Source organism: Schistocerca gregaria, chromosome 2, assembly GCF_023897955.1.
Source record: "Schistocerca gregaria isolate iqSchGreg1 chromosome 2, iqSchGreg1.2, whole genome shotgun sequence".
Classification (NCBI taxonomy): domain Eukaryota; kingdom Metazoa; phylum Arthropoda; class Insecta; order Orthoptera; family Acrididae; genus Schistocerca; species Schistocerca gregaria.
In genome coordinates this window covers 437,596,974-437,669,062 of record NC_064921.1, presented here as the reverse complement: position 1 = coordinate 437,669,062, position 72,089 = coordinate 437,596,974, and the positions used below count along the sequence as shown (strand labels likewise).

The following is a 72,089-nucleotide window of genomic DNA, read 5'->3' as shown; positions in this document are numbered from 1 at the left end:
TACACTGCATCGTATTACCCAATTCCTTTGGGTAATAGTGTACAATGTAACATTTTTCTAAAACAACTGTAGGAATGTAAATAGATTTTATGCACCAAATATGGAATCATAAACGTGTAGGAAACTGATTACCTGAGGAAATAAGATGTTCGCCATTTCTATTGAGTTATAAAAATAAGAAATATTTAAAAAATGGGTTAAGTGCACGACATTTCCCCACTCTCCCCTACCTTCAGAAATGTGACAACTGATTATTAGTTGTCAACTTTGTTTATTTTTACAAAAAAACTTCAGTGTAGCGCCATAGTAGGCTTTCGTAACTAAATCGACCAAATGAAGTATCAGGACCCTATTACAGCTGATAATGTTAACTGCACTCACCAGAAAGAGAAAGGAAGCGGAAGTTGCAGTGGTAATGGAAACAGATCGTGCATGTACTTCTTAATGACGTTGCCTAATACCCAAAATAAATTTATTCACATTGATGCAGCATGTTGATGCCCAAGGACTTGTAATAATAAATTCGTCTTTTCATGAAGTACTTTCCTTCTGTTGTTACCAGTAGGCACTTTAAATTTACTGGTTTGGTGCCCAAACACCATAACTGATAAACTACTTTTAATGTCATTATTTCTAATCTAGCTCCATCAGCACCTCCTGATTTAAAAGTATTCAGATTCAGTCTCTAGATTGCTTTCCTTCATTTCTACATAACCAGTTTCAGGCCAGCTTCCCATCTTCAGATCATTCCTACAGTTATGGAGTAATCCTTCGAATATGGAGATGTAAGTTCACTGTCATAACTGATTTAATTCAACTACAATCCATTACACTGGTTCTACTTGTGATGATTTTTGTCTTGTAACGTCTTTCCACACACTGTTCATTCCATTTACCTTCTCTTGCAGATTATTTGGCGTCTCTGACAGAATTATAATGGCTTCCACAAACTTCAAAGATACTGATTTTTTCCCCATGAACCAATAACAGCAGCCATGCTGTGGTAAAAGCCAAGTATAACACTGTTGCTTATTTTATAAGCGTAAGTCCCAGGCAATGTTACTCATTTAACAAGCATTAAAGTTGACCATCTTTATGTGCTAATAGGAAGGAATTGGACTTTGTTTCAGTATCTGAAAAACTGCTTATTGAGTGTGAATCAGTTATTTCAGCGGGGATCGAACTAACAGTATTAAAGATGGAAATTAAAAATGTGATTATGTTTATCAAAAACGGTCGCCAGTGTAATTAGGGAAAATAATTCTAATTAATATACTACTAATCAATAAAACTAACTTCTGTATGTAAAATTATTTGTTTGTAGATCACTCACAAAAACAACAGCACCTCGTTGCATGTACTGGTAAAATAGTTAGCCATCAGCAACACATACGGGTGTAAAGGCTTAAAATGGTTTGACAACAAATAACCACACACTAGACTAAACTTGTCTATTTTAGAGTATGAAAGGTAACTATCATCAAAAAGAGCTAACTAATATTGGATAAGGTTTTTTCTTCTTGGGAAAAATTATCCAGCGTCAACAGAAACATCCTGCTATATATATAAAAAATTAGTTATTGTTTCTGCTTTCTTCATTTTAATTTTTTTCTTGTATTCTGCTATTACTCATAAAATCGACTTCAAGAAAAAGGCTTATTCTAAAAATATATTTTATTTACCTAAAATATTCCTAATTTTTTTCTTCTTTAGCAAAAATGAGATTTTTATGAACTAATGAATTTTCATTTTGTTTGAGTGAACACTCGGCTAAATTTCTACCACATTCATATGAAACTTTAATCATCTGGTATCTTGATGCACATTCTTTACATATATTACAATATCTGTCTGTTTGAAACTTACCTTTATAAATTTCTTCAATGTTTTTTTATCCATATGCTGACAGCATTCCTTTAGAGAATGAATCATTATGTTTAAGTTTCTTTATTTCTTTATATCTAAATTAATACTTTCATCATCAAAATATGTAAAATCTCAATCCATAATTAATTTACAAAGTCTGTTGCGATGTGATATGTTTTATTTACTCCACTCACTAATTTTTTAGGATCATCTCGAGTTGATAGCCTTGTTCAGCTTGTTGAGCAGAGCCTCTATTACATAGCATAACATTTTAATAAGATTTTATTTTTTATTCTATATAAATACACAATTCAGAAAGCAACAACAAAAAGCTTTTCAGTTTTTATACCATTGAAGAGAAAGTCTAAATGATATACAATACACCTGAAGTCAAGTTTTTATTATTAAAAAATATTATGAATGTGAAGTCTATGCTGCTGATGATAATAATGAATAATATCCGAATGGTAGTGTATCTATCCTGTTTTCCAGAACAGATCTTTTATCATCATGAGGAGTTAATGCCATTTTATTTACTTCAGTTGTGTAGATTCTGTGTTTTTCACTTCAAATCATATTTATCACTCTATTGTGCACTCTGGTATTGAACAAACAACTTTTATAGTCTTCTAAACTTATTATACTTTTAACAAAACATTTCTTCACTCCTTTAGATTTTTCTCCCATGCCCTGACTATATGAACATGTAATTTTTCTCTCAAAGCGCACAATTCTTTTATTATTTTTCCATTACATTCATCTTTCAGTTATCCTAAATCTTTCTTGTTTACTTGTGAAATATTGTATATTTTTTTGATAGATGGTCATCTGTACTAAAGTGATTAATCACCGATTTCATATCTTCATAAATATCATGAGTCTGTATATCATAAATGTAACTGTTTGTATTATGATAACACTTCAATATTTTGGCCATATTTTGGTTTCACATCTCTATAGTTAAAAATCATTGGATTTATGAAATATAATTTTTGTCTTATTCATATGGATGGCAAAAAGATTTTCATTAAATATTGTTCTTTCTTTGAAGTTTGGTTTTCCTACAAGTTTATCACACTTTTTGTCATCTGAAACTGATCCTCTATACACTCTGATTCTTATGTTCTCCATTGTCTTGCAAAACGCAGAATTAATTAACTTATCGAAATATTTTTCATAATCATTTATTGCTTCCATTCTCATTTCTATGTTTAAATCTATATTTTTTAAACAAATCTGACTGCTTAAATTTTAATATTCTGTGTATATTTCTTATCTTCCTTCCTACAGACAGGAATTGTTTAAGATTTCTATAGTGAATTGCTTAATTATGTTTATCATCGAGTGTAGTCAACAACTTACTTGCTTTGTTTCCAAGCACAATTTTATTTGCAGCAGCTATGTTATATCTTTTTGTAGGTCATGTAGTTCAAGAAGCCATAAATTTAAATGTGTTAATAGATAGACTCTTCATTGTTGAGTTTCAAATCTATTGCTTTTTATTGTAATCGAATTCTTGCACAAAAAACGAAATTCATATCCATATGAATTATGTAAATAAAGCAGTACAAACTCGTTTTTTTGTTTTAGGTTACTATTACTACACAATGAATGCATATATTTTCCTTTTGAATGGTCATGATGATGAACTTTGTTATTATTCTTTTGTATAATGACATCTACACAATGAACATAGTTTAGATCTAGTATGTCTTGACTGTGCTTCAGATCTCATTTCTTCCATTTCGGAATAAGGTCTTCCAATTTCTTCAACCTGTTATGAAGATTATTGGTTATCAGGGCAATTAATTTTGAAATTTGATTTGAAACAAGCTTACATAAATTTTTTATACAACAATAGTTTGAACAACTTCCATTCTTAAAAACAGAAGATTTACTTGATGTGCATTTTCAGCTTCTGCGACATAATGAATAGTCCATTAAATTTCGGCCCTGTAGCCATGCAAATAAAATTTCCTTCACTGATATATTGGCTGTGTATCGTCCGGTCATCCTCAGAGTGAGTCACAAGAATTCGTTGTAAGTGATTTTCATAATAACATACAGAAACATCTTTCCACATAATCAACTTGTTTACTATTGTAAAGTCGTATAAGATATTAATTTGTACACTGTCTACAAATAGTTTTATAAACAACTTTTGCGTATTCCTGTAAAGTGAAATTATCAGTTGACTTTACAAGTGTGATGTGTTTATTGATTTTACACAGTCTGATGCTTCCATTTATAAAGGAAACATTTTAATAAGGAAAAGTAAAATTCTCTAATTTTTGTGATGTATCTTTTAATATAGTTAGTACCTCTACAAATGTTTTAGAATAGTCAATATCAAATAACGTTAAATCAGTGGTACCTACTCTAATTACATTTTTGTGAATTCATTTTATTATAGAAAATATCATCCTAGAAAAAATACAACAATCCATATATGCACATAAATACAAAGGTCTTTCTGGTAGGACGCCTAGAAATTCTCTAGTTATTATATGATATATTTAAAGTCACACTCATTCAATTCTGCATAGAAAAGATCTATAAAGAAAAGTTCTTTCTGCATATGTATTGACTACAAATTTAATAAAAAGATTTTAGATAATCCTATCCTGATACTGGTTTGTGAGATCCTGAAATTAATGGTAACACCCAAAGAGCTATCATATATATCAGTTTATCAACAAACAATTCAACCTTACAACTCGGTCACCGATACACTCAATGTAATTTTTATAAGTCTTTTGATAAAAATTTTTACAAATAAAGTTATTAGCTGGCATTTCATATCATTATGTCTCTACATTTACTTGTGGCAAAAAATATATAAAATTCCATTTTCAATTAATAAGAGATAGATATACTTAATTTGAGATAATGATTCAAATGGTTCATTTGGAGGTGATGGTACAACTGGAGTAGACATTGTTGTAAATTGTTGTTTTATTGTTTTGCTGCATTAACTTGGAATAGTGTCAATGTCATGTTGAGATAATTCAAAATGTGATCCATTATAAATGAATACATTATTGCTCCATCAGCATCTGTGCCCTGCAAACATAATGTATGCCCAATATCATGAACCAATACTTCAGGTAACTTCTTAGCAGATTAAAACAGTGTGCCAGTCCGAGACTCGAACTTGGGACCTTTGCCTTTTGTGGGCAAGTGCTCTACCATCTGAGCCACGAAAGAACAACTCACGTCCTGTTCTCAGAACTTCAGTTCTGTCAATACCTTGTCTCTTATCTTCCAGACTTCACAGAAGCTCTTCTGAAAACCTCGCACAACCTAGTTTGGCACACAGTTTTCATCTCTCAGGATGTTTCAAATCAGCACACACTCCACTGCAGAGTGAAAATCTCATTGGTGATAATCTGGTGTAATTCCTACAGTTTCAAAGTACAAAATCCCATCAAGTCTACTTAGTCACATTTCAAATCTCATCTTTATATTAATGCATTCCTAGTGGATCATCATTCATATTTTGGAAAAATCGGTGATCTAAGACATTACCTTTTCCATGCAGATCTCATAAATATCAGTGACCTGGTGTTTCTAATGTACTCTTCTTTTACCTATAATTAAAATACCTGAGGTACTAGGGTCACCAATAAACTGAATATAAGTTTACTTTTTGCTGTAAACGAAATACTGCCTCTGTTATTATTGTTTGACCTTTTAAGATTTTCATTTTTTTAATTTCATGTATACATGCTATAACCAGTATTTACATCTTTTACACCACATCTAGGCTTACTTATAAAATTTAAATCATCATCACTTAACTCACCATTTATCTCAAGATTGTGTGTTCAATGAAGTAACATTAATGTTCTCCTAGTACCTGTTTAATCACTTGAGTAAGTTTTGCATCATCCAGAGTATTGAAGTAACTATAATTATTTAAATAGTTTATTGCTTTACTCATTTCATCTTGATGTAGGCTTGAGCTTTTATATATTTTTTTTCAGGAACTACCATTTGTTTAATTTTTATGTTTGTATTGTTGTATTGAACAGTTAGTTTCGAAATCGTATTTACCCACTTACATTTTAGTTGAAAAGCAAATATATTCCACTTTTTTCCTCTGCAGTGTTCTGTAAAATCATATATATATATATATATATATATATATATATATATATAGTAAGTTTCATCACCAAGGTAATATTTATGTACAAAATATGGAACTGTTAATTTTTTATTTCTAGTGAACATATATATAAATTTTATAGCTTTTTCACTTGTTAATTTTTTGACTCCTAAGACTACCACTTTCAAATATGCATCCAAAAACTGGAATATTGATGTAAAGACTCGGATGTGGACAATTACTTGGTACAACTTAAGTATAGACAAAAATGACTCAAAAATTTATAGTCAACTAAGCGTTAGTCAATCACTAATGACTTCTCAGATGAACTCAAATCAAGATTTTATAAATGAATCTTAAAAAGAGTGTTGATTCACGGCACTATCATATGCAACATAACCTTTTACCTAAAATATTTTTCCTAGTAAAAGAGTTTCTAGTAAATCACGGTAACCCCAGGCACATCCACTATAAAAGCACTATTGATGAATATATTCAGAACTACAACAGGATTGTTCATAACAATAAAGAAGTATTACATAATTGATCAAGAAACTAATTCTTGTTTAAAGTTAAGGATGTTTGTCAGAAATCGGAATATAAAGATAACAAGAAACCTATAGAAGACCATGTATCTGGAAAGTATAAAAATAATACACAAATATGAAGGGAGGTATTCACTCTTCTTACAAAATCTTCATCCACAAACCCTATTTATTAATGAAACTGAATTAATTGACTTATATGTGGATCTAAAATGACAATAGCTAAGGATTTTGAGGACTGTTTTGTGGGGGAAGTATTGCTTTCGATTCGGAATCATGGAGAATACAAACTATAATTAACAACCGAAAATTTACAAGATGAAGTTGAAGATTTACAAAAGAAAGGGGTAGTGTGTTCTGAGGAAGAGCAGAAATTCAAAACTTAAAAAGATGAGAAGAAGTGCTTCTAGAGCGAATAAGGCAAACACAACCATATATCATTGTATTAACTGAAAATAATAATTTGACAAAGACATTTAGTATTTAAAAATTATTTGATGACGAATATGAACGTGATTACTATATGATTATATATAAAAGAAGAAAGCTTCAAACATGATTAAATGTACTTGTACACATACATCCAAACTGTGATGAAATGATAAGAATGGAATGCAATCCAGTGGCAGCTCAAGCAGCCTTTGGGCTGTTCCCCAACTCAGTCACCTTATACATTACAACTAATTATTAGCTATAAAGAGCAGCAACTTTTACAATATGTAAGAAATATTTTCATAAGTCTTTTTACTTTTATTTGTCTAGCTATTGTATGAATTATCAGTTCCAAATCATTTAACACATGCTTTATGTCCTTTCTTTCTAAAGCCATTTCAACAAGACATACATCAGGATAATTAGTTTTTTGTAACACTTGATCATAAAAATTTTCTTTCACTTCTTCTCCATTTAAATCTCTTAATTAATGTGAGATAAGATCAGAATGAATATGAGTTTCAAATTCAAAAATTTCTGTTGACCAATTAGCTGTGTATCCTTCTAGTTTGCTGATTCTCACTTTATCACACACATTATATTTTTCCTCCACTGAAGCAGACTTAAGTCCGCAACTCAGCCTATCATTAGATATAGCAGCAGCTGGCTTATATATTTTTCATTAACTTCCATTGGTTTAATTTTTATTGTTGAAAGTTTCGTGTTGTTGTATTCATCAGTTAGTTTCGAAATCGTATTTACCCACTTACAATTTTGTTGAAAAACAAATATCTTCCACATTTTTTCCCTGCAGTGTTGTGTAAAATCATTCTAATACAGATGGTTCTAATTCTGTAAAAGATGAATAATGGTTGATATTGTGTTTCTTCATAAGGTCTTGTAAATCTATGTTGAAAAATTCTATATCATTATCTGCTTGTAAACTTTCCTGGAGTTCTTACTTAAAATATTTTTTCAAAAGCCCCAGCTACATATTTATTAATTTTATCTTTAACTGATGTAGCCCAATCAAATTTTGAAACACATTGACAACAGTCAATAAATATTTATTTACTTTTGATATTCTTTTCAAGTTGCCAGATTCCATTTCTACTATATCAATTTGCCATGAATCGACTACTGAATGAAACTACATTTCTTTTTGAACAATTTTTCTCATTGTTTTATGTAATTCATTTGTTATTTCTTAATGCATAGTCAAACCATCACCTACTAAAAGTTTTTAACAAATTTACTCTTTTTAGTTTTGTGTACTGTGCAAAGACCTTCAATCATCTGTCTTCTATTTTAAGTTGTTAATTTGTGTGGATTATATATTTCTCGAAAATTTCTTGATTTCAAACACCAAATATGAATATATATGTATACAGATGAAAAATAATTAGGCATTGTTCTGCTCTATTCTCATAATTTGGTTCTAAAATTAGTTCACCAAACATTAGTCACTCACCTGAAATAAGTACAATGTAGCAGACTGCTATAGAGATATACATATTTTGTCTTTCATTTTCATTTTAAGTTATGAATTATTTAAATGAGTTAGGTATAAAATTTGAAGTTCACCAACATTAATTTTTTATCTCTCTTTTAAAATCAGTAGATGAGGGATTGCCATCTATATTAGCTCAAAATAAAGTAACTTCCTTGATTTTTACATAGTAATCAAATCTGTGCTTCAATATTTCATCACTAGAAACAAAATGAAAGTTCATTTTATATTAGTTGCACATTCTTTGTTGCAGATAACTGAAATAACTTAGGTCTGATGTTAAATCTACCTTTGAGATACAATCTGTGAAAGCTTCTTCAATCTCCTATATTTCAAAGTAATTTGTTGTCTTTATCTGTGCATAGTTGTTGTGTTAGAATACCTGTGTATTCGGATTTTGCAACATATTCTTTTTCTAAGAGTTGCTTGTTAACTGCATCATAACCTCTTACTGGATCTTTTAAATGTACTTTCGTTCTTCCTCTGGAATTAATACATCCTTTAGATACTTTAGAGATGTTACATAGTTCTTTATCAAACTGTTTAATTAAATTGTCTATTTTTGGATCAATTCTTGCATCTAACTCATTCAAGTTTAGTTTTCCATCATTGAAGCTACATATAAGCTGTATCTTATTTCCAAAAATATCGATTCGTTAAATTCAAAATATCATTAAAACAAATAGACACAAATGACCACAAATTACTTCATTAAAATGTTAATTCGTTTTCTATTACAGAACAACTCACTTACACCATGATATTTAACCAACATTTCCTGCAAATGAATGAAAACAAATTTTTTGCTCTATAATAACAAATCTAGTGAGTTCCAACATTATCAGAAACATCTACATTTACTATTCCAGATTGGAATTCTGTAGGACTTATTGTCTATTTATAAATCATATACACACAACAAAAATATTTGGTTTTTAATTGTTTGGCGGGTTTTGCTGCATCAAAGTTACTTAATGCGTTAGAGAATGCTTCAACTGATTTAGTTAATTTTTTTTTACTCCAGCAACAGTTTTCTACTCCATTACTAAATTGTGTCTCTTCTGTTCTTCCCATTCTGCATCACCTTTCTCCATACTTATGACTACATTTCAAGTAGCTTCAGAACCACCTGCTAGTGACCAAAAACAGCTAAATATGATAATGTCACCAATAACAAAGGAAGAAATTCCACTTCAGGTTTTGTTAATTGAGAGTCTTCTTTCGTTTTTGGTAGTTATTAAATAATCTTTTTTCACAATATCTGAAGTTATGAGTAAATTTCCACATTTTTTATCCTTTCTCCTCTTCCAAGCATCACTTAAAAATTATGAGTACTATGTAACTTCATTATTGAGTTTAGTTTCAATTAATTTGCATTTAGTTCTGACATTAGGTATTTATAATTGATGCTAAAGTTACTCATTTATAGAGATAAATTTTTTTATGAAAATGAATATTTCTATAGTGTCCATTCATTTTCATCAAGTTGAAGCCCCATACCTAATTTTCTCTTTCCATATATTATTCCTCTAACTCTTGTAGCTGCTGATTTTTCTTCTGATGAAACATCAGAAGCATGCACTCCTTTTTTGCAGCCAACTGAAATTGTTAATCTGATTCATGTTTTTGTAATTTTTATTGTCCCCTAATGACAATATCACATTTTTTGCAATTTTTGTCTAGTGGATATATTCCTTCACCTATTCTTTCATCTAGTTTAGTTCCCACACCACAAAATCTGTAGCCAGAAGGATGCATTTCGCATGGGAGTATGTTAATCAATGTGTTTACTAGCCCCTTACTGTATTTATCACTTTTCCAAGAAGTGCAATGAAGATGGCTGAGAAATGTAATCAGATATCGAATACTCTTTTTATTGCTGATTGAAAAATCATTTCATTTTTTTGTCATTTCTGTGTTGTGCCACATTTTTATTCAGAAAAGTTTTATTTGCAGCTATTTCTTCTCTATCGATTATTGATAATCTATCGAACAATCCTCTCACATGTTTCATCCAAACATATTCAACTGGTGGGACTTTATTATTGTTAACCCACTTTTTATTGGAATCTATATGACTTGAATGTAGGAAATACACATTAACAATTTCTTTTATAAAACCTTTTTATTTTCTGCCTCTACTTGTTTTTATGTTGTTTGAATTATCAAAAAAATGGTTCAAATGGCTCTGAGCACTATGCGACTTAACTTCTGAGGTCATCAGTCGCCTAGAACTTAGAACTAATTAAACCTAACTAACCTAAGGACATCACACACATCCATGCCCGAGGCAGGATTCGAACCTGCGACCGTAGCGGTCACGCGGTTCCAGACTGAAGCGCCTTTAACGTTTGAATTATCATCAGAACATAATGGTAATGAATTGTATAGTATATCCACAAAATTAGATAATTCACTGAATCGAAATTTGCGCCCTTATCATCCATATTAATGTATTCTGTAGTTAAAAGATTCATCAGTTCATATATACCTTCTTTGTCTTTTCCATCATTCATCAATTTATCTCCATTGAATTCAGCCAGTAAATGGCCAACAAACTTAAATGTGCCAACAGGTTTTAATACAAAACTTTATCTTCACTATTGTTAACATATTTTCACATTTTTTCACTTATATTTAGTTCTTAAGCACCCTGAGCTTGATCTTTTTACTTTATTCTAGTTGTAGTCTCTGTTCATATTTATTCAGTGGTCATGTATTTCTGAATCCCTTAATGTATAATCATACTTAGCAGAAGGATCACCAAACCATTCATACTTTGGACTGTCATTTCCTAGTCAACATCCATTAGAATAATATTAACCATCTGTATTTCAACCTTTCTATTTCCTTCAGTAGCTTTTAGAACATTATCTACTAATCACTCCATTCTTTCTTTTACTTTCTCTATTGCATTAATAACAGGTTGATATTTTTTATATTTTATGTTCTTGGTAATTGTTTCCTAAACTGATATCTTTCTTTCAATTCTTCACCTTCATCTATCTCTTTTTTTATCAACCTCTGGATTATATTTCGAAAACGTTTGAAGTAGATAAAACATTTATAAAATATTTTTAACGTTCAATGCATTCATTATATCATCATCATTTAAAACTGATTATGCCTTTCAGCATTGTGTCTGGAGCATAGCCCCCATGATCCCCTATTCAGTGCTAACATTGGTGCCTCTTCTGATGTTAAACCTATTACTTGAAAATCATTCTTAACTGAATCCAGGTACCTTCTCCTTGGTCTGCCGTGACTCCCCCTACCCTCTACTGCTGAACCCATGAGTCTCTTGGGTAACCTTGCTTCTCCCATGCGTGTTCCATGACCCCACCATCTAAGCCTGTTCGTCCTGACTGCTACATCTATAGAGTTCATTCCCAGTTTTTCTTTGATTTCCTCATTGTGGACACCCTCCTGCCATTGTTCCTATCTACTAGTACCTGCAATTATCTTAGCCACTTTCATATCCGTAACTTCAACGCTGTTGATAAAGTAACCTGAATCCACCCAGTTTTCGCTCCCATACAACAAAGTCGGTCGAAAGATTGAACGGTGCACAGATAACTTAGTCTTGGTACTGACTTCCTTCTTGCAGAAGAGAGTGGATCGTAGCTGAGCGCTCACTGCATTAGTTTTGCTACACCTCGCTTCCAGTTCTTTCACTATGTTGCTATCCTGTGAGAATATACATCCTAAGTACTTGAAACCGTCCACCTGTTCTAACTTTGTTCCTCCTATTTGGCACTCAATCCGTTTGTATTTCGTTCCTACTGACATTACTTTCGTTTTGGAGATACGAATCTTCATACCATAGTCCTTACATTTCTGATCTAGCTCTGAAATATTACTTTGCACACTTTCAACCGAATCTGCCATCACAACTAAGTCATCCGCAAATGCAAGACTGCTTATTTTGTGTTGACATATCTGGATCTCACCCAGCCAGTGTATTGTTTTCAACATATGATCCATAAATAATATGAACAACAGTGGAGACAGGTTGCAGCCTTCTCTTACCCCTGAAACTACTCTGAACCATGAACTCAATTTACCGTCAACTCTAACTGCTGCCTGACTATCCATGTAAAGACCTTTAATTGCTTGCAAAAGTTTGCCTCCTTTTTTCATAATCTCGTAGAACAGACAATAACTTCCTCCTAGGAACCTGGTCATATGCCTTTTCTAGATCTATAAAACATAGGTACAATTCCCTGTTCCACTCATAACACTTCTCCATTATTTGCCGTAAGCTAAAGATATGGTCCTGACAATCTCTAAGAGGCCTAAACCCACACTGATTTTCATTCAATTGGTCCTCAACTAATACTCGCACTTTCCTTTCAACAATACCTGAGAAGATTTTACCCACAATGCTGATTAAAGAGATACCTCTGTAGTTGTTACAATCTTTTCTGTTTCCATGTTTAAAGATTGGTGTGATTACTGCTTTTGTCCAGTCTAATGGAACATGTCCCGACTTCCAGGCCATTTCAGTTATCTTGTGTAGGCATTTAAGACCTGACATTCCACTGTATTTGATGAGTTACGACTTAATTTCATCCACCCCCGCTGCTTTATTGCACTGCAATCGACTGACCATTTTCTCCACTTCCTCAAATGTAATCCTATTTCCATCATCATTCCTATCCCATTCTACCTCGAAATCTGAAACACTGCTGATCGTATTTTCACCTACATTCAGCAACTCTGCAAAATATTCCCTCCATCTGCCCAAGGCATCAACAGGATTCACCAGCAGTTTTCCTGACCTGTCCAAAATATTTGTCATTTCGTTCTTACCTCCCTTTCGAAGACTGCTAATTACACTCCAGAATGGTTTTCCAGCAGCTTGACCCATAGTCTCCAACCTGTTCCCAAAGTCTTCCCAAGATTTCTTCTTGGATGTTGCAATTATCTGTTTGGCTTTGTTTCTTTCATCAACATAACTTTCTCTGTCTACCTGAGTTCTAGTATATAGCCATTTTTGATATGCCTTCTTTTTCCTTTTACAGGCTGCCTTGACTGTGTCATTCCACCAAGCTGTTTGCTTCATCCTACTTTTACACACTACTGTTCCAAGACATTCTTTAGCCACTTCTAGTACTGTGTCCCTGTACCTTGTCCATTCCTTTTCCAATGACTGTAATTGACTACATTCAACTAACTGGTACCTTTCTGAGATCGCTGTTATGTACTTGTGCCTGATTTTGTTATCCTGAAGTTTCTCCACTCTTATCCTCCTACATATGGAGCTGATCTCCTGCACTTTCGGCCTCACAATCCCAATTTCACTGCAGATTAAATAATGATCAGTGTCATCAAAGAATCCCCTGAATACACGTGTGTCCCTCACAGCCTCCCTGAATTCCTGATCTGTTATTATATAGTCAATGACAGATCTGGTTCCCCTGCCTTCCCAATTATACCGGTGAATGTTCTTATATTTAAAAATGAGTTTGTGATTACTAAGCCCATACTGGCACAGAAATCCAAGAGTTGTTTCCCGTTCCTGTTGGCCTCCATATCCTCTCCAAATTTACCCATAACCTTTTCATACTCTTCTGTTCGATTTCCAATCCTGGCATTAAAGTCACCCATGAGCAGAACACTGTACTTGTCCTTTACTCTAACAACTACATCACTGAGTGCCTCATAAAAACTATCCATCTTATCTTGATCTGTCCCTTCACAATGCGAATATACTGACACAATCCTAATTTTCTTGCTAGACACTGTCAAATCTATCCACATCAGTCATTCGTTTACATACCTTACTGCAAATACGCTGGGTTCCATTTCTTTCCTTATGTAAAGCCCTACACCCCATTTTGCTATTCCTGCTTTGACTCCTGACAGGTAGACCTTGTATTCTCCCACTTCCTCTTCTTTCTCACCCCTTACCTGAATCTCACTATCAGCTAAAGCGTCCAGCCTCATCTTACTTGCAGCCTCTACCAGCTCTACCTTCTTCCCAGAGTAGCCCCCATTGATATTAATAGCTCCCCATCTCATTACCATTTGTTTGCCAAGTCATATCTTAGGAGTCCCTGGTTTGTCAGTTAGAGGTGGGACTCCGTCACCTCCAAAGGTCCGAGGCATTTTGCTCCGTTTGTTGCCAGCATAATATTTAAAGTACCAGGGAAGCAGGTTGCTAGCCTTACTTGCCCCGAGTCCCATTGAGTTTTACCCCTAACGGTTGAGGGACTAACCGGTGGATTTGGTAGTCTGCCGTATGAGCACAAAGGTGACCACAGCTCAGAATATGTCTGAGATGCCCAGCCTTATTTCAAAGTAACTGGTATCCCGACTGTCGGGACCACTTACTTGACCACTCATACGTTGCCCGTGGTTCATGAACTAGGGCATGACTACAGGAACCCACACCATTATATTGAAAAGAATTTTAATTTGTCACCTGAATTTTCCATCATTAGGTGATACCTGTTGTGCAAAATCCTAACTGATCCATTTTTTTAACATTTACTATAATATTCCTTAAAATTATCAAAACTTACATTACCACCAATAAATTCAAGGTAAATATGATTATAAATTTGTGCCATCCCCTCTAAAAATATTTAAAAAATCAGATCATCTTTGATGAATTGTTTAGACATTTTAGAATATGTCTGGGCTAAATAAAAATAATCTATTCCTTTATGTCTATCTCTAACAAAATATTCTGTAGCTATATCCTGATTTCCAAGAATGAAATTACCAAATACTACAACGAATCACCTTGCAGTGATTATGCTCAGTAAATGTAGTATTTCTCTTATTATATTTATCTCCAATTTTTTAAACCTTTTCAGAAATTCTTGATATTTTGGTTAGTCTGAACTTTTAGAGTAAACATACAAGTGATTGATTTAATTCCAATTCATCCAGAATCTGAAATATAATTATCAATCATTAATTTCTTTTTCCCACATCCACTTGACCGGATATAGCACATCAAATAAAATTTGGTAAAAGCTTACTATGTTTCCTTTTGGATTTCTGGTTCCCAATCTGTACTTAATTATATAACTTTTATTAGTATTAAATGAGTCATCTTTTTCAGTTGGGAGGAAAGGGATCTGTTCTCAAAAAAAGATTGACTTTACCTACACAAGAAAGTTATATCAATGTTGCAGTAGCTAGATTTTGTACATTTCTAACTCCAAATACCACTTCAAAAAGTAATAGGCTGTATTGTGTGGAGAAATAATAAAAATTTCTGTTGGTCCATATATTTTGAAAAATCGGGAAAATTTATTCATTGAATGTTGCACTATTTAGATTTCATACATTTCTGACTCAAAATACCAGTTAGAAAAATAATAGACTGTATTGTGACAGAGAAATAATAAGAATTCCTGTTGGTCCACATATTTTGTAATATTCATTCATTGAAAATGACGAATGTTTACATTAGAGAAAACGAGATTTTAAATAGAATTGTTATTCAGAGTGATATTAAGTTTATATGGATAAAAAGGTAGTACTGGAAATGTAATCCAAATTTTTGAAGCAAAAGAAAAAGTTGTCGGCAATGATGTTCCTAAAATTATCCAATTGAAATTAATCAAAAAAAATTTTAATCTAGCTGATGGGATTTTTGTGGAGCACACTGGTCATTTTCATCAAAAAATAAACATTATTGATTTATTCAAGGCTAATGCTGAATTTCATGGACCACTAACTCATGAGGTGCGTTACCTGATGTATATTCCAGTTTTTGACATTATACAGGATCTAGAAATAACTGTAACTAATGAAAACGATAGTTTAACCAACTTCAGTGGTGCTACTGTAATAGCTATGTTGGAAATGGCTTAATAAATTTTATCCTCATTAAATAATTAACAAAATCAAAAGGTGTCAGTTTTACTCATTCTCTGTGAATGAGAAAAGTGAATATAACCGGGATACTGAAATTAACATAAATATAGGAGGTAGATGGCGTCATCTTAATAGTGCTCAGTAGTGTGTGAGCTTAAGTAGTATTGGAACTGATAGTTCAGGTTATCCAACACATGAAATAAAATCTGATAAAAATTCAGTTGACTGTCATGCAGCAATTATGTGGGAATGTGATGTTTCTGTAATTTTTACTTGGAGTTCAAGTGCTGGAGATGCTCTTCTTAGACAGCCTAGTTACAGTGATGCTGAGATTGAAATAAAAGGTACTCTACAGAAAGGAGTTAATACTGTTGTAGAATATATGGAAATTCATTTACCTATTGTTAAATATGAGCCATCTTACAAACTACAGCAATGAGGAAATATACTGAAAAATCCAAAAAGTATGATATTTTATGAACTGCAAACTGTGCTGACTCAAGCAGGAAGAAGAATCTGAGATGCACTATTTTGTAACTGTTGTGTTCAAATTAATCACAAAAATAACCAACTGATCGATTCCACAATGTTAAGTTATGCAAACTGTACCTTAAAAGTGGAATGAATGAAGTTTTTCCACAGGAGATGTGGAACTTAGATCCGCCAAATAATTTTCTTAAAAGTTATGATGCATTTCCTGATTTTAAATGAGGTACACAGTTGAAGGCTGATGTTAACGTCAGTCCACGTGATTTCATAACAAAGTATCCTATCTATGTGATAAACATATCTCACAGAAAGAATATTGTGACCTCACAGAAAACAGCAAAGAAATTTGTTGCAAATTTTGATGAAAAAAATTCCTGCAGACAATTCAGCCTAAGTAATTATGTATGACAAGAAAAATCTCACATTTGATGCACAACACAGGATACTAACTGAGAATTTTGAAACTGAAAAATTGAGTACCTTACCTATTAAATGGTATCTGATTTTATTTATTATTATTCTTCTGAATAGCTCTTCTTATGGAGATTATGTTAGCATTTTCAATTGTTAAAATCAATTTGTGTATGGCTGAGAAATGGTTTTCCATTGCCTCAACGAGTTATGCAACCCATCTTACTTCCATGTATTCGTGGTGACAGATTTTCAAGGGCTCTAGCCCTGTCCAAATATGCAATCGGAATTTAGTTACCTATAAAAACAAAAAGTTGTAAAAAAATAAATTTCATGCACCTATATGTAGTCAACCCAAATTACATGTGGAATTTTTGGCTGAGCTGTAGTGTGAAAACCTGTCAACAGACAATGCCAGGGCAAGCTCCAATTAAAAAATATTAGGAACATTCTTTTTTAAAACAGAAATTATTCTTTTTAACATTAGTTTTATTATTGTAACTGACATTACATATTCATTACATTTAGTCTCTACAAATACGAGTATGTGTGCTAGTAGAATGTTTCTGCAGGGTCTGGCTCACTTTTCCCAAGTCGTTGAAATTAATATAAACGCTTCAAAATACAGAAATATCTTGCTGTACATATATGAATTTTATTTTTTCTTACATTCCCCTATTACTAAGAAAATCGAGTTTAAGGAAAAAAGGAAAAAGAGTCCTCTTACTATAAAAATATATTTTATTTACCTAAAATTGTCCTAATTTCGTTTAGCAGTAATGAGATTTCTAAAACTAATGATTTTTCATGTTGTTTGAGTGAAATCTTGACAACATTTCTACCATATTTACCATGTAAGTTTAATTTTCTGGTATCTCAATGCACATTCTTTACACACTCGTAAATCGGTCATTAGGTGGCTTTTGTACCTTACTACTGAAAGACACTAATATAGAATCAATCAACCATCTTTTATCTTAGTGAACATGGACCTATGTGTTTTCATATAAAGATCTTAAGTCTTTGTATTGTACGGAGCACAGTGATATAAAGGGGCTCTGAATCTCTTATGGTTTTTCTAAGTTGTTGGTAGTTATGACTTTAACTGGACAAATGTTTCTAAAATAATGCCTGAACTTTATAAATACTTTCACTGTAAAGTTTGCTAAGCTACTGGCTCAATATAAATTGTGAGACTCAGGAACTGTTCCAGCTACTGATTGGGTTTAGGACTATCACTTCTAGCAAGACATATTGATAAGACACCCATAAATTTCTATATATGAATAAAAGACCTATTACAAACCTGTAAAGCAAATAAGATTTGTGTAGGCCTTTGAACTCTTATGGCATGTACTTGGTTTTTGAAACCACAATTTTATGCTGTTACTTTTAGTAATAAGCAAAGCTTTTAATAAGAGTTGAAAATAATTGTTGCAATCAGACCTTTAAGAAACATTTACTGTTTTGTAGAATTTTAATTATTTACTTTTCTCACCACATTGAGAATGTCATGCGACATACTACTCAAATACTTTAAAAATTGAATATAAATATATTAATGTCAGTTAATAAATATTTCTGGAGCATGTCAGCACTAGGAAGAAGAACCTTTCCAGGTACGTAAGTGGGGATAAATTGGAGTTCTCGACACAAAATTGAAACTAGAACAATTAATCAAATTACTGGTCCAGGATAAAATGGATACTTCTTAACTTTACTTGTGCTAAAGGTAGTGACTGTGGTGATCTTCTGTGGAAAAAGTACATAACTGTCATACTTGATCAAGACTCTTGACGTAAAAGACTCCATAAGCTATCTTCTTGACACTGGAATTTCGTGATTCAGAGCACAGCTACAAATGTCATGATATAATTTCCAGTATAAATACACATCTGAGGCATAATTAATTCACTGTTGCTGCAATTCTTGCATCAGTAAGTATTTGTAATGACAGTAGTTTGGATGCTAGCCACTGAACAAACCTGTCACAAAGACCTCTTAAGCTACTTCACACTAAACTAGCTGTTATACTCCCACCAAAGCATTTCGTTGTGGAGAGACTTCCTGCTGGGTTTTACGTTTCATACAATCCTACATTCCCGGTGCATAAACCAGTGATACATATAATAGTATAAAACATTTGCATATGAGAGAATATAGTTCCAAAAATACATTCACAAATTGATTTTGTTAACATAATTTAACAGAAGTAAGGACATTTATTCCCATATATGTCAAGTTAAAAAACATCATAACATAGATATTACAGAATTCATAACAAACATAGCATTTGCATGGAAGAGATACAATCAGTATTGTACATAAGTGTGGCAACCTCTAATTCACTTTCCAACTTTTTCCTTGGTTTTCTTCACAGTGTACTCAGTGTACAGCTCGAATAGCGTTTGGGATAGATTACAACCCTGCCTTAATCCCCTCTTAACTACTGCTTACCTTTATTGCTCCTTGTGGTATATTTATTTGCGGTGTATTTCTTTTACGAAATGTGTGAACCTAATAATTGTAATAAGACTCAAAACACAAAGGAGTTAGAGACGATAGCTGTCAGTAGACATTGATTAAAATCATTGGAGAAAATTGAAAATTTAAGCTGAAGTGGATCCGAAAGCCAGGTCTCATGTTACTTTACAGATGGGATGATCACTGCACCATCCAGACACAGGGTCATCGCAGCTGCATGCCTCCTGTCGGACCCAAATTCTAAACTTGACCACTTACTACTGGTGTGGTGCTGCTTGCCCATTATCCTTAACTCTTGCGACACCACATATATGTATAATAAGACTATTAAGATTTTGCAAAGCAAAATCTATGCTGCACGTTAATGGGAATGCTTTAATGTGGAGTACACACAAGTAACTTGACCCATATGTGGAAAGACGGGTCTGTAGTGAAGGGGCAAGGACGATCACTCAATTTGAGAGATGCCGTTCAACAGATGAAGCCTATCACAGCCGCATTTCCATGTTATTGGTATGCTACAGCTAGCGAGTCTACTAACGATAGTTCTGACACGTAGTAAGTACAACCAACAATTCGACAAATGTAGACATTCGAAGTCAATAATTTCTCCCAAGAGAACAGGAAAAGATTTAATTGCATAAACAAAGGGTCAACCAAGGCGGAAAACCCACTATGTACCAGGTAGTTATGGTTAAACGTTCTCTATTTAACACGTTATAACACTGAAACTAATTACAGTAAGAATACCAAACCTGGTAGCATTAATGTCTAGAGTATGGAGTGTTTGATTTCCATGTGTCACAGCGCCACAGACCAGTTCCAACAACTGCCACCAGGTGCAATGATCAGTCATTGTGATCCATAGTCGCACTCACATGAGCAGTCGGAGTGCATTTGTTGATCTGTCAACGTGAGCTTGGACGAAAGGAGCAGAGCATTATTGGTGAAGTTCTATTGTCAAAACAACAGTAATGCTGCAGCTGCACTTCGAGGATATCGCCAGCTGAAAGAATTACCGGAGGCTCCTCTTCCTCCACTTGCTGTGCAAAGCATGATGAAGAAGTTGGAATCAACTGGACAACTGGGCGTCGCTCCGGTAAGAGGTCGACGACCATTTGCAGCACAGGTGGTTGATGACATCACTGTTGCTATGGCGGACAACGCTGCTCACAATTCCCGATCGTCAGGCAGTGTTCGTGCTGTGTGACTACAGATGCACTTCCCCTGGTCTGCCGTAAGGAAGGTGCTTCGACCATTCTCAAATGGTATCCATACAAGTTCCACATCGCACAGCAGCTTGCACTACAGGACGCACAACGTCGCGTTGACTTCGCTGTCCACTTTCTCACAAGGATTGTAGCTGATGGACCATCCTATGGGCAGATGAAGCACATGTTATTCTGGTGGGTAAGGTGAACGCACAGAATTGCCGAGCTTGGGGATCTTCACCTCCAGTCACTGCATGAAGTTCCTCTGTGTGATGAACGTGTCACTGTAGGGCGTGGCTTCACTAAGTTCATCATTGGCCCATTCTTTTTTGAATAGGTTGACACTCAAGGTCCGAAGACGTGCAGTGTAACTGGACAGCGCTACTGCGATATGCATCGCCAGCACGTCGTACCCGCCCTAGAGGAGAGAGATCCATTGAACTCAACAGTTTTCATGTAAGTTGGGGCTCCACCGCATATCGCTTGTGAAGTTCGCCTGCTTCTCCGAAACACATGTGGAAACGATCGAATTATCAACCGATCGTTTCCAAATGCTTGGCTGGCACGATCACATGATCCCACTCCCTGGGATTTCTGGTTGTGGTGCTACCCGAAAGACAGGGTTTACCAGGGAAACATTCACACTTGTGCTGATCTGAAGCTCAGCTTATCAAGCGAGGTAGCCAGCATATCCACAGTTTTGCACTTTCAGACTCTTCTGGACATTGATGGGCTCCATAATGGGCTCCTTTTATAGCAGTAATGTTATCGGTTTGTAATGGTATGATGTACCTTAGCAGCACATTAAAAGTGTTTCAATTGACTTGATTCTACAATACTTCTCTTCTCCATGTCCTTGACATTAATGCTGCCAGCTTTAGTACTCGTACGGTAATTAGCTTCCGTGTTATAACATGAAATTTTCTTATTCTTCTGCATTTTTCCTCTCAACCAAATTTCTTAATAATATTATTACTTCCTTCTTTGTCTCTTTTGACATAAATTTAATGGAACTTTATGTAATCACGTGCCCCTGATTAGGAAGAACTTTCGATGCACCTATGGTGCATGATGAATGTAGTGACACTGTGTGTAATAAATAAATAACTACAAGAATATGTGATCGGAGGCTTTCCCGGCGAATGTGTTGTTTCCAGGGCTCTCGGGTGTCCAGCCGGATGCGATCGTTGAAATCCCACGATATTTCCGCGAATAAATTTTCCGCCATTATAAAGTGGTTTTGATGGAATGGTCTGTCTGCTCATTGTCGGAGTTATGTATGTCCGTGGAGTGTCCCCAGTGTCCGTCGTGGAAAGATCTTGTCTTCGCTTGAGGCGTGACTACTTGATGGAGCTAAGTCAGGGTTTCCAGGCCGGGCTCAGCTGAAAAACTGTGTCTTGGTTTATGAGATTGTCCGTTACGAAAATTTCAGTCGCCTCCTTGAAGATACTGTCGCAATAGAGGCTTGTAGGGGCCAGAGTCTTGGTCTCTTCGTATTTCGCGTTGTGTCCAGTTTCCAAGGAGTGTTCTGCCAGTGCCGATTTGTTGGGCTGGCCTAGGCGCGTGTGGTGGCGTTGGTATTATTTGCACCGGTCTTTGACTGCTCGGATCGTTTGACCGATGTAGGATTTGCCACAACCACATGGAATAATATATACGCCCGCTTTCTTGAGGCCAAATCACCACCATCCCCAGTAAGGCGGGTATCTTGGACGGAGGTCGGTAGACCGTGTCAGTTTTGTGTTGTTTTAGCAGTCTCCCAATTTTTGACGTCACATTACCTGCGTACAGTAGAAAGCGAACACAAGATCTTTCCACGACGGCCACCGGGGACAGTACACGGGATTTTGCATCTTCCAGCACCCGGCGCGATGCCGGCAACGCCGCGGACCTGGGTTGGCGCCCGCAAACGGATTGTCGGCGACCGCAATCGGAGCGTCGGCGCAGGGAATCGAAGCCCGACTGACGGACATAAACAACACCGACAATGAGCATCATCACCTGATGATGGCGGAAAGGTTATTCGTCGAAACATGGTAGGACTTCAACGATCGCATCCGGTTGGACACTCGAGAGCCCTGGAAACAACTACAAGACTGTTCGAAGTGCACAGGTCGGCAGGTGACAGTCAACTGAGAGGCTTGCGCCCCTGGAACGACGGAATGGACTCGCCCTGAGCCCAGCATGAGCTCTGCTCAGTAGGGAAGTGCGCAACTGCTGCTGTCACAGCCACACTTAATTTGTGTGTAATGGCAATCTGTCAACAGTCCCCCGCCCTCCTCCCATGCTCACAAGGGAACCTCCCCATCGCACCCCCCTCAGATTTAGTTATAAGTTGGCACAGTGGATAGTCCCTGAAAAATTGAACACAGATCAATCGAGAAAACAGGAAGAAGTTGTGTGGAACTATGAAAAAATAAGCAAAATATACACTCCTGGAAATGGAAAAAAGAACACATTGACACCGGTGTGTCAGACCCACCATACTTGCTCCGGACACTGCGAGAGGGCTGTACAAGCAATGATCACACGTACGGCACAGCGGACACACCAGGAACCGCGGTGTTGGCCGTCGAATGGCGCTAGCTGCGCAGCATTTGTGCACCGCCACCGTCAGTGTCAGCCAGTTTGCCGTGGCATACGGAGCTCCATCGCAGTCTTTAACACTGGTAGCATGCTGCGACAACGTGGACGTGAACCGTATGTGCAGTTGACGGACTTTGAGCGAGGGCGTATAGTGGGCATGCGGGAGGCCGGATGGACGTACCGCCGAATTGCTCAACACGTGGGGCGTGAGGTCTCCACAGTACATCGATGTTGTCGCCATTGGTCGGCGGAAGGTGCACGAGCCCGTCGACCTGGGACCGGACCGCAGCGACGCACGGATGCACGCCAAGACCGTAGGATCCTACGCAGTGCCGTAGGGGACCGCACCGCCACTTCCCAGCAAATTAGGGACACTGTTGCTCCTGGGGTATCGGCGAGGACCATTCGCAACCGTCTCCATGAAGCTGGGCTACGGTCCCGCACACCGTTAGGCCGTCTTCCGCTCACGCCCCAACATCGTGCAGCCCGCCTCCAGTGGTGTCGCGACAGGCGTGAATGGAGGGACGAATGGAGTCGAGTCGTCTTCAGCGATGAGAGTCGCTTCTGCCTTGGTGCCAATGATGGTCGTATGCGTGTTGGGCACCGTGCAGGTGAGCGCCACAATCAGGACTGCATACGACCGAGGCACACAGGGCCAACACCCGGCATCATGGTGTGGGGAGCGATCTCCTACACTGGCCGTACACCTCTGGTGATCGTCGAGGGGACACTAAATAGTGCACGGTACATCCAAACCGTCATCGAACCCATCGTTCTACCATTCCTAGACCGGCAAGGGTACTTGCTGTTCCAACAGGACAATGCACGTCCGCATGTATCCCGTGCCACCCAACGTGCTCTAGAAGGTGTAAGTCAACTACCATGGCCAGCAAGATCTCCGGATCTGTCCCCCATTGAGCATGTTTGGGACTGGATGAAGCGTCGTCTCACGCGGTCTGCACGTCCAGCACGAACGCTGGTCCAACTGAGGCGCCAGGTGGAAACGGCATGGCAAGCCGTTCCACAGGACTACATCCAGCATCTCTACGATCGTGTCCATGGGAGAATAGCAGCCTGCATTGCTACGAAAGGTGGATATACACTGTACTAGTGCCGACATTGTGCATGCTCTGTTGCCTGTGTCTATGTGCCTGTGGTTCTGTCAGTGTGATCATGTGATGTATCTGACCCCAGGAATGTGTCAATAAAGTTTCCCCTTCCTGGGACAATGAATTCACAGTGTTGTTATTTCAATTTCCAGGAGTGTACAAACTGACTGGTCCATGCGCAAGATAGACAACATCAAGGATAATGAGAGCTCAGGAACGCCGTGGTCCCGTGAGCAGCTGCGGAACGAGACGTCCTTGGTTTAAGTCATCCTTCAAGTGAAAAGTTTAATTTTTTATTTTCAGTGGGTTATTATCTGTCCATCCGTCCGTCCGATGCGAGGAAACTGCGCCTTGGTATGGGGAGTCAGTCGACTACAGCGCACGGAAGAGAGAGTATTCCTGCTAACGAGGCTCCTTGACTGGCAGTTAACTGTTCGCTACTTTCGACGAGAGTGCAGTAAATGCGTGAGATGTATTCCGTGGGCAATATGAATCCAGCAAATCACAGACACTAAACTTATTACAGTGAACAGAGAGGTCAATGAACGAACGGACAGACCATAACTTTGCGAAAATAAAGAAAGTAAACTTTTCACTCGAGGGAAGACTTGAACCAAGGACTGCTGGTTCCGTAGCTGCTTACGCTAACCACGGGACCACGGCGCTCCTAAACTCAGACTCTCCTTGATGTTGCCTATCTTGCGCTTGGACTACTCAGTTTGTATATTTTGCTTATTTTAGTCGCAGACAATTTCTTCCTGTTTTCTAGATTGATCTGTGTTCAGTTTTTCAAGGCCTATCCACTAAATCTGAGGGTGGTGCGATGGGTAGGTTCCCTTGTCAGTTTATTATGATGTAGGTATGTACACCTGTCCACATAGTGACACAAAACACCAGCGCTGAGTGGTGTGGCTGACGTGTCGTTGCAGACGGGCTGGACCCGGCGGCGTGGGGCATGGCGTTCTACGGGAACGCGCTGCTGTCGCAGCTGGTGTTCGCGCGGCTGTCGCTCCGCTGGCCGCAGCTGCTGCGCCGCTGGACGCTGCTGGAGCGCGACGCGCTGCCGCCCCCGCTGGCCAGGAGGGTCGCCCTCACCGCCGCCGCCATCCTCTTCGGCGCCCTCTGTGAGTTGCCCCCCGCCCTCTCCTGCACTCGTCTTCATTTCGCTGTAGACCACAAGCGCTTTTCAGAAGGATTTCCACGAATATTCTATATTGGAGGAGCAGCCATAAAGTTGTAGCTATCACATGAAAAATGTAAAACTCGGCACGTAATAACACTGAGGTGTCAGAAGTCATTTGATACCTCGTAAAATCGTGGTGGACATCCTTTACATCGGCACAGTGCAGCAACTCCACGTGACGTGCACTTAACAAGTCACTGGAAACCCTTCCAGAAATTATCAGCCCATTCCATTCCGTGTGAGCACAGCCGGCACTATTATGGAGTCACGACTAGCTTGCGCAATGCGTTGTTCACATCTTGGGTCCGTGGCTTCGTGCAATCTACGCCACACACTAACCTTACCATCAGCTCTTATCAACTGAAATCGCGATTCATCTGACCAGCCACGGTTTTCCAGTCGTCTAGCGTTCAACCTATACTGTCAGAGCCCAAGATTGGCACTGTAGGCAATGTAGCGCTGTTAGCAAAGGCACTCGGGTCAGTCTGCTGGTGCCATGGCCCAATAACGCCAGATTTCGCCGCACTGTCCTAACGGCTACATTCGTTGTACGTCCCCGTTGATTTCTACCGTCATTTCACACAGTGTTGCTTGTATGTTAGCGCCGACAACTCCACGGAAACGCCGCTGCTCTCGGTCGTTAAGTGAAGGGCATCAGCCACTGGGTTTATAACTCCCCACCCGTCACTTATCTAGTTTTGGTGTGCGTTCACCCCAGATAATTAACTAACAGATCAACAGAGAGTGTAAAACTGCCGAAATGTCGGAAAACGCAAAGAAAGTAATAAGACCCTGTGACTCCTGATTGAACTGTGGTGCCAGTGTTGACATTAATTGTTTCAGAATTGATCCATTTTAATTAAAAATGGGTGCACATTGATATTATATTCAGCTATTGAACACAGATGCAAATGCTGAACATAAAATTAATTAAGAAAATGACTTGGGATTTCAACTACTTGATTGAAAACAGATGCAGTCGATTATCGCAGATTTATTTTAACTCACGACCTTCAGTCATCACATTACATGATTCTCCTAGCACGCAGTGGTAATAAATTGCGTTTCCGTGGAGTAAAGCGCGATAAATCAAAAGTAATCCCTATCGACTGACCCAGGCGTAATGCGAAGTGCGAGAAGAATTCTACAATACATGGCCCATGAAACCCTCGTGGAAACTTTGCCGACGTGATCCAGCAACTTAATCAATGGCCGGAGCGGGCGCAATGTCACCGAATACAGAGTGGCGGAGTGGTGTCGTTGTGCGGACGTCGGCCGACCTCGTGGTGGTGCAAGGCTGCGCTCGTCTTCTCACTCCTACCTATCTTGCTCAGTACATAGCTGAACCAAAACTTCCTATCTCCAAGCTCAATCGTTCCGTTTGCTAAGTCCTAAACTGCAGAGATGCTCACTCTTTCTCAGGCAAGCTGAGTAAAGAACGCCACGTCCGCACTCTAGGCAAGCTGGGAACGGAAGACCACTACGGAGACGTCTCACAGTGCGCCCTTCGCCTCGGTTTCCCCTCCAACAAAATCACTTACGCCAATTGCAGCGCAAGTCGCGGTAATTATACGTCGCTTCCCAGCGCCGACCAATGCCTGCTCTGGGAAGTGAACAAATTCCCACAAAATTTCCCTTCCTCTCATCTTCTGTTATTTAGCTCTTCCCAGGCCACCCATGAAGGCTAGCATCTGCACAAACCAAGTTTTCCGGAATTCTGACGCCCAGGAGAGTACTTCAAATTCCTTGGTGCTAGGTTCCCATCGGAGGCCGGCATATTTCATTCTGTCGCTCTTCACCTGATTTACATTTATCAACAGGCGTACAAGTTCTCCGTTTGTTTCCCAGTACACCAGCATGGGGTCGGGGTCAACCACCCATGCTGTAACTCATCTTAAGGCGGCTGGAGGCTGCGTTACCGCTTTTTCAGAGCTTGAGCTTCCCTAAGCTGGCTATTGTCACTTCCCTTCTCTGTTCCCCAGCCAGCCACGGTCGCCCTAACCGCCGTCTGCTTCACGTCTGCTGTGCAGCGAGCTACCTTAATTTAAGTATTATCTGTATTTTTCTTACTTGTCACTTCTTCTTCTGCGTGTTTTTGCTTTTAGGAAGCTTTAATAGTAGAGTGCTATTAAGTGTTCCATAGATCTCGTGTGTGTTTCGAATACAGTCAGAGAGTCCCTTTAGTCAGCCATAGTGCTCGTAGTGCTAGTGTTTGTTTTCAATACCGTCCAGAGACAGGTAGTGCTATTTTCCTTGTTTCTACAAGAAGTGGTTAGCAATCACAGTTTAGTCAATAATCAACCGCCTTTAGTGAATTAGCAGTCTAGTTAAAAGCTGATTAACACTCTATAGTAAATTGATTTCTTAGGATGGCTAGGATGTGTGGCTGCTGTGTACGGACGCAGGAGGAGCTGGCCACTCTTCGCGAACAGCTGAGCGTGTTGATGGCCGCGGTCAGCCGTCTTCAGGCTGCTGCCTCGGAGTGTAGCGGCAGTGGGGAGTCTGGTGCGTCGCATGGTGCACCCCAGGTGTTAGATGCTTCACCCACTGTCCCTGCTGTCGAGACATCTTCGCGGGTACCCGGCGCGGTTGGGCCACCCTCTCCCCAAGGGGAGTGGCAGGTTCAGCGGCGTTCGCGGCGCACGAGGCGGAGGGTCAATGTGGAGGCTGGCCGTGTGGCATCGCCCGCTCTGCCTGTGAGTGGACATGTGGCTGCTCCTTCAGCAAGGTCCGAGCAGGCACACGGGGGGAGGGGTTTATTAGTTATTGGGAGCTCCAACGTTAGGCGGGTGATGGAGCCCCTTAGGGAAATAGCGGAAAGGTCGGGGAAGAAGGCCAGTGTTCACTCTGTCTGCTTGCCGGGGGGTCTCATCCGAGATGTGGAGGAGGCCCTACCGGCGGCGATAGAGAGCCCTGGGTGCACCCGACTGCAAATTGTTGCTCATGTCGGCACCAATGACTCTTTCCGTCTGGGTTCAGAGGTCATCCTCAGTTCGTAGAGGCGGTTGGCGGAGTTGGTGAAGGTGGAAAGCCTCGCTCGCGGGGTGGAATCAGAGCTAACTATTTGTAGTATCGTTCCGAGAACCGATCGCGGTCCTCTGGTTTGGAGCCGAGTGGAAGGCTTAAACCAGAGGCTCAGACGATTCTGCGGAGAGCTGGGATGCAAATTTCTCGACCTCCGCTATCGGGTGGAGAAATGTAGGGTCCCCCTGAATAGGTCAGGCGTGCACTACACGCCGGAAGCGGCTACGAGGGTAGCGGAGTACGTGTGGAGTGCACATGGGTTTTTTTTAGGTTAGAGAATTCCCTCCCTAGGCCCGACAAGACGCCTCCTGAGACGCGGCAAGGCAGGAGTAGGCAAAATGCAACAAGGAATAACAATATTAATGTGCTAATAGTAAACTGCAGAAGCGTCTATAGAAAGGTCCCAGAACTGCTCTCATTAATAAACGGTCACAACGCCCATATAGTACTAGGAACAGAAAGTTGGCTGAAACCAGACGTAAACAGTAATGAAATCCTAAACCCTGATTGGAATGTATACCGCAGAGATAGGCTGGACAGTGAAGGGGGAGGCGTGTTTATAGCGATAAGAAGTGCAATAGTATCGAAGGAAATTGACGGAGATTCGAATTGTGAAATGATTTGGGTGAAGGTCACGGTTAAAGCAGGCTCAGACATGGTAATTGGATGTCTCTATAGGCCCCCGGGCTCAGCAGCTGTTGTGGCTCAGCACCTGAAGAATAATTTGGAAAATATTTCGAGTAGATTTCCCCACCATATTATAGTTCTGGGTGGAGATTTTAATTTGCCGGATATAGACTGGGAGACTCAAACGTTCATAACGGGTGGCAGGGACAAAGAATCCAGTGAAATATTTTTAAGTGCTTTATCTGAAAACTACCTTGAGCAGTTAAACAGAAAACCGACTCGTGGCGATAATATATTAGACCTTCTGGTGACAAACAGACCCGAACTATTTGAATCAGTTAATGCAGAACAGGGAATCAGCGATCATAAAGCGGTTACTGCGTCGATGATTTCAGCCGTAAATAGAAATATTAAAAAAGGTAGGAAGATTTTTCTGTTTAGCAAAAGTGACAAAAAGCAGATTACAGAGTACCTGACGGCTCAACACAAAAGTTTTGTCTCAAGTGCAGATAGTGTTGAGGATCAGTGGACAAAGTTCAAAACCATGGTACAATATGCGTTAGATGAGTATGTGCCAAGCAAGATCGTAAGAGATGGAAAAGAGCCACCGTGGTACAACAACCGAGTTAGAAAACTGCTGCGGAAGCAAAGGGAACTTCACAGCAAACATAAACATAGCCAAAGCCTTGCAGACAAACAAAAATTACGCGAAGCGAAATGTAGTGTGAGGAGGGCTATGCGAGAGGCTTTCAATGAATTCGAAAGTAACGTTCTATGTACTGACTTGGTAGAAAATCCTAAGAAATTTTGGTCCTATGTCAAAGCGGTAGGTGGATCAAAACAAAATGTCCAGACACTCTGTGACCAAAATGGTACTGAAACAGAGGATGACAGACTAAAGGCCGAATTACTAAATGTCTTCTTCCAAAGCTGTTTCACAGAGGAAGACTGCACTGTGCTTCCTTCTCTAGATTGTCGCACAGTTGACAAAATGGTAGATATCGAAGTAGACGACAGAGGGATAGAGAAACAATTAAAATCGCTCAAAAGAGGAAAGACCGCTGGTCCTGATGGGATACCAGTTCGATTTTACACAGAGTACGCGAAGGAACTTGCCCCCCTTCTTGCAGCGGTGTACCGTAGGTCTCTAGAAGAGCGAAGCGTTCCAAAGGATTGGAAAAGGGCACAGGTCATCCCCGTTCTCAAGAAGGGACGTCGAACAGATGTGCAGAACTATAGACCTATATCTCTAACGTCGATCAGTTGTAGAATTTTGGAACACGTATTATGTTCGAGTATAATGTCTTTTCTGGAGACTAGAAATCTACTCTGTAGGAATCAGCATGGGTTTCGAAAAAGGCGATCGTGTGAAACCCAGCTCGCGCTATTCGTCCACGAGACTCAGAGGGCCTTAGACACGGGTTCACAGGTAGATGCCGTGTTTCTTGACTTCCGCAAGGCGTTTGACACAGTTCCCCATAGTCGTTTAATGAACAAAGTAAGAGCATACGGACTATCAGATCAATTGTGTGATTGGATTGAGGAGTTCCTAGATAACAGAACGCAGCACGTCATTCTCAATGGAGAGAAGTCTTCCGAAGTAAGAGTGATTTCAGGTGTGCCGCAGGGGAGTGTCATAGGACCGTTGCTATTCACAATATACATCAATGACCTGGTGGATGACATCGGAAGTTCACTGAGGCTTTTTGCAGATGATGCTGTGGTGTATCGAGAGGTTGCAACAATGGAAAATTGTACTGAAATGCAGGAGGATCTGCAGCGAATTGACGCATGGTGCACGGAATGGGAATTGAATCTCAATGTAGCGAAGTGTAATGTGATGCGAATACATAGAAAGATAGGTCCCTTATCATTTAGCTACAAAATAGCAGGTCAGCAACTGGAAGCAGTTAATTCCATAAATTATCTGGGAGTACGCATTAGGAGTGATTTAAAATGGAATGATCATATAAAGTTGATCGTCGGTAAAGCAGATGCCAGACTGAGATTCATTGGAAGAATCCTAAGGAAATGCAATCCGACAACAAAGGAAGTAGGTTACAGTACGCTTGTTCGCCCAATGCTTGAATACTGCTCAGCAGTGTGGGATCCGCACCAGGTAGGGTTGATAGAAGAGATAGAGAAGATCCAACGGAGAGCAGCACGCTTCGTTACAGGATCATTTAGTAATCGCGAAAGCGTTACGGAGATGATAAACTCCAGTGGAAGACTCTGCAGGAGAGACGCTCAGTAGCTCGGTATGGGCTTTTGTTAAAGTTTCGAGGACATACCTTCACCGAAGAGTCGAGCAGTATATTGCTCCCTCCTACGTATATCTCGCGAAGAGACCATGAGGATAAAATCAGAGAGATTAGAGCCCACACAGAAGCATACCGACAATCCTTCTTTCCACGTACAATACGAGACTGGAATAGAAGGGAGAACCGATAGAGGTACTCAGGGTACCCTCCGCCACACACCGTCAGGTGGCTTGCGGAGTACGGATGTAGATGTAGATGTAGAGAACTCTAAATACTTCCCAGGGGTAAACAAGCGTCCAGTAAATCGACTCGTTTCCACAAAGCTTTCATGTCGTGTGAATTACTTTAAAACCATCACCCGACATTAATTATTCCAATACGTCCATACTATACCCTCTACAAGTTGCATTGTGCCTTGTCAGTCATTTTGTTCAACCCTACTGTTGGCTCAACGTGAGTTAGGAGATATTTAATGACTTCATGTAAGGGGCATAGTTCTTGCCATCTTACAGGTTGTTCGTGGTGAGAGGTAAGCTTGAAATCTCTTGCCACTGTAGATCTCGGAATGTAGAAGTCCCTAACGATTTCCGAAATGGAGTGTCCCATGCATTTAGCTCCACGTACCATTCCACGTTCAAAGTCTGTTAATCCCTGTAGTGTGGCCATAATCAGTGACTGAAACTTTCACCCGACAGAAAATGACTACTCCACAAATGCACTGCCCTTTTACACCTTACGTACGCCACACTACTGCCATTTGTGTATGTGCATACTGCTATCCCATGCCTACTGTCACCTCAGTGTAGTTTCTTACTAGTTTGCAGGTACGTACTTGTAGCCCTATTATACATTAAAATCCTCTAGTTACAGCACTGTAGCTCACAGCTGCACGAACTAAAACAAAATGCCTGAGCCCACTGATAAGGAGGAGTATTGCTTTCTATTTCATCCTCTGTTTCAAATGGAAGTGTCCACGATGATCTGGTAGAAGTGTACGACGACAGCTCACCGTAGTGTAGTAATTAGCTGGCGCAGACGCTCCTGGTGTCCAAACCAAATTGACTGAGCGAGATGGCGCCGTGGTTAGCATACTGGTCCCGCATTCGAGAGGACGACTGTTCAATCCTGCGTCTGGCCATCCAGCTTTAGAGCCTGTGCTCCGTGTCTAATGACCTCGATGTCGACGGGGGGACAAACCCAATCCTCCTTCCTTTTTCCAAAAGAGTCTGCATGACGAAAAATAAATTAACAGACCATCCCCATATGAAGTACACACAGTGACTGCAACCGAAGTGTCTTGTGAAACACGCCTTCTGCCTCTTCGTCCATTCATTCATTCCCTCCTGTGTCACCACAGCTAATATGTAACTGTTCCATCTGTCTGGAAATGCAGGAAAGACACGGGCGGTTGCACTGCCACATTTAAACTGACTGCCACGATTTTCGTATGCAGGCGATCTGAATGAAAGGAGCTTGACACAGTTAGCGGGCGAGATAAATAGAGATAAATAATGATAGCCCTCTGAATCTCATGTTATCATTCTACTCAGAATCAGACAATGAGAATGCATGGACTACGACCCTACTTGCAGGGAGTCAATGATTTGAATGGATACTGGGGGAATCTGATAGAAATCGCAACGGAAATAAAAACTTTAGAAACTGGCAGTAAGAAATACATTCTAAAATTAGCGCAAAACAACTTACTCTTAACTGAGGGCAGCCTCCATTGACATAGACACATTCACAGAATGGCATATTGAAATACACTGAAGCGCCAAAGAAACTCGTATAGGCATGCGTACTGAAATAGAGATGTGTAAAGAGGTAGAATATGGCGCTGTGACCGGCAAAGTCTGTATCAGACAACACGTGTTTGGCGCAGTTGTTAGGCCGTTTACTGCTGCGACAATGGCAGGTTATCAACATTTAAGTGAGGTTGAACGTGGTGGTATAGTCGGCGCAAGAACGATGGGACGCAGCATCTACGAGGTAGCGATGAAGTGGGGATTCTTCCGTACGCCCATGTCACCAGTACACTGCGAATATAAGGGATCCGGTAAAGCATCAAATCTTCGCAATCGCTGCGGCCGGAAAAATATCATGCAAGAACGACGACTGAAGAGAATCGTTCAATGTGATAGAAGTGCAGCTGTTCCTCAGATTGGTGCAGATTTCAATGCTGGGCCATCAACAAGTGTCAACATGCGAACCATTCAACGAAACATCATCGATATTAGCTTTCGGAGCCGAAGGCTCACTCGTGTACCCTTGATGACTGGTGATTCGACCTGCCGTACTGCCATCCATGAAAAGTATTCCAGGTTTTTTTTCCCAACAGGATAACGCTCGCCTACATATCGCTGTTGTAATACAACATGCTCTACAGCAGTGGTTCCCAACCTGGGTTAATTAACCCCTGAGGGGTGAACCAAAATTTTCTGAGGGGTAAAGCCTAAACGATTGCATCCTTTTTGAGTCACGAAACTACACTCCTGAAAATGGAAAAAAGAACACATTGACACCGGTGTGTCAGACCCACCATACTTGCTCCGGACACTGCGAGGGAGCTGTACAAGCAATGATCACACGCACGGCACAGCGGACACACCAGGAACCGCGGTGTTGGCCGTCGAATGGCGCTAGCTGCGCAGCATTTGTGCACCGCCGCCGTCAGTGTCAGTCAGTTTGCCGTGGCATACGGAGCTCCATCGCAGTCTTTAACACTGGTAGCATGCCGCGACAGCGTGGACGTGAACCGTATGTGCAGTTGACGGACTTTGAGCGAGGGCGTATAGTGGGCATGTGGGAGGCCGGGTGGACGTACCGCCGAATTGCTCCACACGTGGGGCGTGAGGTCTCCACAGTACATCGATGTTGTCGCCAGTGGTCGGCGGAAGGTGCACGTGCCCATCGACCTGGGACCGGGCCGCAGCGACGCACGGATGCACGCCAAGACCGTAGGATCCTACGCAGTGCCGTAGGGGACCGCACCGCCACTTCCCAGCAAATTAGGGACACTGTTGCTCCTGGGGTATCGGCGAGGACCATTCGCAACCGTCTCCATGAAGCTGGGCTACGGTCCCGCACACCGTTAGGCCGTCTTCCGCTCACGCCCCAACATCGTGCAGCCCGCCTCCAGTGGTGTCGCGACAGGCGTGAATGGAGGGACGAATGGAGACGTGTCGTCTTCAGCGATGAGAGTCGCTTCTGCCTTGGTGCCAATGATGGTCGTATGCGTGTTTGGCGCCGTGCAGGTGAGCGCCACAATCAGGACTGCATACGACCGAGGCACACAGGGCTAACACCCGGCATCATGGTGTGGGGAGCGATCTCCTACACTGGCCGTACACCTCTGGTGATCGTCGAGGGGACACTGAATAGTGCACGGTACATCCAAAACGTCATCGAACCCATCGTTCTACCATTCCTAGACCGGCAAGGGAACTTGCTGTTCCAACAGGACAATGCACGTCCGCATGTATCCCGAGCCACTCAACGTGCACTAGAAGGTGTAAGTCAACTACCCTGGCCAGCAAGATCTCCGGATCTGTCCCCCATTGAGCATGTTTGGGACTGGATGAAGCGTCGTCTCACGCGGTCTGTACGTCCAGCACGAACGCTGGCCCAACTGAGGCGCCAGGTGGAAATGGCATGGCAAGCCGTGTCCATGGGAGAATAGCAGCCTGCATTGCTGCGAAAGGTGGATATACACTGTACTAGTGCCGACATTGTGCATGCTCTGTTGCCTGTGTCTATGTGCCTGTGGTTCTGTCAGTGTGATCATGTGATGTATCTGACCCCAGGAATGTGTCAATAAAGTTTCCCCTTCCTGGGACAATGAATTCACGGTGTTCTTATTTCAATTTCCAGGAGTGTATTTTCAAAAGATCGTTACTATTATCACAATTCTGCAAGACTCTAATACTGATCATATAAGTTACCAGTGATTACTTTTACTCAGTTAGTAGCATTATGCGGTGAAATTTACGGGTTCCTCACATATTCCATCCACTACACACATATGTTGTGCTTTATCCCATACATTGATGATGATAAAAGTGAGTCGTATACGTAAAAAATGCTAAATATCGCAAGAAAATATATTTTCCGCGTTGCAGATAGTACCTGCAGTAGTCCAGAAATTGCTTTATTACTCGTTTCGAAATAGATAAATGAATTAAATGATAGCACGATCTAGCAGTAATGACATAGATTGCTGTACCCAGTTTTATTATTATTAGAATGGTTGGACACAAAGCACTAACAACCTGAAGTCGTCCAGTTTCTGTCAGTTCAGTAGTAAGCAGTGCAGCAATGAAGTGATTTATGAACAGTAACTATAGTGTACACATCTGACCTTGTTTCATTTTAAATGGAGTTTCAGTGTGCAGATGAAGCAAGTGATGCAATGTAGAGGAGTAATGCAGGGGAAGCATATTTTGTAACAAGTCTGTACCCTCACTGTGGACACTTAGCTTTCTTTTGTGAGAAGGAGCTACGGGTAGCACTTGTGATGCACCACGGATTACTTCATCATTCATTCTAACACATGCATACACTCATACACAGACACGCACATACAAACACACACACACACACACACACACACACACACACACACACACACACACACACACACACACATTTTAAAAATAAAAGTGTTCCAAGAAAAGTCTTTCATTCTACAGTTTACTTAGTGCTAAAGTTGGTGACAACGTGGGAGAGTAGGGGCAACAGATGGCAGGGGGTGTATTAGGACGGGGGGTACCAGCTAATGCTTGATTGCACTCAGGGGTAATGATGTAAGAAAGGTTGGGAACCACTGCTCTGTCGCTCAGAAGCTCTGTCTCCAATCAAGCACATATGGGACGTCATCGGAAGACAAGTCGAGCCTCATCCTCAAACAGCATTAACCGTCTCTGTACTGAACGAGCAAGTGGAACAGGCATGGAACTCCATCCCACAAACTGGTATCTGGCACCTGGAAACACACTACATACACATTTGCATGCTTGCATTTAACATTCTGCCGGTTACGCCAGTTTATAATGTACTAGCAATTCAGATTTGCAGTGGTTTATCTCGCGCTGACTCTGGCCAGTGTTCTTACATTGTAAATCACTTGACTATGTTAACTGCACAGACGTATTCCCGAAATTTCATTACACTACAGTAAATATGTTTTTGTCCGTCAGTACAGACTGGCTAATGTAGGTAGGTAAATACACTGAAGATCCAGACAAACTCGTACGCCTGCCTAATATCGTGTAGGGCCCCCGCGAGCACGCAGAAGAGACGCAACACTACGTGGCATGGACTCACTAATGTCTGAAGTAGTGCTGGAGAGATCTGATACCATCAGCCCTGCTGGGCTGTTCATAAATCCTTAAGAGTACGAGGGGGTGGAAATCTCTCCTGAACGACAAGTTGCAAGGCATCCCAGATATGCTCAATAACGTTCGTGCTGGGCAGTTTTGCGGCCAGCGGAAGTGTTTAAACTCAAAAGAGTGATCCTGGAGCCACTCTGTAGAAATTCTGGACGTGTGGGGTGTCGCATTGTCCTGCTGGAATTGCCCAAGTCCGTCAGAATGCACGATGGACGTGAATGGATCCAGGTGCTCAGACAGGATGCTTGCGTACGTGTCACCTGTCAGAGTCGTATATACACGTATTAGGGGTCACATTTGTCTCCAACTGCACGCACCCCATACCATTACAGAGCGTCCACCAGCTTGAACAGTTGCCTGGTGACATGCAGGGTCGATGGATTCATGAGGTTGTTTATGTGGTGTCACCGCCAGACACCACACTTGCTAGGTGGTAGTCTTTAAATCGGCCGCCGTCCGCTAATATATGTCGGAGCTGCCTGTCGCCACTATAAGTGATTGCAGACCGAGAGCCACCACACGGCACGTCTAGTCTAGAGACTCCCTAGCACTCACCCAGTTGTACAGCCGACTTTTCTAGCAATGGTTCACTGTCTACATACGCTCTCATTTGCCGAGACGATAGTTTAGCATAGCCTTCAGCTATGTCATTTTCTACGACCTAGCAAGGCGCCACATTCAGTTACTATAACAATGAATTCTGAACAGAGAATATTGTGAGTCATGTACCGTCAAGAGCGACGTTCATCGTTAATGGATTAAAGTATCAAACTAATTTCGTCCGCTTTCTGAATTCTCATTCCTTGTCCTGTTCCAGACCTCACGTCGGTATAGTCCTTCCCTCCTCACGCCATTCTGCGTGAACTAATACGCGTGCATTTCGGCCTCCTCTAGTAACACGGTGTTGGCTCTTCTGCCAACACAACAGTTTACATACGCGTACATGTCCATCCGCTCGATACAATTTCGAACGTAATTCGTCCGACCTGGCGTCATGAACCGTCAAATGTCCGTGTTCACGGGCCCAAGCGAGGTGTAAAGCCTTGAGTCGTGGAGTCATCAAAGGCACACGAGTGGGCCTTCGGCTCCGAAAGACTATATCTGTGATGTTTCGTTGAATGGTTCGCATGCTGAGACTTGTTGATGGTCCAGCATTGAAATCTGTCTGTTTACGTATCTCCATTTTTGGATACGCATCCTTGTACCTGTTTCTTTGGTGCTTTAGTGTATAACAAATGCATCACCATTAACCCTTTTTGTGTCACATTTAGAAAAAAAATGTTTTTTTTATGATGAGTATTTACTGTATATGTTGAACATACTTGCTGTACTGATGGATCATAGTCACTTTCATCTGATATTTCAGAGTCATCGGCGCACAGAAGAAAATGAAGAATTTCATCATCCTGTAGAGCTTAATGTTTTCCATGCTTAACCTTTAAAGAAACTATGATGTAAGAATGAAAACTACGAAATATTATATAAGAACAAACACAGTTCACTCTTATGATACAAATTAATTTTTGCATTCCTCATAAATACTAATGCATCAATGACCCCAAATGGCGTCGCTAGAAATTACGTAATAATTACTCAAAAGATGTATGCATAGCTGTATTGTAAACTTGCCGTATTTCTTTGGTTCAAATGCTTCAAATGGCTCTGAGCACTATGGGACTTAACATCTGTGGTCACCACTTCCCTAGCACTTAGAACTACTTAAACTTAACTAACCGTTCAATCCCGTCTCCGGCCATCCTGATTTAGGTTTTCCGTGATTTCCCTAAATCGTTTCATGCAAATGCCGGGATGGTTCCTTTGAAAGGGCACGGCCGATTTCCTTCCCAATCCTTCCCTAACCCAAGCTTGCGCTCCGTCTCCAATGACCTTGTTGTCGACGGGACGTTAAACACTAACCACCACCACCACCACTTAACTAACCTAAGAACATCAGACACACCCATGCCCGAGGCAGGATTCGAACCTGTAGCGGTCACGCGGTTCCAAACTGAAGCGCCTAGAACCGCACGGCCACACCGGCCGGCCCTATTTCTTTCCCTTGTCCTTTCTTTGTTCTGCACTTCAAACAAATAGCGAGTCACGAAACCAAACGCCACTGCAATCTGATGGTCAAACTTGAAACTACGCGAAACGATACCAAAAGGTATCATTAAAGCATTGGGAAGCTCAAAAAAGCCAGGAATACTTAATGATGCCATTTGGAATCGCAGACGCAGAAAGGGTTATATGATCTTGCAAAATTTCACTCCTTGACAACAACACAGCACTCTACAAATTCCAACGAGTACTGACAGAAGGGTTCAGTAAGCTGAAAGCGCTGACGGCGGCCCGCCTCTGGTTGCAGACGAGCACGCGCTGAGCGTGTCTGTGGCGCTGCGCGCTCTGCCGTCGGCCCACAACCCTCTGGAGGCCTACGTGCGCCGCACGCACCCCTTCCTCTTCTCGGCGACGCTGCTGCCCGCCTACCGGCCGTGGCTCGCGCCGCTCGTGCTGCCCTTCGCCGTCGCCGCCACCTGCGTCTGGAACTTCGGAGACCTCTTCCTCATCCTGGTCGCCTCCGGCCTCGCCGCGCTGCTGCAGGGCGCCAACGCGCGCATCTCGGCCGCTGCTGCCGCGCAGCCCGCACGAAAGGTACTCCCGCATCTACTTCTTCATCTACACTTGCGCTTATACTCCACTTACAACTTTAGTGTGTGTGGTGTGCGTGCTGTAAGACATTCGGTGCACACACCATCAGATTATTTGACTTGTCGCTCTAGCGAAGTAGGCGAGTGTCAGCCATATGTCTCGTGGTCTTATCGTGGCATGTTTATCTTCTGCCGTTAGGTCAGACGATAGAAATGCCACTTGCACGCTTAGAGTAGCAGATTGACGGTGACCGACTTTAAACAGAGCTTGATTAATTTTCAAACACATTTATTAAAATAGTAACAAGCATAAAATAACTTAACTTGGTTCTGGATGCTATGTACAATTGACAATCTGAAGTTCCTTTGGTCTTGGTATGTTAATCTTATTCTCACATATCTCTGATACTTGACAAAGTGTCTATTCATTTATTTTCATGGCTTATTAGGCGCAGACTGAAACTTGACTGTAGACTGGTACAGACTAATGTAGACTGGTACAGACAGGTGCAGATAAATGTAGACTAATGCAGACTGACTAATCGGAGGTCTGTACACTCGTTATAATACCTCATGCGCTCTGGTACCACTGCACGAGTGTGATCCGCGAGGAGAAAAGGTTCTATGTTAGCAGCTATCTCGTTAGCTGTGTTACATATTAATACGCGGATCGGCGGAAGCAGAATTTGGTCCGTCTCTAAGACAGCGCCATCTCGTAGTGCGGAGACGGACGAGCGCTGCGCCTGCGCTGTTGTGCTTAGCGGGACGCGCTCTAGTGTGAGAGTTGTGTACGCGCTGACTACGCGGAACTATGTACACAACAGTGTGCGTGCCGGAAAATACGAGGACGTCGGTCAATAGCACGTAAGCGTGATGACTGAGATGTTGTACCCTCCACCACAATTTAATTAATATGCGTGACCTATTTCCGTCAATAGCATAGATGAATTTAACAGTCATGCAGAAAAGTGAAGTAGAACTTAGCTGTTCTAAATATTACCCCTTTTAATGATATCGATAGTGTTACACATGTATCGTATTACTTACAATGTTACCTACAGAAAGTATTTTCCGTCTACCGAACATCGTAAACTATATTTTAGTATACTTGACCTATGTCGGTCAATAGCAGTTAAGTTGGTGACAGGGGCGTTCTACGCCCAGTTACACCCAAATTAAATTATAGATAATGAAACATCCTGGCAGATTAAAACTGTGTGCCCGACCGAGACTCGAAATCGGGGCCTTGGCCTTTCGCGGCAAAGTGCTTTACCATCTGAGCTACCGCAGCACGACTGACGGCCGGTCCTCACAGCTTTACTTCTGCCAGTATCTCGTCTCCTACATTCCAAACGTTACAGAAGCTCTCCTGCGAAGCTTGCAGAACTAGCACTCCTGAAAGAAAGGATATTGCGGAGACATGGCTTTGCCACAGCCTGGGGCTGTGCCACAGTTTTAATCTGCCAGGAAGTTTCATATCAGCGCACACTCCGCTGCAGAGTGAAAATCTCATTCTGGAAACATCCCCCAGGCTGTGGCTAAACCATGTCTCCGCATTATCCTTTCTTTCAGGAGTGCTAGTTCTGCAAGGTTCGCAGGAGAGCTTCTGTAAAGTTTGGAAGGTAGGAGACGAGATACTGGCAGAAGTAAAGCTGTGAGGATCCGGCGCGAGTCGTGCTTCGGTAGCTCAGATGGTAAAGCACTTGCCCGCGAAAGGCAAAAGTCCCGAGTTCGAGTCTCGATCGGGCACACAGTTTTAATCTTCCAGGAAGTTTTATATCAGCACACACTCCGCTGCAGAGTGAAAATCTCATTCTGAAATTATAGATAATGATTTAAGTTTTTAAATAAGTGAGACAAGTAATTTTCCTGCTTTAGTCATGTTCGGTGGGGATACTTTACACGATGACCATATGTCCATAAAGTCGTAAAGGTAATCCTTAAACTTTATGTACCCAACCAAATAAATTTCCTACCATTTAATACAATTTGCGTATAGGTAATACACATAGGGACTTCATCTACATAATGCCTAGTTTGCTTACAATTACGGTTATCAGCCCCCAACACGTGATATACAGCCAGCCAGTGATATACAGCCTTGACTCTCCGTAAGCGCACGCGCACGAGTTGCTATGTGCTCAGTGCAATTCTGCGTGCAACGGTCAGTGCCAACGCAGTTGCCGCTGCGTGGAGAAGTGATGCCGGGTCTGGACTTCGGTTAAGTAGTTTTAATGAGACATGGTACCACGGTACTATAGGTTTTAATTTTTAACGTCGACTGTGCCTTACTCTGGCATGTTATAGTAATATTATGCTTCTGAAAAAGGCTAGATTATTCAAGCCGAAACCTGGGTAAAGACCAGAAATTCTAGCAACTGAGGCGGATCTTTCAGTGTATTATTTAAATAAAACACTGGCGACGAACACATTTTTCCTAACGAATGACCAGTTTGTTCATACAGGGTGACAATTATTGAACTATATCAAATAAAATCGTCATAACTTCTGAACGGTTTGCGTCAGGGCGTTCAAACTGTATGGCTGGCCGCTGGGCATGAGGAAATTTAGTATCCACACGTTTGGTTTGGTTTAGCGACGAACCCCACTTTCATTTGGATGGGTTCGTCAATAAACAAAATTGGCACATCTGAGGGACTAAGAAGCCACATTTCGCGATCGAGAAGTCTCTTCACCCTTGACGGGTGACTGTGTGGTGTGCAATGTCCAGTCACGGAATAATCTGTGCGATATTCCTTGATCGAACAGTGACTACAGATTCGTACGCGCCGGCCGCGGTGGTCTCGCGCTTCTAGGCGCGCAGTCAGGAACCGTGCGACTGCTACGGTCGCAGGTTCGAATCCTGCCTCGGGCGTGGATGTGTGTGATGGCCTTAGGTTGGTTAGGTTTAAGTAGTTCTGAGTTCTAGGGGACTGATGACAACAGCAGTTGAGTCCCATAGTGCTCAGAACCATTTGAACCATTTTGATTCGTACGCGAAGATTTTGGTAGATGATTTCATCCCCATTATCTAACACATGCGACTCCTCTTGCGGGGCTATATTAAAGAAAAGGTGTACAGCAATAACCCCGCAACCACTACTGAGTTGAAAACAGCCATTCAGGAGATATCGACAGTATCGATGTTCCGACGCTTCAGCGGGTCATGCACAATTTCGCTACACGTCTGCTCCAAATAATCGCCAATGAGGGAAGGCATATCGAACATTTCATTACCTAAATCCGAATATCTATAGTGATGCTTACATACTGAACAAAGTGTGTGCACGCCGTAGTTTGCATGTCATTTATACTTCTTTCATATAGTTCAATAATTATCACCCTATAATATCAATGCAGAATGTTTGACATTGCCGACGGAGCCACAACTCACCTCTGCTTGCACCACTGCTTCACTATCAAAGTGAAGTCTCGAAGGTGTTACTAAGTTTTGGAAACAAGTGAAAATCGGATGAGGCCAAATAGGGAGTGTATGGAGGACGATCGACGACAACGAACTCAAGGCGTCGGACTGTTGTAGATTCGCAGCGTTCGCATGTGGTGTGGCATTGCCATGCTCAAGATCAGAGTGATCCATGCGTGGAAGAATTCTTCGAAATTGAAACTCGATGACAGCACGCTGTTTTCCAAGCACCGACGTGGTTACATTACATACTGCTAAATATGCAGACAAGAGGAATTAAGAAGAACAGGGTGGTCCAAAAGGCCGGAAACACCCTGATAAAATCCAAATGGAGTAGCAAACAAGGAACCAGAGTCCCTACACACGAGGAACGGGAAGGGGGAAATTTTATAGGCTATGCCACCAGGATGGCGGCCATCTTGAAAGCCTCCATCTTGGATTCAACTCCAAAATTTCAAATGGGAATGTGGTCATGTGACATATCAAACAGATAGAGAATTTCACCAGAAAAACAATGCCGTTGTTATTTTAAACATAGATTTATTCATTCTCGGGCTAAAGCCAATTACTTGCGGCCGCAGTGGGACGCTCGCCAGTGTGAGTATTACGAACTGAGAAGTCATAAAATGGAGTCTGAAGCGGTGCAAAGTGACTATCCCATGCCTGATATGTTACATGTGTATAACTGTTAGGTATCATTTACTCTTGCTAACTTTTTAATCATTGTTTCCTTATTTATTTAATCATTGTTTCCTTATTTACGGAGGACGGGACATTTCCGGAATTCCTCCAGCATGATGGAGCCCCACCACATTACGGGCACAATGTGCGAGAATACCTGGATGTGCAGTTCCCTCAAAAGTGGATTGGTCGTAGAGGTGCTGTGGAGTGGCCACTACGTTCACCAGATTTGACTCCTTTGGATTTTTATCTTTGGGCCATGTCAAAGCACTGGTTTATTCTGTGAAAATACTGGATTTGCATCATCTAAAGTAGCGCATTATTGATGCGTGTGGTCAAATTCAGCCAGATGTGTTGGTCAAAGTTCATCAGGACTGAGTTCGGAGGATAGCATTAACAATCCAACATGAACAACATATCGAGCCATTCCTATGACTGTTGGTGGTCTCTCGGGACTGTGTAACATCGATGTAATGTCTCTTCGGCACATAACACACATGCTGCCGCGTGTCCCACCGCTGCCACATGTAACTGGCTATAACCGGAGAATGAATGAAGCTATATTTAAAATAACAACGGCATTGTTTTTCTGGTGAAATTCTCTATCTGTTTGATATGTCACATGACCACATTCCCATCTGAAATTTTGGAGTTGAATCCCAGATGGTGGCTTTCAAGATGGCCGCCATGTTGGTGGCATAGCCTATAAAGTTTCCCCCTTCCCGTTACTCGTGTGTAGGGACTCTGGTTCCTTGTTTGCTACTCCATATGAATTTTATCAGTGTGTTTCCGGACTTTTGGACAACCCTGCAGAATGTTAATCAGGTCTGTTTTATTTAAAAAGCTTTTAGAGTATTCACATAAAAATTTGGAGGTATAACTTTTCAACAAACCCTCTTAATTTTGGTATCACTGTCACTTTCCACGTTCTCAGTCCCATTTTCACATGGTACACAAGGAGAACGACAGTTGAAAAGCCTCAATATGATCTTGTATATCACTGAAATTACCATCATGGTCATTTCCTGAGACCTGGGCGAAGAAAATGGATGTTTGTATGTGATAGGTCAAATAAAATTTAGCACTTGAGGCTAAAAATTAATTTAGAAGGTTCGTTGATCAAAGGGTGCGCAAATTTGCATATTAATTTTATGTCTGATGAAAGGCAGCTCATTGATAGTGACAAAACCGCCTGACAAAAAGATGTGCATTACTGTCGGTGGCCTTTAGTGTCATTACGAGGCCTATCAGAGTACATAAGGGACGCTAAAAACATCAACTGTTGAATAATAAATGTAAGGGATACAGAGATATCGCGTACTCGTGTGAGACAGCGTTATCAGCATTTGACACAGTGTAAAAGGGTCGGCTGTTCAAAAAGTGCAAGTGAGGCATTCGGATGTGACAGTAACTGTTGTTGGACTGCATTACAACCTGAGAGTAGACATACTCGTTGTCCAGGTTCCAGTCGATCACGTTTGACCGTCAGAATGGAGACTCGCTATGCTGACTGACAAGCACAATGTAACCCCTTCACATCTCTACCTGCTATTCGAGGACAAGTAATGCATTCCGTGCAACATTCGGTGTCATCCTGTACCATTGGTCAGGGACTAGCAGGGCCAGACAAGGGTATAACCATCCCATGCGGAGGCTGCCGTTAACACCACAACACAAATGGCTCCCTTTTGAGTGCTGTCGTGACTGGGAAGCATGTAATGCTGATGATTGGCATCACATTGTATTCAACGATGAGTCGCAGTTCCTTATCACCACGGATGACTATCGAAGGCGAGTATGAAGACGCTGTGGGCAAAAGTTCCATTATTCCAAAGTTTTGGAGAGGCACAACGGGGTACTCATGGCGTCATGGTGTGGTGTGACTTAAGGTCACGTCTGGTTGCGATTGAGGGGACTCTGACGCCACAACGGTACGTCAGGAACACTGTGCGTCCTCTTTTGTTGGCGTAGTTTTTCAACAGGACACTGGTCGCCAACATTTGGCACGCGTCTCTATGCGTTGTCTGCGCATTGATGAGGCACTCCTCTGGCCACCGAAACCACACATGTGTCAACGACAGAATATTTGTGGGATCAACCTGTACGTCAACTCTGTCCCAGTGACAATATACAGGGTCTCAAGGACCAGTTAGAACAGCTGTGGGCCACCTTGCCTCAGGGGAGGTTAAAACGGCTTTGTGATATTCTTCGCAACCGAATCGGTGCAACCACTCAGGCGAGAGTGAGGTGAAAAGTCACGCGAATAAATGGGCTGATACTAACAAATTCTTTGTAAATTTGAGCCAGCCGCGGTGGTCTCGCGGTTCTAGGCGCGCAGTTCGGAACCGTGCGACTGCTACGGTCGCAGGTTCGAAACCTGCCTCGGGCATGGATGTGTGTGATGTTAGTTAGGTTTAAGTAGTTCTAAGTTCTAGGGGACTAATGACCACAGACGTTGAGTCCCATAGTGCTCAGAGCCATTTGAACCATTTTTTTGCGAATTTGACTCGATAAATGAAATAAAATTACATACTCCCTCAACCCGTGGGATTTCATTTCGTTTCCTTTACCCTTCTGAAACGTTAAATTTTTTGTCATGCAGCGTACATATAAAACGAGATGTGGTCCGCATCACTCGTCTTGGCATAGGCTACAGTCCTATGAAACAAAGCTTATTACCCCAGCGTGAAAATCCTCCAATGTGTGGCGCTTCGATGTACAGATCACAGTGCCCCATATTTAACTGACTGTGTTTTGATTTATATTGTACTGTATTTTAGCTGACAACGAGGCGAATTTGGTACGACTTTTAAGATTCTGTGCAATGTGCTACTTGCTCCCTTAAAGTCGGTAGGAATGTCTACCTTGATATTATCAGAGCGGTTGGCTCATACATATTTATTGTAAGTTATCAGGCGGCTCCTTAAATTTGTCTCGATCTTCTTGCATCCCCGTTGTATTATCAGTACGTAAGACACACGTTGTTTTGGTACCACTTTAATTTATCCTATAATCGATTAATTTAACTTGCTATCATACTATGTTTTTGTCTGTTTTCAATTCTGTGGAGGAATACCCATGAGGAATACCGATGCCCAGAGGAAGTGTCCGTGTAAAGTGCGTTTTATTTTAAATTTTTAAGTGCCCCTTCTGATCAGTAAATCCCAAATACGTTCCGGTTCACTACAGTGCCTGAATATGTAAGCTTACCTGAGTTTTGGACGGATTTCTGCTCTGCATTGGTGAGGGAGCGCAGGCAGGTCCCGTTAGCTTTCTTGATGCAGCAGCTGAATCAACACGCCAAAAAACTATAGGAGTACACAACAACCCATTATATTTGGTCTACGAAATTCATTCGGCATACACCGCTAAAGGAACGGACATTCCCACCAATTTTCAGTTGAGACGTCTCATTGCCTCTTTCAGTTCCTCGGGAGAAGCACCTGGAAACTTCTGGTAGCCTTCTCTTGGCAGAACGGCACCAAATAAGTTGTATTTATACGCGCTCTTCTCGGAATCTGATTGGTGTGTCCCGTTGTATAGAAAAGCGTAACAGACGATTGATCGGGAGGGGGGGGGGGAGGGGGGGGGACTGCGAAAAACGCGGACGAGGTGCCGTCTGGATCGTTCGAGTCAAGGTAGGCAGCTCTTTGGGGACGCAAGGAGGGCAGTCATGGTAGCTTTGGGGGACGCTGAAAGTGCAGTCAGATATTTCAGTAATTATGAAGTTCATTCACACTGCGTTGCGAAATTGTAGAGATTATGAAGAATAATTTTCTTTACTGTGTATGATAAAATAAACGCTGAGAGGAATTGGGAGCCAATTTAATGCTGATATCCTCAGATGGACTTTGGGGCGCTGCACAAGGTAGACTCATGGTGGATGCAGTAGGTTTCTAATGGAACATCACATAGGTTGCTGCCCTAATGAATTGTTCCCGCGAGTACACTGAAATAGTAAGAAATAAGTAATTGTAAGCGTAGATATCGGTGAGCCGTCAATTCCAGAGTAACTGATAGCTTATCAGTATTTTCATCCTTCCTCCTTTCGAAAATAGTTAAATTACGAGATGATTTAGAACCACTGCCCCCAGCTCGTGTGAGTGTCTGGCTAGCTGTTTCAAAAACATTTTATTCACAAATGGTTCTTCCCGTTATTAACTACCGGAGCTTCAGCTTGCTCCTCTTAGTTTGTTTCGTACATGCTCTGTAGCTTTCTTTGCTAAAATACCTAAAGTATCTGTGTTCGTTTTCGTTCTCCCAAGTCTCCTGTTTGCGTGATAACGTTACCTTCAATGTAATTTTCGTGTCATACGTGCAACACCCCACGCTGGTCTTTTCCCACTTCGTTTCAGTCAGTTGCGAGTGCGTACCGGACGATTAGATGAACTAAGTATGTATTCTGTTCTTGTCAAATTTCTAGTAAATTGTTCGAGAGAACGTTAATAAATATAGTTTGGAATGGTTCTTTAAAATTACAGGTTTCCCAGTCCCACGTAGATGTAGTATTAGAAAGAAAGCAACTAGTAGTCGTCATTCTAAGACAATGCCAAATTAGCGTTATCTTGCGTAGGGTTGGATTAAGATCTCTCCATTGACTTCGGGCCTTTAATAATTCATTTTCTGTGGATAGAACTCGGTACTGCCATTGCACTTATGGTTGATGAACGATTTACAATTATAATAAAATAGCTTGGGATGTCTGACGCTGCAAGACATCGATATGTAGATCAGGAACTAAAATCTGTTAACTATTCTCAAATTTGTTCAATCATAACCTCCAGAGCTTTTCAACGATTTGTACTGTCGTTAATCGTAATAAAATGAGAAATACCTTTCAAGCGTTTTAATAGAAAGTTTTAGAACATTTGACCAGATATGTGGCATTACATACACACGCACACACACGCACACACACGCACACACACACGCGCGCGCACACACACACACACACACAAACACACACACACACACACACACACACACAGACACACACACACACACACAGACACACCGAAAAGTTACTAATTATCACTTAGAAGGCGATTTTTCTAGCCTATTTTAGGAACTTTAAACGCTTTATACCACATGAATACTACTAACTATGAGGTGAAACTGGCCTTTAGTAGACGCCTCCAGAGTGGTCCTTCCACAAGTGCTGCAAAAGACACAGTTAGGTTGGCAACAAAAAGTACTGCTGCTTTCGCTTGTCGATTCTTTTCTGCCGGCCGGTGTGGCCGTGCGGTTCTATGCGCTTCAGTCTGGAACCGCGCGACCGCTACGGTCGCAGGTCCGAATCCTGCCACGGGCATGGATGTGTGTGATGTCCTTAGGTTAGTTAGGGGACTGATGACCACAGATAATAAGTCCCATGGTGCTCAGAGCCATTTGAACCATGTTTTTGATTCTTTTCTTTCGGAGCCGAGGCTTTATACAGCACCCAAGGATAACCGTGGCATTTACTTTTTGGACCACCATGTAGAAGTCAAAAAGGTTCCGCGGTAGGGACAGTCGGCCGCCGAGTCACACGGATCAGTGGTTTCAGCGTCATGTAGCTGCAGCGTTGCTCAGTTCTGAAGTCTCGAAAGTTTACGAAAGGCTACGAGATTTCGATGAGCAGACGTTTAAGATAACTTGATTGTGAACCCCTTAGAAAATTCTACAAGTAACAATTTTCATAAAGTTTACACAGCTCCACGTAAAAAACGTGAACTCTTACTAGGCCGAAAATTGTATGACAATAGGAGCGATCCTTGCAAAACATTTTGATATACAGTTAATCACATTAGTTCACACGTTGACTTCTTACACTTTTTTTTGGAAAGATCAATACATTACATTTTTATATGCCGATCCATACTTCGAATCTGTACACTGAATTACTATTTTACTTAGATACTCCATGCTAAGCACACATTAACAGCATGTCTGTCTAAAATGTAGATCGCACCATCCGAGAGAATGGGCTATTCCCGATTAGTGGCTTGCATGAACAATGTCAGGAAGTGTCGCTCGGTTGTGCCCGAAACTGTCACCCCGTGCCTTGAGTACCACAATATCTCTGCACAGTGGGTGCCACGCATGCTCACGAATGACCAGAAAGCTGCGAGTATCGGCGCTGCATTGGCGTTCTTGGAACGTTTCGAAAGAAATGGCAACACGTTCATTTATATGAGTGTCACAGCAGATGAAACATAGGTTTCTCATAACAGCCCGACAATGAAGGGACGGTCTATGGAGTGGCATCATCCTCAGTCGCCGCAGAAGCCATGCAAGTTCGAATTGCATCAACTCGAAAACTGGTGGGATCTGTAGTCTCTGAAGTGGTCCTCTTCATCGATTTCATGCCACAAAATACAGAACAATCAATAATGAAGCAAAGCGTTCTGGGCTGTCCTTGAACGTCTTTCTTGGGCTGTCCAGAACCGTCGAATAGTCAAGCTCTCGCGTGGCACTGTTCCGTTGCACAACAACGCACGTCTGCATACTGCCCGCAGACACAATCCTTGCTGCATGAGAAATTACGGTGGGACATCTTCGAGCATTCTCCCTGCAGCCCGGACCTGGCACCACTGGACTTATCTCTGTTTACAAAACTGAAAGGGCACCTTGCTGGTAAACACTTCACAAATGACAATTAAATGAAACACTCAGCTGCCGACAGGTGTTGTTGCTGTACCTCGATGTTCTTCGCAAATATTGAAGACCTGACGGATACTGTTGTGACCTGACTGAATAGCCAGAGGGTTTACACAAACTGGTGCCAAGGTACGATAAATGTCTTAATGTGTGCCGGCACGGCAGCTCAGAGTGATCGGTCAGATGGTTAGCTGCCCTCTGTAATAAAAAAAACTGAGTTAATCGATCAACAACTAACTTAAACGGATGTCTTACGACGTCCGCCCAAGGCAGATGCAACGAACAAAAGGGAAAAAAAATGAAATTAAAAAAAATGTCAAAGGCATCTACACTCCTGAAAATGGAAAAAAGAACACATTGACACCGGTGTGTCAGACCCACCATACTTGCTCCGGACACTGCGAGGGAGCTGTACAAGCAATGATCACACGCACGGCACAGCGGACACACCAGGAACCGCGGTGTTGGCCGTCGAATGGCGCTAGCTGCGCAGCATTTGTGCACCGCCGCCGTCAGTGTCAGCCAGTTTGCCGTGGCATACGGAGCTCCATCGCAGTCTTTAACACTGGTAGCATGCCGCGACAGCGTGGACGTGAACCGTATGTGCAGTTGACGGACTTTGAGCGAGGGCGTATAGTGGGCATGCGGGAGGCCGGGTGGACGTACCGTCGAATTGCTCAACACGTGGGGCGTGAGGTCTCCACAGTACATCGATGTTGTCACCAGTGGTCGGCGGAAGGTGCACGTGCCCGTCGACCTGGGACCGGACCGCAGCGACGCACGGATGTACGCCAAGACCGTAGGATCCTACGCAGTGCCGTAGGGGACCGCACCGCCACTTCCCAGCAAATTAGGGACACTGTTGCTCCTGGGGTATCGGCGAGGACCATTCGCAACCGTCTCCATGAAGCTGGGCTACGGTCCCGCACACCGTTAGGCCGTCTTCCGCTCACGCCCCAACATCGTGCAGCCCGCCTCCAGTGGTGTCGCGACAGGCGTGAATGGAGGGACGAATGGAGACGTGTCGTCTTCAACGATGAGAGTCGCTTCAGCCTTGGTGCCAATGATGGTCGTATGCGTGTTTGGCGCCGTGCAGGTGAGCGCCACAGTCAGGACTGCATACGACCGAGGCACACAGGGCCAACACCCGGCATCATGGTGTGGGGAGCGATCTCCTACACTGGCCGTACACCTCTGGTGATCGTCGAGGGGACACTGAATAGTGCACGGTACATCCAAACCGTCATCGAACCCATCGTTCTACCATTCCTAGACCAGCAAGGGAACTTGTTGTTCCAACAGGACAATGCACGTCCGCATGTATCCCGTGCCACCCAACGTGCTCTAGAAGGTGTAAGTCAACTACCCTGGCCAGCAAGATCTCCGGATCTGTCCCCCATTGAGCATGTTTGGGACTGGATGAAGCGTCGTCTCACGCGGTCTGCACGTCCAGCACGAACGCTGGCCCAACTGAGGCGCCAGGTGGAAATGGCATGGCAAGCCGTTCCACAGGACTACATCTAGCATCTCTACGATCGTCTCCATGGGAGAATAGCAGGCTGCATTGCTGCGAAAGGTGGATATACACTGTACTAGTGCCGACATTGTGCATGCTCTGTTGCCTGTGTCTATGTGCCTGTGGCTCTGTCAGTGTGATCATGTGATGTATCTGACCCCAGGAATGTGTCAATAAAGTTTCCCCTTCCTGGGACTATGAATTCACGGTGTTCTTATTTCAATTTCCAGGAGTGTATGTACCAGATGGCCCTCTCACGCCATCCTCCGTTGACATTAGTCAATTCTGGGTGCCAAAGAGCCGAAAGGTTTGGCTAAGCAGAGCAGTAAAGGGGATTTCACACGAGAGGAGATCCTGTTAAACGTTAAGACCAGCACTTGACAACAAACACTTGACAGCTGCAACTGGTCCTACAGATGTGTCTGTGTAGAAGAATGGTTGTCGCTGACTGAAATAATACGCAGAAGGGCCGAAGAATATTAATGATCTGTTTCAAGGCTCATCATCATAGGACAGCTAATTTGTTACAGCCCATATTGCACCAATGCGTGCTTTAGAATGGGCAATATTACACAAATGCTATCATATCTGTTATTGTAATAAAGAACAATGAATATAATGAAGATCATAAATTATGTTAATGTAAACCTATGTTATAGACTAACAGATCTTTATCATTGCATTATTCATAACACAGATGTTCAAATGCATGTTTACCTTGTTGGATGCATTGATGTAAGGGCCGCACGGTATCAGCAGGGACACCTCTTAACATTTCTGCAGATGCTGAAGTGGTAGCATGATGTATTCGTTCTTTTAACACATCTGTATTATCCACTACCGGTTCGTAAACCCTGATTTTGATACAACCCCATAAGAAAAAGTCCAAGGACGTTAACTCAGGCGATCTCACTGGCCATCGAATGCAACCACCACGACCTCCAACGTTCTGGGTACCCATGTTGAGATATTCCCTAACCCTTCTACAATAATAGGTTGGTGCACATTGGTGCTGAAGCCAGCCTCTCACAGCGAACTGAACTGAGATGTCGTCTAGGAGATGGCCAAGAGTCAGCTCATTCTGTAGGAACTCCAAATACAGCCGATCAGTTCGTCTGGGAGACAAATAATTTTGCCCAATGATGTGGTCTCCTAGAATGGCTCACAACAGTTAACACCCTAGTGTAATTGCATGTGATGTGGTCGTAACCAGTGAGGATTTGCAGGAGCCCAGTACAGTGGATTGCGTCTATCGACAGCGGCGTCATCGACGAAATAGCATTAATCTCCCCATTAAATCTGACTGATTAAACCCCGATGTAAGACTACTTTATTTACGAGACACTTGCAGAACGGTATCCTATTTTGGAAATCGTTTACATATAGCTGTTGGTGTAGGTGCTGCTCCAGAATCGTTTGCATGGAAGACTTCGATATTTCCAGGTCCGCTACCACTCTTCTTTGTCCCAATTACGATGAAAAGTAGGTATCACTGGGTGAAATCTAATGACTTCCATAATATTAATAATAATGATCATAACAGTATTACTATTATTATTACCATTATTATTATTATTATTATTACTTAGTCTTATTATTTTAAGTATAAGTAATACTGCAAACTAAATTCAGTAGTACGATAATACTTTCGTTTATATTACATTGTACGTACATGTTACTTCCATTTAAGGCATGCTTATTGTGCGCGAGATGTGCACCAATATATTCAATAATATTCTGGCCACCATTGGGTGCGTCGCGGATTGGTTATTCCACGACACCTTGTACCTAGGAAGCTGCCTCGGTTTTTAAGCGCATCTCTGTACGTCTAAAATCATGCACAGAATGTAGACATCGCGTTGGAAAACGCTGTGAATACAGCCTTTTAGCCTCAGCTGTATTGTGGTGCATCTTGCAATAGATCAGTGTCATATCGGTGTAGTCTTCACTTGTGTTCGTTGTAGCTGTTTCCTGTTTGACTGTAAGCTATGACCTGAACTACAAGCAGACGATCACCCAACCTTATCAGAGCGGAATCGGGAGGAAAACGCACGCGGATGGCGGCACGGCTCGGTGGAGGTTCGCTTGTAAGCGCACTTCCCCTTTGGACAGCAGTGACGAGTGGACCGTTCTTGTACTAACGTATCCGGGAAGCATAGAACTACAGAGGACTGCTGGCGCAGGCCACGAGGTAGAGAGGTAGTCAAAGTTTGTGCTAAAATGTGTATATTTAGTTTCTGTAGTAGTACTGAAGAATATATTGGTATGATGAAACGTTATTTACTTTCTGGATGGCCCTCATATAATCGTGCAGAGATCTAATAAAGTCGCCTTTTCTGTGTTGAACTATTTTAGATGATTTTTTATTTTGCCATTACTTACCTCAATATCTCTCAGCGTTCTTCCGGAAACAGATCATGAGCTTATCTTCGTAGAAGTAACTAGGATTAATGTTAGCGGACAGAGTATACCTAGAGGATAGTGTACCTAGGAACACACATTATTTTTTGGTTCAAATGGTTCAAATGGCTCTGAGCACTATGGGACTTAACTGCTGAGGTCATCAGTCCCCTAGAACTTAGAACTACTTAAACCTAACTAACCTACGGACATCACATACATCCATGCCCGAGGCAGGATTCGAACCTGCGACCGTAGCGGTCGCGGGGTTCGGCACTGTAGCCCCTAGAACCGCTCGGCCACACCGGCCGGCCATTATTTTTTGGTCGAAACTTCAGCTGGTGACTGAATCTAGAATCACATGAAGAAATGCGCACTAGGGACCGCCGTAACCAACTTCCGCCATTTTGTGCAGCTTTTATTGCTACCAGACATGAGGTTGGCTTATGTTCACTATTTGTAAGTGTTTCGCGTTCTACACGCGTGTTTCATAATATACATCTACATCATACTCCGCAAGCCACCTAATGGTGTGTAACGGAGAGTGCTTTCGGTACCACTATCAGATCCCTCCAACCTCTTCCACTCGCGAATAGTGTGTGGGAGAAATGGTTCTCTGTAAGCCTCTGTATTGGCTCTAATTTCTCGAATTTTCTCCTCGTAGTCAGTATGCTAGATGTATGTGGAGGGAAGCAATATATTGTCTGAATCCTCCAGAAAACTGCTGTCGTGAAATTTCAATAGTAAATCTCTCTGTGTTGCACAACGCCTCTCTTGTAACGTCTGCCAGTGTTTTTTTAGCCTCTCTGTAACGCTCTCTTGCCAGCTAAACGATCCCGTGACGAAACCCGCCGCTCTTCGTTGGATCTTCTCTATCTCCTCTATCAGTCCTACCTGATAGGAACGCCAGAGAGATGAACAATACCCAAGAATCTGGCGAACAAACGTCTTATAAGCCACTTTCCTCGTGGATGAGTTACAATTCCTTAAGATTCTCCCGATGAATCTGATATCTGCTTCTCCCAGTATCTGTTTTATGTTGTCATTCTACTTAAGGTCGCTCTGTACAAAAAAAAAAAAAAAAAAAAAAAAAAAACCATTCGCGATCAGTATTCTGTTGACGACAATGCCATTCGAGAAAGAGTGCAAGCTGTCATAGGGCAAGAATGAAGAAAGAAATCGGCCATATCCCTTTCAAAAAAACAACTACAGCATTCACCTTGGTCGCATCAGAACAAGTAAAGAAAATATAGAAGCATGCTGGTGATTTTAACCCTTCTTCTCCACAACGCGAGACCAGTGTTCTAGCCACTGCACCATCATACTAAAAATAAATTTGTGTTACCTGACAGTGGAGTAGAAGGGTTCAAATGCATTATTACATTCACTGTAGCTCTATGTCTAAGACACAAATCTCAAATTCGAAGGCGTTCAGATGCTCTTCGCCTGTTATAAGCAGTCGCAATGTGCCACAGTTTATGTCGTTGTCATAGGGTCCACTGGACAATGCTGCATGGTGGCGTCTTCGTGAACTCTTCGCCAACGTCGCTGCCTTCATCAAGGATGTCGACGACGCTATTTCACCGCTTATGCTGCTGTCTTTTGCCAACAATCTGTACTTCATCTGTCTACAGCTACTGAAGGGCATTTCGTGAGTACTTTACCAATTCAAATAACTCGTTCCTCGGATTAAGCAGTTGCTTCGAAAACGATTCATTGATCAACTAATACATTGTGACCACCAACCTGACTACATAGTGCTCGACATTTCACTGCAAAAACTAGTTGCTCGTGGCATGAATTCCTGACAGTTAACTGATTTAGATTAATCAGAGTTTACTCACAGGTTTGGTAATTCCTGAAGATGACATGGAGCTCGTCGACATGTCAAATGTTTTCACAAACGATGATATCCTGGAAATTTAGGATACGGAAGTTTCTAGAATTAAGCATTATGCTCCTCAGATCACTTAGCAGGTGCCATTATAAGAATAGAATAATGCAGCTGTTTACCTTTTTGGACTTTTTTCTTGTTTTGGTCCATAGGTCCTCCTACCTCTCAAAATATGGAAAGCAAAGGGCTTGCAGTAGAAGAGGTATGTTTCACAGTATCAAAGATGAAGAAGTGCTCTTTGCTCTTAAGGTATGCATTTTTGAGCCCATGTTTAGTAGACCTTTTTGCTTCGAATGATCGTTCCTGTTATCCCAGAATGCTGACAATTCCTCTTGGAACATCTTGTATATATCTGTCCTAAATAAGAGCGAACGATAACATTTGGTAGATAGGACAAGCTCAAATAAACTGCATTACTGGTCAGGATGCTGGTTCCAGAGTATTAGCAGTATTAGTGAATAGGAGAGCAATGGTGTTTCCAGCCAAAAATTTGATCTTTAATCTTGAGTTAAGGCTCAGCAAGCACAAGTGCTCCGGCCACGGTCCTGCCTATTGGTCCAAGCACAGCGGCGAGTGGGGCTGACAGGTGAAGAGGTACAGGAAAATGAGGGTTGCAGTACTGTCAGACCATTAACACCTCCACACGGTTGGACGGCCCTGCCCTTAATGCTTCAAACGTTTTCAACTGGGGAGAGATCCAGCGACCTTGCTGACAAACGTAGGCTTTCGCAAGCAATAATGCAAGCAGTAGAAACTCTCGCGGTGTGCAAGCGGGCATTAAGTTGCTGAAACGTAAGCCCAGGATGGCTTTCCGTGAAGGACAACGAAAAGGGGCGTAGAATATCGTAGACCTACCGCTGTGCTGTAAGGCTGACGCGGATGACAACCAAAGGGGTGCTGCCACGAAAAGAAATGGCTCCCAGAGCATCACTCCTGGTTTTCAGGCCGTATGGCGGGTAACAGTCAGGTCGGTATCCCACTGCGTCTCCAGGCACGTTTTAGCTGGTCACCGGGGCCCACTTCGGAAATGGACTCATTGATGAAGACGGTTCTACTCGAGTCAATGATATTCCAGTGCCGAAGACACGGCAAGAGTTTCTACCGCTTGTTTGCATGCTTGCCAGACTCTAACTTGGCCACCAAGGTCGCCGGATCTCTCTCCAGTTGACAACGTTTGGAGCATTATGGGCAAGGTCCTCCAACCAGCTAGGGATTTTGACCATCTAATGCGCCAATTTGGTATGATATGCCTCAGGACGACATCCAACAAATCTGTCAAACAATGCGAAGCCGAATAACTGCTTGCATAAAGGGCCAGAGGTGTACCAACGCATTATTGACTTGCTCAATTTGTGAAGATGTTTCTCTTGAATGAACCACTAAATTTTTCTAAAATTGTAATAATTTGTTTGTCCATCATGTAGCTCAGATCTAATTATTTTCATTCCATTCAGATATTTTTCTTGAATAGTAGACTGTATATTCAAATGATCTGAAACAGATGAATGTGAACGATAGTGAACGGTACTTTTGTGGTTTTGTTCTGGTAAACTACTTGTAGACGGTTGTGACCTGTGCTTTCTTCCATCTACTGAGCACTTTATGTTGTTCAACGAATCTATGGTATATCATGGGTAAAAAAGGGGCTAATCGTTGATGACAGGTGTGTTCATTGCTATTGCAGAATGACTGCTAAATCGAAAAAAGCTCAAGAAGGAATAGTATTTGGTAGTCTCAGATTCAACCTCTGGGTTGTTACTGATGCAGAATTTCATCAACAATAATACTAAGAATCATCTAGTTTGTGGAATACTGGGAGTGATACACCAAGTTGAAAATCAAAACAAAAATTCTTTGGTGCTATGGGTTAAAGCTGATTGTGGATTAATTCATAATGGAAATTGGCGTTCCTTAGCTATGGATGCTGCCCCGCTGGACGAGAAGAAACATGATAAAATTTCAGGAAACAACTTCATTGAGATGCATTCCAGGAGCGAGTGGAGCCACCTGTTCAAAATGTCTAACGCATCAAAGGCAGGCAATAAGCTGATAGTTTACTTACTCTCCCCAGCCTTCCCTGGTACGAGAATTAGAAACGTGGGCGAATTTTGATTTTGACGCCTGACCCCCTATAGTTTTACTAATTTGAATTTCCGAAAACACCCTTACTGCCTTCATCAGAGTCCTATCAACAACTGTGGCTGCTGCGTGGTTGACGATCCTAATCACCTTGTTCTTGAAAGCCCACTGCTCCACAAGAACAATGCGGGTCTGTTTATAGCTGTTGCAAAAGTGACACAACGATCAGAAAGAATGTTCGAAGGGCGCATTCTCCCACATGTTAATACGAAGTTTCTCCACCGACAAATCCATGGTAATGTTTCAGCCACATATCTGGTGTACTTGCTAAAATGTCAGCAATCCCTAAGAGTCGTCAGGTGCATTTTTCTGGTGTTTCGGCAGATATCTGCAACTTCGTGTTTGCAATGTCTAGCTGGAGTCAGCCCAAACGAACACCATTCAGGTGGTGCCTTTCATGTGACTTGTATTGTCGACGGAAAGCGCGATTTCTTTAATTTTACGTGCTCATTCGATATAACGGTCCCAAAATTAGTCTAGTGCGAGATATATATATATATATTAAAATACGATGAATAAGTCCTCAGCTCGCAGCTCGTGGTCTTGCGGTAGCGTTCTTGCTTCCCGCACACGGGGTCCTGGGTTCGATTCCCAGCGGCGTCAGGGATTTTCTCTGCCTCGAGATGACTGGGTGTTGTTGTGTCGTCTTCATCATCATCATTCATCCCCATAACCGTCGGAGGAAGGCAATGGCAAACCACTTCCTACTGGACCTTGCCTAGTCGGCGGTGAGGGTCTCCCGCATCGTCCCCCTACGCTCCGCGGAGAATGGGACCTCATCATCATCATCATCACAATGAATGACCAGTGACTCAGCAGCGCTGCTGCCCGCCGACAGCAGTCAGTGCCGGCGAGGACGGTGCTTTCGGTGCTAGAGTACTTGATATTCTTCGTGTTTTACATACATAGGTATGAAATGAATATCACACAAGACAAATTTTGGTACTGCTCTATCGGACGAGCAGGTAAAATTACGCTTTAAAGATCATGGAAAACAAACCGACGGTTTTCGCCGACACTGAGTGCCGTATGAAAGTAATGATCAGCAATTTTTGTTTGCGCTGACTCTAGCTACACATGGCGAAAGCGAGATTGCAGGGATCTCCCGAAACACCAGAGAAAAAGCGCCTGATGACTCTTAGGGGAGACACCCGACGCAGTTTTATTATACTAGTTTAAAATAGGATATTTGTTGTAAAATGTTCTACGTCTTAAGGTGCCTTGCCCAAGGCGCTTCAGTCCGGATCCGCGCTGCTGCTGCGGTCGCATGTTCGAATCCTGCGTCGGTCATGGATGTGTGTTATGTCCTTAGGTTAGTTAGGTTTAAGGAGTTCTAAGTCTAGGGGACTGATGACCTCAGATGCTAACTCCCATAGTGCTTCGAGCCATTTGAACTAGGTGCGAAAACGGCCTGCGGCTGCGACTGGACTCACTGCAGCAGCAGGGAGTGCCTTCTCGCGCCTGCGCAATCTTGAGTTTCGACAGCGATGCCCAGCCGGTGCGGTTGCGGCCACACCGCTGCACCAGTGAATAGTGCTGTGGCGGCAACCGTGCCAGAGCCGTGCTTCGTAGTGTTGTCGCTCGATGTCTAACTGCAAGAAGTAATACTCTGTGAGTTAGTTTCTTAACATTAATTTTCCACGATTTAATAAATCAAAACTTACAAGAACTTTTTGTTACAGCAGAATAACAGTTTGTAGACTGCCATTTCATCAAAAATTCTTTCCGAAAGTTCTGCTACTGACGAAAGTGACAAATAAATAAAAAGTCTGTAGACAAATGCAGATAGTACTTCTTCCACGACTCAACTGTTATCTTGTAGAGATTCAGAAGGATAATACTAGAGATTGATAAGAGTCTCTTGTTGCCAAGAACGTGAAGCTTTACTTTTAATAAACCGGTATTTCCTGGCGTTTTAAGAGAAATATTCAAGTTCATACGGAGAAACATTAGGGACTGATATGCGTGATATCAAGAGAGAGAATGCATGGAACATGATAAAACATCTCAGCAGTACCAAAGAAATGGGTTCTCTATGATCGCTTGGCTTTCCTGCATACAGTTCAATACGAGACTTATTAAGTAAATTTGTTGGTTTTAAGTGTACTACTGTCGTCCGCCAGTAGCGTTCACTTCTTTGCCTTTGGGAATAATAAATTTGACCTATTATTGACAATTTTATGAACTTCTACCATAAATGCCTTGTTCCAGATCTATCTCCAACATTTCTCTCAGTGGGAAGAAAAGATCTGCAGCGTTGTTGCAAATGTTGTGACTGATGTACATCTACATCACTACTGTGCAATTCACAATTAAGTGCCTGGCAGAGGGTTATCGAACCACCCTCAAACTCTTTTCTACTGTTGAACTCTCCAGCAGCGCGCGGGAAAATCGAAGATTTAAACATTTCTGAGCACTCTTTGATTTCTCTTATTTTATTACAGTAATCATTTCTCCCTACGTATACCGGCGGCAGCAAAAATTGTCGCATTCGGAGGAGAAAGTTGGTGATGGAAATTTCGTGAAAGGATCCCCCCCCCCTCTCAACAAAAAACGCTTTAGTTTTAATGATTGCCACCTCAACTCGCATAGTATATCCGTACCATTCTCTCCTGTGTTGCGCGATAATACAAAACGAGATGACCTTCTCTGAACTTTTTCCCGTCCCTGGGCAATTCTATTTGATGCGAATCCCAGACAGTACAGTAAAGCCTCAGAAGGGGGCGGACAAGTGTAGTGTAAGATGTCTCTTTAGTAGACCTGTTGCATCTTCTAAGCATTTTGGCAGCAAGTCGCAGTGTATGGTTAGCTTTCCCCACAACGTAATCTATGTGACCGTTTCCGTTTAAGTTATTCGAAATTGCAGTCCTTATTCTGGAGACAATACTGAAGTTGAATCCACAGCACTTAATCTGGAAGGGCGTGACAAGAGAGAGATGCAAGGTCCGTCAAATGTTTCAGATGAATATACAACTTCCATGCACATAAACGAAGCTCGTGATCCCAGAGGCACAAATTTACCTAAGAGGGAGAAGATGAGTGTTGAGGACAAGATGTTCCTTCTGTTCGAAGGAAAGACAGACTGAAAAGAAGAGAGCGTCCGCGGAATTTGAAATAAAATGTATAGAGGCGACTGCGAAGCAAGGTGATTTAAACTGATTTCTTTGAGCATAGGTATGGTTTTGAGGACATCCCACCCCATTGTTAAAGTTCTGTAAAAACAATGATGAAATCATATCGATTTTAGTGATGGATCAGTAACTCGAAAATGAGAAATTTGAGAATATGTCAGAACTCACTGCTATTATTTGAGGCTGATGATCTTAGGAGCATTACATTTTTCCTTTTAATTTAATATTAAAGTGTTGTTTAACTTTTTATTACTTTTCTAAGTTTCTCAAAACCAGCTGGACGGGTTAATGAATACTGATATATTAAATTCTTTCTGTCTCCATTGCTGTAATCCTATAGATGCTGACTTATATAACAAAAATTCAGTACTCTACAGAATTATTACTTAAATAATATGTAAGAATGTCCATAAATACTTATCTCCCAAACGTTTCTTGTCTTCACATAAAAGCAGAAACATGAAAGAGATCAGTTACCATCTGAAATCATTCACTCTTCTTTGTAAACCTCGTCCCTAGTTTTGTAAAGGCCTCGTCGCTACTACCGTGGAGGCCCGGTTGCCATTGTCGTTACTGTAAGCCGAGTCTGTGAGTTCGTGAAACCGCTTCTGGTGCAGTACACAACTTCGACAATTTCTCCCTGCCACCATTACACAGTTATGTCCCAGGGTCAGGTAAGAGGATAGGAGAAAGAAGGTTCTACAACAATCCAACAAATTAGTAACGAAGTCACACAAATTAGTGTAAAGGGTTTACTTATCTTTGTGACTTGTAGAATAATGAAGTCTGTAACACTGCATGTAATATAACACAAAAAATGATCTTAATGGGCAAGTACAAATAATCGTAGGTAAACTCCACAGTAAATACCATATGCAATTTACAAAAACCTTCTGTTCACTTCTAAGAATTCACTAAACATCGTTCCCTGTCTACGTCAGCCCTGGATGATGATATGCAGGGTGGTCCATTGATAGTGACCGAGCCAAATATCTCACGAAATAAGCATCAAACGAAAAAACTAAAAAGAACGAAACTCGTCTAGCTTGAAGGGGGAAAACAGATGGCGCTATGGTTGGCCCGCTAGATGGCGCTGCCATAGGTCAAACGGATATCAACTGCGGTTTTTTAAAAATAGGAACCCCCATTTTTTATTACATATTCGTGTAGTACGTAAAGAAATATTAATGTTTTAGTTGGACCACCTTTTTCGCTGTAATAGACAGAAACGTGGTGACACGTAACATTACGCCAGTGCGGACAACATTTGCTTCGTGATACATTACCCGTGTTAAAATGGACCGTTTACCAATTGAGGAAAAGGTCGATATCATGTTGGTGTATGGCTATTGTGATCAAAATGCCCAACGGGCGTGTGCTATGTATGCTGCTCGTTATCCTGGACGACATCATGAAAGTGTCCGGACCGTTTGCCGGATAGTTACGCTATTTAAGGAAACAGGAAGTGTTCAGCCACATGTGAAACATCAACCACGACCTGCAACAAATGATGATGCCCAAGCAGGTGTTTTAGCTGCTGTTGCGGCTAATCCGCACATAAGTAGCAGATAAATTGAACGAGAATCGGGAATCTCAGAAACGTCGATGTTGAGAATGCTACATCAACATAGATTGCACCCGTACCATATTTTTATGCACCGTGAATTGCATGGAAACGACTTTGAACTTTGTGAACAGTTCTGCCACTGGGAACAAGAGAAATTACGGGACTATGACAGATTTTTTGCGCGCGTTCTATTTAGCGACGAAGCGTCATTCACCAGCAGCGGTAACGTAAACCGGCATAGTATGCACTATTGGGCAACCGTAAATCCACGATGGCTGCGACAAGTGGAACATCAGCGACCTTGGCGGGTCAATGTGTGGTGCGGCATTATGAGAGGAAAGATAATTGACCCCCATTTTATCGATGGCAATTTAAATGGTGCAAGGTAAGCTCATTTCCTACGTAGTGTTATACCGATGTTACTACAGGTGTTTCACTGCATGACAGAACGGCGATGTACTTCCAACATGATGGATGTCCGGCACATAGCTTGCGTGCGGTTGAAGCGGTATTGAATAGCATATTTCATGACAGGTGGATTGGTGGTCGAAGCACCATACCATGGTCCGTACGTTCACCGGATCTGACGTCCACGGATTTCTTTCTGTGGGGAAAGTTGAAGGATATTTGCCATCGTGATCCACCGACAACGCGTGACAACATGCGTCAGCGCATTGTCAATGCATGTGCGAATATTACGGAAGGCGAACTACTCGCTGTTGAGAGGAATGTCGTTACACGTATTGCCAAATGCATTGAGGTTGACGGACATCACTTGGAGCATTTATTGCATTAAGGTGGTATTTACAGGTAATCACGCTGTAACAGCATGCGTTCTAGGAAAAGATAAGTTCACAAAGGTACATGTATCACATTGGAGCAACCGAAATAAAATGTTCAAACGTACTTACGTTCTGTATTTTAATTTAAAGAACCTACCTGTTACCAACTGTTCGTCCAAAAATATGAGCCATATGTTTGTGACTATTACAGCGCCATCTATCACAAAGCGAAACAAGTGGTCCAACTAAAATATTCATATTTCTTTGCGTACTACACGAATATGTAATAAAATGGGGGTTCCTATTTAAAAAACCGCAGTTGATATCCGTTTTACCTATGGCAGCGCCATCTGAGTTCCCCCTTCAAGCTAGACAAGTTTCGTTCTTTGTAGTTTTTTCGTTTGACGCTTATTTCGTGAGATATTTGGCCCGGTCACGATCAATGGACCACCCCGTATATCCAAGTGGGCCAGAGCTGCTCTTCTATCTTCCGAGTAGGCCTCTGTAAGTCGTCGTCCGGTCATTGGCGGATTGTACTCGGCCGGCAATTGGCCGAGGCGAAGTCGATGTCTTCTTACTCAGCGCCGCTGTGCCTGTTGTGTTTGCGTCTTGCTCGGACGACAGAGCCCTCTTAATAAGCAATGAGGAAAGACTTATCGTTGGATGTCCGGTGGTTAAATAATTAGAACTGTGACAAAGGCAGACATTTTATTGTAAGTAGTTTTAGCCAAAAAGTAGTCGTGTAGAGAACAATATGAGCGTCACTGCGAAATTTTTCCGCTGTTCTTTTTTAAGTTTCTTGAACCGATTGCTCGTTTTATTTCTGTATATAACTTTCTGTAAGCGGCAAAACACGCACAATCTGACTGACATTTAATTTAAAATAGAATGTGAAGTATGTGTAGCAATTTAAAAGCTGACTGTTAATCGAATTTTATAACAACTTTCACCGTCAAGTAATCTTCTGCTTTTTTCCCTTGTTCTGTAGCCAGAACAGCTTTAGCTTCTCGTCCCCTTTTTCTTCTGGTAAAATATTCAGGTAGTTTCAATTGAAAGCGAATTGGAGCACGCTTCTCTTCATCCTGTTGCCGACTGCCCATTGCGGTTGCCGCTGGCGCCTTGCCTTGGGAAACAGCTGAGGCTGCGGTCGGGTGGCGGTCGTGTAGCCGACTACTTGTTAGCTGGAAGGAAAATGGCTCTGAGCACTATGGGATTTAACTTCTGAGGTCATCAGTCCCCTAGAACGTACAAATATGTGAACCTAAGTAACCTAAGGACATCACACACATCCTTGCCCGAGGCAGGATTCTAACCTGCGACCGCAGCGGTCGCGCGGTTCCAGATTGTAGCGCCTACAACCGCACGGCCACTCCGGACGGCTGTCAGTTGGAAGGCTCAGCCGCAGTCGCAGGCAGCAGCTACATCTTGGACAAGACCAGAATTAACCGTAGGATAATATTGTCGTGTTATTAACTGTGCGTTCAATATATTTTTTCATTAGTCTTCCAGCTTTTGGATGCCTGCTGGGTGCCGTAATGCGGTATTGTGTAGTATAGAGTAGCAGCGGCGTGTTGTATATACGCAGGCAGCGGAGGCTCGGCGCGGCACTGTTGTCTGTATACGTGACGAGGTTGTTCGGCTTCCTGCTGGTGCGCACCTGGTGGTCGACGTCACACAGTAGTGTGTGGCGTAGTGTAGCAGCAGGGTGTTGTGTGTGTGCAGGCACCTGAAGCGCGGCTCAGTGCTGGAGTCGGTGTACCTGGTGAGCTCGTTCGGCTTCCTGCTGGTGCGCACCTGGTGGTCGACGTCACACAGTAGTGTGTGGCGTAGTGTAGCAGCAGGGTGTTGTGTGTGTGCAGGCACCTGAAGCGCGGCTCAGTGCTGGAGTCGGTGTACCTGGTGAGCTCGTTCGGCTTCCTGCTGGTGCGCGCCTGCTGGGTGACGCTGTCGGCTGCCGCGGTGTACGACGAGGGCCGCGCCGCGCTGCCCCAGCTCTTCGCCTGCCCAGCGCTCTGCCCCGAGGTTCGCTCACTCCTGCTCACCTGTCTAGTCATCAGCGACAACACCGCGTGACTGCGGAACGAAGAATGAAGTGCGCGACAGGCCAACTGAGCATACCTTTTTGTCTTACTGGATGATCTGCTTCGGTTGGACCTACCGATATTCGGATTGCTCTCCATAGATTCAGATGCCATAACGAAAGCTGTCACGCAATTGAATACCGATATGGACAGGGTTCCTCTGGTAATTGAGTCTTCGGCGGAGAAAGTTGGTGATTGTAATTTCGTGAGATGATTCCGTCGTAACGAAAAACGCCTTTCTTTTAGTGATGTCCAGCCCAAATCCTCTATCATTTCTGTGACACTCTCTCCCATATTTCGCGACAATACAAAACGTGCCGCCTTTCTTTGAACTTTTTCGACGAACTCCGTCCTGTCCTAGGTACCTAAGATTTCGCTTTAGACAACATTTATCTGGTAAGGATCCCACACGGCGCAGCATTATTCTAAAAGAGGACGGCCAAGCGTAGTGTAGGCCGTCTCCTTAGTAGGTCTGATATATTTTTCAAGTGCCCCGCCAATAAAAGGCAGTCTTTGGTTAGCCTTCCCCACATTTTCTTAGTGTTCCTTCCAACTGAAGTTCTTTGTAATTGTAATAGCTAGGTATTTAGTTGAATTTACGGCTTTTAGATTAGACTGATTTATCGTGTAACCGAAGTTTAACGAGTTCCTTTTAGCACTCATGTAGATGACCTTACACTCTTCGTTATTCACGGTGAAATGGATAATAAAAGATCTGAATCGAACCACTGTACAGCATTTGAAGATAAATTTTAACTTGCGAGTTTAGCAAGTAGAATGTCAAAGTCGATAATATACTTCACAAATTGCCAGTTTGCCAAAATAGCATTTATTCATAGGGCAAAGTTATGCACCTGAATATCATTGCCCTTAGCATCATGTTGATTTTTCCGTTGACTTTTCTATTGCCAATATAGCTGAATTTCTCCTTGTCATCGCCAGTGAATATCATGGCATTAATATCAGTCCGCCGTGTCTGTTCGCGAAGATATTTTTCACGACCGCTTTCCATGTTTGTACTGGATGGTGACTTTATCTCATTACTTGGCAAAGCGGTATTCGGCTACGACCGCATATAAAGTTCCCATTGTCAAATCGGGCTTCTATAGAGAACAAAACAGGTATTGGGAAGAGCCTTCCTATGCAATACGTCACATGTAATATCCTTGTCACGAACTTGTACAAGAAGCCATGATATTTGCATGTTATATAAGTAGCTATACCATAAAGCTTTGAAAAGGATATTCATGTAACCTATAAAAAGTCATGTAAAATGAATAACATTGGAAATAGAATCTATGTAAATAATTAATTTTTTATGGTAATTTCCTGTTAATTTCATAATGTTAAACGTTCCTTTTCAGGCCCAACGGCTGCAGTTCCAGATTTCATCTGACAACATTGTTCTCACAGGCATGAAATTCTTCTCCATCACAAGAAATTTCATGCTCGGGGTGAGTAAATGTTGTAGTGACGTGAAGTACTCATTTTACAGTTTTCTACGATAGCAGTAAAACCGCGCAACAGACGGTTGTCGTTACAGATATCTGCGTAATGCAGAAAAAATTTACTGCTCTGCTCCACATCTGTTTTCAGATGCTAAGGACGCCGTTATCTGCCTTGTTAAAGGAAATTTATGTTAGTGAGACTACACCCTGAGTTATAAATGTCCTGTACTTTTTGTGTCATCGCATTCACTAAGCTATCACTGCCCCGTCTGACCATCCACATTTACGTTTGTCATGATTTCCTTAAATCATTTAAGCGAAGGGGCTACCACCAATTTCCTACCCCATCCTTGAACAGTTAGAGATGTGTTCCTTTTTTATTGATATCGACGTCCGCAGGACTTTAACACTAGTATTAAGCTATCGTGTGGCCAACTCTTAATAATGAACGGTATTTTACACTATCAACGAGGTAACAGACAATTGTAGACGCTACGGCTGGTAAACCAAGTCAAACGAGTAAACCAGAGAGAGAAAACCAGACGCCGAGATAAGAAACAGTAGCGCGTTACGACAACCAGACGGTAGCGATACGAAGACAGGACTGTCTCACGTGTAGCGTAGCCGTCGTACCCCACATCACGTGATCTGAAGTCGTAGGCCCGCCTGCACTGCCGCCACGAGTACCGGATGGCCGGAGCGGCGGCCTGTGACGACACCAGCGCTCGGAGGCTACCGCTGCTCCGTATACACAGCCGAGAGTCAGCTCCACGCTTTCTGATTGGCTTTCCAAGTCGCCAGGTCGAGATGTCAGAGTAACCATGACGACTACCACTTTCAGAACTCCCAACGAAACAGTTCGACACATTTAGAACTTATATGTTCAGTAACTTTTTTGAAAATAAGAGTGCTGTCATGATAACATGTTACAAGTAGTGTAGCCACACGAAGAGTAAAAAAGAGTAAAAAAAATATAAAAAAGGAGCTGTTGTCTAACGCGTCCAGATACCGATCCATAGTAAAATTCAAAATCTACACTACTGGCCATTAAAATTGCTACACCACGAAGATGACGTGCTACAGACGCGAAATTTAACCGACAGAAAGAAGATGCTGTGATATGCAAATGATTAGCTTTTCAAAGTATTCACACAAGGTTGGCGCCGGTGGCGACACCTACAACGTGCTGATATGAGGAAAGATTCCAACCGATTTCTCATACACAAACAGCAGTTGACCGGCGTTGACTGGTGAAACGTTGTTGTGATGCCTCGTGTAAGGAGGAGAAATACGTACAGTCACATTTCCGACTATGATAAAGGTCGGTTTGTAGCCTAACGCTGTTGCGGTTTACCGTGCCGCGACATTTGCAGCTCGCGTTGGTCGATATCCAATGACTTTTAGCAGAATATAGAATCGGTGGGTTCAGGAGGGTAATACGGAACGCCGTACTGGACCCCAACGGCCTCGTATCACTAGCAGTCGAGATGACAGGCATCTTATCCGCATGGCTGTAACGGATCGTGCAGCCACGTCTCGATCCCTGAGTCAACAGATGGACACTTTTGCAAGACAACAACCATCTTCATGAACTGTTCGACGACGTTTGCAGCAGCATGGACTTGCAGCTCGGAGACCGTGGCTGCGGTTACCATTGACGCTGCATCACAGACAGGAGCGCCTGCGATGGTGTACTCAACGACGAACCTCGGTGCACAAATGGCAAAACGCCATTTTTTCGAATGAATCCAGGTTCTGTTTACAGCATCTTGATGGTCACATCTGAGTTTGGCGACATCGCGGTGAACGCACATTGGAAGCGTGTATTCGTCATCGCCATACTGGCGTATCACCCAGCGTCAGGTATGGGGTGGCATTGGTTACACATCTCGGTCACCTCTTCTTCGCATTGACGGCACTTTGAACAGTGGACGCTACAAATCAGGTGTATTACGACTCGTGGCTCCACCCTTCAGTCGATCCCTGCGAAACCCTGCATTTCAGCAGGATAATGCACGACCACATGTTGTAGGTCCTGTACGGACCATTCTGGATACAGAAAATGTTGGAGTGCTGCCCTGGCCAGCACATTCTTCAGATCTCTCACCAATTGAAAACGTCTGGTCTATGGTGGCCGAGCAACTGTCTCGTCACAATACGCCAGTCACTACTCTTGATGAACTGTGGTATAGTGTTGAAGCTGCAAGGGCAGCTGCACTTGTACACGCCATCCAAGCTATGTTTGACTCAATGCCCAGGCGCATCAAGGCCGTTATTATGGCCAGAGGTGGTTGTTCTGGGTACTGATTTCTCAGGATACATGCACCCAAATTGCGTGAAAATGTAATCACCTGTCCGATGAATACCCGTTTATCACCTGCATTTCTTCTTGGTGTAGCAATTTTAATGGCCAGTAGTGTAGCTACAAGTGCTAAAGAGGAACATTAATCTTGAGCATTATCCTAGAGTGATAAATATTGCGTTCTTTCCTGTCACTGTTGTATAGTTACAAACCTTCGGTGACGTCCTTTTGCGGTATTTACTCATTTTTAATGCCATCATTACTGTTTTTCTTGTTGGCGCTCGTTAATAGAACGACCCTCAGTGCACTCATGGTTTATAAAATTCCAGTTCCCGACTGGAAAATTTTTCCCAAGGTTACGGATGACAGCAGCTCGTGGTTAATAAGACAGTGTCATTTTATATTCTCAAAACAAAAATTAAAACTGATAACTGTATCTACGATATTAATCAGGAGCACTGGATCATGTAGAGAAGAACTGGCCAAAGATACAACACAACCTCCTAAAAGCCAGCCGATGTGGCCGAGCGGTTCTATGCACTTCAGTCTGGAACCGCGCGACCGCTACGGTCGCAGGTTCTAATCCTGCCTCGGGCATGAACGTGTGTGATGTCCTTAGGTTAGTTAGGTTTAAGTAGTTCTAAGTTCTAGGGGACTGATGACCTCAGAAGTCAAGTCTCATAGTTCTCAGAGCCATCTGAAACATTTCGAACCAACTTCCCAAAGGTATTTAAAACCTGCTAACGACAACACCTAATAGAATCTTCGCAAAACGGTGGCGACGTTCTCGAATGTATCTGACTCGACTCTCGGTGGTAGAAGAAATTTAGACTACCAGTACCCGATCAACCAATGGGAGGAGGTACGCTGGCGTAAAAATCCTGATCACCACAGTTTGTGCACGTGACTTACATTACATTCTCAACTTCTGGTACCAAGTTTCACGCTCTCCGTTTTCTCGTACAGCACACTGTAGACGCATGCATTCCAGTCACCTACGATTTACAGAAACTCTTAATAGAAAAATCTCATACACTGTGCGGAAAGGCGCCATTGTGGACGCAATTAAGAAAACCCTTATTGATTAGGCGGCTGAGCCTACCTCTCGGAGACTCCCAGGCTACAGTAACACATTACTCGTTCTAATTTCCTAGTTAGGTGAACATTTTTGCTGGTTGTCTGATCGTGTTCCCGGCATAACAACATGGGCAGTTCCGATCCTAGCTGATGGCTTGTATGTGGTGGCAAGGAGGGCAGAAGACTAGAAGATGGTGGGAGGGGGAAAAGGGGGGGGGGAAGGCGAGGTGCAGTTAGTCGTGTCGTTTGCCCGACTGTTAAACGGCCCCTGGACTGTGAATAATATTATGCAATATGTCATATTACGTAATACTATTGACCGTGTGTAGACAAGGACGAAGGATGTGCAATATGTTGACGGATCTACTGAATATAGATTTTTATCGAGCAAACTGCTTCAATTGTATAATGTCTAGTTAATATCGTATCTTTGTCAGCTTACGCTCGTATCCTAAACTATTTAGCGCGATTTATTGCATTGTGAAATACAACTGACTTTGAAATCATCGGGTCACACGTTCATTTTAGAATTATTTAAAGTGTGTAAGGTTTTGTCAGCCGCACAGAATGTAAGTTGAAACGAATGTTGTAACAGCAAAACGAAAACAAAGCAGCATGACTAGTTGTTGTGAAAACATAGAGAAGCGTTCCCGGAAGCAGGTAATCCTGAATCAGTAAAGAAATTAAATTCACTGCGGACAACTTACAGGAAAGAACTGAAAAGAAGTACGAGCGCATCTAAAAGCGCAACTGGTGTTTACGAGCTACTGAGTCAACCCTTTGGTACTTTGATACCATGAACGTTTTGCATGTGGAACAGATTTTTAGTGAAATTTGAATAAAAATTTGTGAACTTGTTTTTATAATTGGACTGAAATAAATAAATATTGCGCGAATGCAACGGCAAGTATAGGTGTAAGAATTTACAAAAGTACATTAAATGAGCGAGCGTCCATCCTCAGAATGTTTCGATAGTCATTTGGCTCGCTCTTCTTAAATTCACACAGTAAATTTTCATGCGCCCATCTTCCTCTCTTCTTATACCAATCCTTCGTACATTTATTCTTCCTCTTTCCCTTACATGAGCGCAAAATCAGACCAAGAGCCAAATAACAGCTGGCGTCTGTACCCACCATGTTTCTACGTCCGAGATTTGACACACAATCGGTTCGCTGTAGGGAGCCAAGCTTCAGTATATTGTGCAATATTACTGCCCAATGTAATGAAAATATTACTGCCCATCCACCTATGAACCATGGACCATGCTGTTGGTGGGGATGTTTGCATG

General features: G+C 42.2%; 1 protein-coding gene across 1 annotated transcript; it reads left to right on the top strand.

Annotated features, from left to right (window-relative positions):
• Nucleotides 1–25,410: 25,410 nt before the first annotated feature.
• On the top strand, nt 25,411–67,411 carry LOC126335825 (gustatory receptor 5a for trehalose-like). The gene is made up of 5 exons (XM_049999291.1): nt 25,411–25,414; nt 25,517–25,711; nt 39,438–39,724; nt 55,874–56,031; nt 67,339–67,411. Exons 1-5 carry the CDS (start codon nt 25,411–25,413, stop codon nt 67,391–67,393), a joined length of 699 nt encoding a protein of 232 aa, XP_049855248.1. The 3' UTR covers nt 67,394–67,411.
• The last annotated feature ends 4,678 nt before the right edge of the window (nt 67,412–72,089 follow it).

Coding starts and splice junctions, on each gene's coding strand:
- LOC126335825 (XM_049999291.1), top strand. Junction 25,712..39,437: donor CATCCTCTTCGGCGCCCTCT/GTGAGTTGCCCC, acceptor CTCTGGTTGCAG/ACGAGCACGCGCTGAGCGTG. Junction 56,032..67,338: donor CAGCTACTGAAGGGCATTTC/GTGAGTACTTTA, acceptor GTTCCTTTTCAG/GCCCAACGGCTGCAGTTCCA.